The sequence below is a fragment of the Miniopterus schreibersii genome, assembly GCF_964146895.1.
Source record: "Miniopterus schreibersii genome assembly, chromosome: 11".
Lineage (NCBI taxonomy): Eukaryota > Metazoa > Chordata > Mammalia > Chiroptera > Miniopteridae > Miniopterus > Miniopterus schreibersii.
The window spans coordinates 35,765,979-35,838,067 of NC_138111.1; the positions used below are offsets into that span (position 1 = coordinate 35,765,979).

General features: G+C 40.8%; 2 protein-coding genes across 2 annotated transcripts in view; one reads left to right on the forward strand and one right to left on the reverse strand.

Moving 5' to 3' along the window:
* Positions 1–2,613: 2,613 nt before the first annotated feature.
* GCNT1 (glucosaminyl (N-acetyl) transferase 1) lies at positions 2,614–32,947 on the reverse strand. Its single transcript, XM_081152535.1, has 4 exons — positions 32,792–32,947; positions 31,879–31,995; positions 9,020–9,170; positions 2,614–7,694 (listed from the first exon to the last, which is right to left on the reverse strand). Exon 4 carries the CDS (start codon positions 7,551–7,553, stop codon positions 6,267–6,269), a length of 1,287 nt encoding a protein of 428 aa, XP_081008661.1. The 5' UTR covers positions 7,554–7,694; positions 9,020–9,170; positions 31,879–31,995; positions 32,792–32,947; the 3' UTR covers positions 2,614–6,266.
* Positions 32,948–64,493: 31,546 nt separating this feature from the next.
* RFK (riboflavin kinase) overlaps positions 64,494–72,089 on the forward strand; it is a 7,631-nt gene continuing 35 nt past the window's right edge. The window contains exons 1-4 of the mRNA XM_081152148.1: positions 64,494–64,962; positions 66,304–66,455; positions 70,027–70,129; positions 70,738–72,089. The exon at positions 70,738–72,089 is cut by the window's right edge and continues 35 nt beyond it. Of these exons, the coding sequence (XP_081008274.1) occupies positions 64,881–64,962; positions 66,304–66,455; positions 70,027–70,129; positions 70,738–70,868 (468 nt within the window). The 5' untranslated portion in view covers positions 64,494–64,880 and the 3' untranslated portion in view covers positions 70,869–72,089. The remainder of the gene's footprint in view (positions 64,963–66,303; positions 66,456–70,026; positions 70,130–70,737) is intronic.

The following is a 72,089-nucleotide window of genomic DNA, read 5'->3' on the forward strand; positions in this document are numbered from 1 at the left end:
TACAAGCCCGGCCGGGCGTGGCTCAGCGCTTGAGCGTCGACCTGGGATCCACGCGATCAGGGTTCGATTCCCGGTCAGGGCACATGCCCGAGTTGCGGGCTCGATCAATGACTCTCTCATCATTGATGTTTCTGTCTCTCTCTCCCTCTCCTTTCCTCTCTCTGAAATCAATAAAGATATATTTAAAAAATAAAGTGTAACAACAATGCACGATGGAAGGGTTCATTAAAAGTGCCTGTTCTTAGGATGCCTGTCACAGTGTGGAGAGGGATGGCATCCTATGAACTTGCAGAATAGCAGACACAGCATGAGGAACTTAGGGATAAATAGGGGAGCCTGATGTTAGGGTACTGGCTCTGTCAATCAGGGTGGCAACTGTGGTTACTGCAGGTAAGCAGAGGGGTATGCCTAATGCTATAGGGTCAACGTGGCATGAGAAATTTGCTATAGGACATATCTGAGAGGCAAAAGATTGTCCTAGAATGCCTGCAGCAAGCCTCTTTTCATTGCAGTATAAATTGTTTGTCAAAATTAGGTAAGCTAAGAGCTGGTGGTGTGGACAGAGCTAATTTCAAGGTTTCGAAGGTTAAAAATGCCTCTGAAGGCCAGGAAATAGGCTCTGGGAGAAGGGCATAGAGAGCTTTAGCAAAGGCTGCAAAATTAGGAAGGAATCCACTGATGGCAGTAGCCAGCTACTAATCCTCAAAATGTATATAACTGTTTTGTTGTTGTTGTTTTGAGAAGGATGGACAAAACTGACACCAGACATTTCAGGGTGAGTTTTTTAATGCCCTGAGATATCTCATGTCCTAAGTAACAGTTGTTTGCACCCATTAAAATTTAGATCTGGAGGCTTTATGGCCTCGTTCATCTAGTGCCTTGAAGAGAGTAAGGGAACCTTGGCTGATGTGGCTCAGTTGGTTGGAGTGTCGTCCTGTGCACTGGAAAGGTTGTGGGTTCGATTCCTGGTCAGGGCATATACCTAGGTTGTGGGTTTGATCCCCAGTGGGAACCACACAGGAGGCAACTGACAGATGTTTCTCTTTCTTTTTCTCTCTCTCTCTCAAATCCATAAACATATCCTCTGGTGAGGATTTAAGAAAAATAGAGAGAGTGAGGGAATCTGTAAGAGTTCCCTGCTCTGTTTGATTATAGAGCAAAAGGTCAATATATTGCAGCAGCGTGAAGCTTTGGGTAAAGGTTATAGAATCTAAATTGGCTTTAAGGACTTGGGGAAAATATTGAGGGAGACTCACAATATCCTTGAGGTTATGCAAGCCTATGCTGTCTCCTTTTAAATGTAAATACAAAAAGAAATTGTGAGCTGGAGTGCAAAGGGATTGAAAAGAAAGCTAAGCAGAGGTCAACTACTATAAACAAGGCTGCATTAGCAGGAAGTGAGGTGAGAATGGTACCCAGATTTGGGACTATAAGATGCCAAGGAATTACAAGAGTTTATCGCTCTTAGGTCCTGTACAAATCAAGAAATTTGATTCCTAGCTGAACCAGCAAGATTGAACTGTTATAGGGTAAGAAAGTAAAAATCAATAAACCCTGTTTTAAGAGGAAGTCTATTATAGGGTTAATACCTTGTTTTGTATATATAATCATTTGATTATACAGACTTTTCAGCTCTGAGCTAACACTCTGGAAGGGGGAACCAGGTGGTTTCCAGGTGTAGCAAGGAAACCTTTCACAGGGAGATTTATTTCCAGCATTCAAGGTGACAAGGGCGGGGCAAGGTGCCCTTCGGGCTTGTCAAGTAAATTTAATTCCAAGTAATCAATATGCCACTGTGGGATATTTGGGGCCCCAACACATTTTACAGAGCTTGTTGCCATGATGAAAGGGAACATATTCTCATTATATCTTAAAACTATTTATTTTTTTGCTTAAATATGGGAAACTTTAATTTTTGGATATCTGGAGGTATTTGCTAATTTCACGTTAATTCTAAGATGAGATTCCTTAGCTTTTAACTTGGGCAATCATATCATCTACAGTAATGAGAACAGGCTTATCCAATAGTTATAGCTCATTCTAGTTTGGGTCTTATTGCATCAAAAAATATTAAATCAGTATCTGATAACAAGCCCTGAAAAGTTTAAGATAGCACATGTTTAAAATTCTTGCCCTGACCAGTGTGGCTCAGTTGGTTGGGCATCACCCAGTGCATCAGGAGGTTGCCAGTTTGATTCCTGGTCAGGGCACATGCCCAGGTTGTGGACTCTGTCCCTGGTGGGGTGTATGCAGGAGGCAGCCAATCAATGTTGCACTTTCACATTGATGTTTCTCTCTCTCCCTTCCCTTCCTCTCTCTAAAAAGTCAGTAAGCTATTCTTAAAAAAAAAAAAAAAAAAAATTTTTTTGACAAGCAGGCTTATAAGATATATAAAGCTCTCAAGCTTCTGAGAAAGATCTGAGATCAATTTTGCTACTTTCTAGATTGTTTTATCTAAAAGGGAGCTAAAGAAGGGTTTTAGCAGGTGAGGTGAGAGGACTTTGGAGAAGGGACTCAGTATTTGGTGGGGAGGGGCTTCCCTTTTCCCTCAACTGCACCCTGTTAGTATTTGTGGACACTGAATAGAAAATCTGCCGGAAAACTGCTCTCCTTGCTCAGCAGACAAACTAAAAGTTAGCAATGTCCTAGAAGACAGTGCTGGCTATTAAACTGCCTTCTTCTCCAGCCTCTTGCTAAGTCTTTTTGCATAACCTGTGCTGTTATTTTCTGCCCTTGCCATACCCTCTCCCCATCAGACATTTCTTCCTGGAGAATTAATCTTGTATTTTTAATTACTACTCATACACAACACCACATAAACTACTAAATTTAATATTTGAGTGCTGGTAGCCAGCGAAAAAAGAATAATCTGTGGAGAGAAGGCATTGGTTTGGAATGGCTGATTTTAATGGTGGTATATGACATATTCCAAATGCATTCGGTCACGACCACATTCAAAAGAGTAAAACTTCACAGTAACCATGTTTACCATGAAACAGTGTCGCATTTATTTTATATTTAACATAATGAGAAATGATTTTTATTTTTCTAAGCAACTGGAAAAGTCCAGTTCAGCTGATCCTACAAATGAAATAAACTAAAAACACGACCTTCTCCACCCCATAAACTACAAAAGAAAACCCATTTATGTGAATTATACTTGATGAATGACATGAATACACATTTAGAGACAAGTAATGCTTCACATTCACAAGGCTGAGTGGCTGTTTACCATTGTCTGGGAAGAGCCTAGGTAATTGTCTATAAAAGAAAGAAACATTTTTGTCAGCTTGTCCTTAATAAGTAATATTGAAACTTTTTGCAGTACTTTATTAACTAGAATAATGCTTCCATCAAAAAATTGCAGTTTGTTTAGGGATTCATTTGTGAATGATTTCTAATAATCCCCTACAAAAGATCTTAAATGACAGTAAAAAGAAATTAGTGTTTAATAACTGACATATGAAACAATTTAATTTACTTTCCCAAAGTACCTGTGTTTTGCACCTCCTGTTAATCCTCACCTGAGGATATTTTTTCCATTGATTTTTAGAGTGAAAGGGAGGGAGAGAGGGGCAGAGAGAGAGAGAGAAACATCGATGTGAGAGAGACACATCAATTGGTTGCCTCCCACACAAGCCCCAACAGGGGCTGGGGATGGAACCTTCAACCCAGGTACATGTCCTTGACTGGGAATCGAACCCACAAGCTTGGGTGCATGGGCCAACGTTTGAAACCAATTTTTTGATTCTTCAAATTGCTTTTCTTGGGAGTATAAATTTCATTTGCTTTAGGTTAAGCTGAAAGGTATAAAAGTAAGAGTCCTGATAAAATGTAAATCAGATACAATCACACTACGATAAGAGTGTTGAGGTGAATGATAACTTGGGATATTTATAAATTTTAAAAACTTTAAAAATTTTTTAATTTTGCTAAATTAAAAAAATCTATACAATTAAAGCAAAGGAAGTACAATATTAACCATCAGCGACTCCAGGTGAGGGTTCTATGGCATTCTCTGTATTATTGCTTATTGCTTTTTTTTTAAAAAAAAATCATCACCGGATGATATGTTTATTGATTTGAGAGAGAGAGGAACGGGGGGAGAGAGAGAAAGAAACATCAATGTGAGAGAAAAACATGGATCAGCTGCTTCTGATCCATGCCCCAACCAGGGATCAAACCCGCAACCTAGGTATGTGCCCTGATTAGGAATCAAACCCTCAACCTTTTTGGTGCCCTGTACTATTGCTTTTAACTCTCCTATTAGTTTGCAAGTTTTTAAAATAAAAATAAAAAAATATATGTCCATAAAACAGGACACCATGAATTAAGTAAAAATAAAAGATAGAGACGCAAAGTATGTGTCACTGAATATCACTGGTTTTAGAGTAAAAAAAAGGCCCTATCTGAAAGATAAAATCTTTCTGCTAAAAGAGAATGGGAGAAACATTTGACATGCAGTAAAAGAACAAGCTGGGTTTCAAAGGAACAGAGATGGAGCCCTCTGCACATAACACCCTCGTTGACGTCATCACTTGAGTTTCAAAGCTGCCATCTCATATAATGCAAAACACAACAGTCCACTGACTGGCACGTTTACAAATGATAAAGTTTTAAAAAACGTGAAAACTTCGTTCAGGAGGGTCAGTATAACAAACTTCTCCATAAAAAAAAAAATGTTTTCTAACTTTGAGAAATAAAACTGTTTTCTCAGTTGAAGGCCTGAAAACTGTCAGACATGAATTTCTTATGTACTACTTAAGTTGGCAATGCTTTAAAAAATAAAGTTGTGGTTCTGATTCTTCTTTAAAGACTCAGTGTCTTGGCTAAATGATAGAGCTTCCCACTTTCTGTTAGATCTTTGGCTGAACAGTATCAGCTTAGCAGAAGAGCAAGTTTTTTACAAAACAGAAAATCTTCATTGACTTTTGAGATGAGACGGCACAATAGCAACCTCAGATGATCTGTCTCTTGGTGAAAAAGGTAGAGTAAAAACCGTGTGCTCTGAATAATACCAATACACGTACTGAAATAATCTGCCGCTATTATAATCTAACGCTGCTTTTCAGATTCCCGGGCCTTCCTCACAGGGCCTGAGAAAGAAACTCGCAACCCCAGGGCTAACGAGAAGCCAATGGGCAAGTAACATGAGGAAGCAGGGACAATGGAAGCCGCTTATTCTCAAATGGAGACACAGGTGACACTAGGAGGCAAGACCCTGGGAAGATGGACACAAAGAGCAACAGTATTAATTTCTGGGGGCAGTGCCAACTGCTGGTTTTTAACACTCATCATGGGCCTCAGAAATTGTCTAAATATCACTCCTCCCCCCCCCCCCCATACCTACTTCACCCTTCCTGTCTTAGGTCTCTACACTAAGTACTGTCAATCGAATCATATAATAGAACTGAGGCAATAATACCGGGTAATAAAAAAACAAGTGTTTATACAGCTTGACAGAGGGGTCTGGGGAGATGGTGGAGAGGAGTAGAGAGACAAAGCTTTGCAAAATTGAGTGCTACTCTGTAGAAACTATAATAATAAACAAAGATATCTTAACTCTTTCAATAACCTAGGATACCTTTTCTAATAATCCAAGATGATTCACAGAATCAACTAGAGTTTGCCTTTTTTTTTGTTTTGTTTTTAAAAAGTGTACATTGGTAGAAGCAAAAATTACTCCGAAATATTTACATTCAGTCAAGCCCTTTTTTTCAAGTTCCCTGAGATGACATACAGATACAATACACAGCAGTGTTACAGCAGAAAGTAAATTATATTCACAAGAATCATTTACAGTAACGTCAATTTTCTAATTCAACAAAAATAAACTACAATATAAATTATATCCTTATGATCGGTTGTTGCTATAAATTTATTCAAATCAGAAAAATTATCATATTTAAAGCTCTCAAAGTAATTTTGGCACAGGTTAAATCTTACCATTTTGGTAAGTCCCTGAGCTCTTTTAACAGGCTGGTTTTTGCATTCGCCTCCTCCCAGGCCACCTGGGCCACCTCTCCCCACAGTGCCTCGCAGACTGCTCTGGCCTCACATTAACTCTAAGTTAATGTTTAATGCTAGGACCTTTCTAACCGACTATGTTCTGCAGAGACCATGTAGCTTCTGACACGAAGAGTTAGAGTCCCCGCTCCAAAGAGCACCCTTTACAGTGTTTCTGATGTTAACTAACAAGACGGAAGAATCAGATGGGATACATCTCACTTAGTCTTCATATTTCTAAAATTGCCTACAGTAAATGGTCAGTGTTTTAACGTCTCCAGGGCTTTATTCCTCAGATACTCATCCAGACACTGGATGGCAAAGAGGTCAATGTCCACGTCAAACTTGTTGGCAAACAAGTGGTGCTTGCGCAGAATCCAGTTCAAGTCACCTGCTCCAAAAACACACACGGAGCGCACGTGGACACCATTGCAGGGTGGATAGGGAGCACCCTTGTAAACGTCACCTTCAAAGTACTGCCATTTGACAAACCTAGCAATTGCATGCATGTCGGACATGTCGTCCTTTTGGCTTAAGGACAGAGAGCCAGGGACTTCAGGGATCCTCTGAATAGTGGCCCAGAGATATTCATCTGGGCTGTACGTGTCTTTTGCCCACTCCATAAACTTTTGGATTTTTTCATTCCCTAGCACGTACTCCACATACTTCCTGCTGACCACAAAATAGGCACTGCCTGAAAACAGAGGCGTTTCAAGAGGAGGTTGCGTTTTGTCAGTCCCCGTATTTGTCAGCTTTCCATTAACGACCGTATAATGCTTTTTCCACCTTTCTTTTTTATGGGATGGCATTCTCTCAGTTTCTAGGTTGTTTTCTCCCATTAACGACTTGAGTTTCCTGACAATTTCCAGGTTGGTTTTAATAGGAAAGTCCATACCGCAAAGATTGATCAGGTATTTCCAGGCTGCACTCATCTTGAGGAGGTCGTGCATGCAATTGAGGTCGGCCTGAACCCGACTCCACGAAGCGTACACCACAGTCTCCAGCTGACTGGCCACAAAGACGTTACTGAAACAGGAGGCAATGCCAGTCACTGCGGCCAGAAAGGAATCCTCTGATTTTTTGTCCACATGAATGCAATAGAAATTCTGAGGCATATAGATGGCCCTCAGGAGCCTGTCAAGCATTTCAATTTTGTGATGAACCACTATGGAATATGCTATGGGAAACTCTGCCTCTTCTTTACTAAGAGGTTCTACAATATATTTGCGTCTCTTGATGAAAGAAGTACAATCACTAGTCATGTTTATATAGTCATAGGCTGTCCACCGAGGGCGCTTTCCAAACTGCACTGTTAGAATCTCAAGCTTTACCTTTTCGATTTCAGCTACATCACCCTGTAAAACTTTGGTGCAATTAATATTACTACTAGGATTCTCTCCAGCCAGATCCAAATGTCCAATGCTTACAAATTCGGGCTTTTGATAAATTCTTAAAACAGAGAAGGTGACTAGGGAAAAAACAAGAAACAAGAGGTAGTATTTAGTGGGATAAGAAAACAGTCTCCTCCTCAGCAACTTCCTCAGCATTTCAAATAATTGGGGACTTTCCTTTTTTAAGGACAGTCTTCCAGGTTTCCAGCAGTAATGATTTTATCTCTGCCGTGGCCTTGTGAGCTTTCAGTTTGCATTTATCAGAAGTGCAAAGGCATCTTTAAGTGGAGAAGGGCACTAAAAGAAAAGCAGAAAGGATACCTATAAATACAGTCTTTCATGACATTCTCTCAGGCTCAAAACTGTCCTGTTTGCTACGAGGTCAGGTTCTTAAAGCAAAAACAAAGTGAGTCAATCAGAGGAAAAGGGGTAGTGTTATAGAAATCCACAGTCTCTAGTAATAATACCACATTGTTTAAAAAACAAAACAAAAACCCAAATACAAGGATGTGCTAGAATATCCTACAATAAACATTTTACCTCTCAGATATATTGAGGTGTAAAACACAGCTGAAGACCGAGGCTATGATTATTGAACTCTCTATAGTTGGTGGGTTTTTGATCCTGTGCCAGTTCTAATTAGCATCCCTTACCTTGAAATCATTACTATTCTAGGTTCTTCCTGACAGATCCACTAATGCTCATCAGTTGACATCAACAACCCAGATATTTGAAGAGATCACACCCATTCAGCTCTTCACCAATTTAGAATTGGGGGTGCACTTAGGGAGATGTTCTTAAAAGGCTGTAACTTCTAAGAATCTTTGAAGGAATAGCCAGTCAATGGGATTTTCAAACTGGACCAGAAAAGCTCAGCTAAAACCAGGCCAGGTTTGGAAGTGGTTTGGGTTGAGCTCACCTAGTTCAGTTCCACACCAGCCATCAAAGGAAGAAAAGACACACACAATCCAAAACAGAAACACAGCCTTGCATTTCTTGCATTGGTTATAACAGGTTATAATAATTTACACCTGCAGAAAACAAAAGTTGTATACATATTGTAATTTATGACAGAATTTATGTCTCTATTCAAATTCCAGGAACCCAACTCACTTTTTTAAAAAATTGATTTTAGAGAGAGAAGAAGGGGAAAAGGAAGGGAGGGAGAGAGAGAGAGAGAGAAACGTCGATTTGTTGTTCCACTTAGTTGTGCATTTGCTGGCTGACTCTTGCATGTGCCCTGACCGCAAACCCGCAACCTTGGCATATCAGGACTACACTCTAACCAACTGAGCTACCTGGCCAGGACCCAACTCACTTTTAATTATATAAAATGTTTACAAATATTGAGATATTGTTGGATTGTCAAAAATCAACTTTGTAACTTGGCAATTCATTCTATAACTAATAAGTGCTACTGTTCTAACAAAGAAAGCCAAATATCATCAATTGTCTCCATATCAGATTTATAGAGATTTAAAACTTATTTTTAACACCAGAATTAGCTCTAGAACTTTTAAATATTTTATTAGAAAATAAATTGTGAATATTAATAATACAAATAAAAATAATTCACAATTATTAGTTTAATACAGTAAGTGCTTAGATTTTTTTTTCCCTACCATTTAAAATTAAGGAAAGTCTGGTACATTTAGTTCTTTGATTCCAGGTAACATCCTGTGCCCATGTAGAGTTCCTCTCATGTAGTCAGGTTTCTTAATTCTACCAGGAATCCAGCAATGGTATTATGTCCCATGAGGCTTTAAAAAAAACCTGTGAAATGAAAAGGGAAAAGTGTGAAGGGATGTAATGCACATGTAAGTATACAGACACTCAGAAAGCATGCTGATGAATTAATCCTACATATTCACTTTTTTTCCTCTCAAAATTTTAGCTGGTTGATTTTCTTTTTAACATTTCCTTCCCTCTAGTCTTATTTTTCTAATGCTATGTTTGTGGATAGCTAAAGGTTTGAAAACACCCCGCAATTTAGTTCAAGTGCTTTCAAAGAAAACTCTAGTAGCATGTCCCAAAGTATGCAAAGAAATAGTTTAATGGTAATATGATTGGGAAATTCAATATATCCTATCCCCACTCTGAAGATGCCCAATGCTCACTGGCTCATTAAAGACAATCCAGCAATTGAATTATCTGATTATCTCATCTCCTTCCAACTATCTTGTCCACCACCCCACTCCAAACCTCTATTAGAAGGCAAACACTGGGAAACTCTGGTAAAATACTTAACCATCTCAACCTTTAAAACATCGGATTCCTAAACAAAGTTTAAGGAAGTCCTGCTCCTTATTGGTTCAAGGCATTTGAAGCTCCACGGCTTAGCTCCGAAGAGCATCAGTCTTAATAATGTAAACACTGTTTTTCAGATCAAGATTCATAAACTATATTAGGGGCACAGAGCAATGGGAAAGATGGGTGTGGAAAGAAAGGGGTTGTATACTTTGTCCAGCATCACACAACTGGCCATGGGGGATGTTTTGAATTACACTACTGCTCCAATATAAAGGCCTCTTTCTAATTTTACTCCACCACTTCCCATCTTCAACAGCTCAAAATGGTAAGGATCAGACAGAAAAAGCAAAGTGGAGGAAAATGGGACAAGTCACTACAGGACTGTTTTCACAGAGATAAACGTATGAGATATGTATGTGTAAGAGGAGTTCAAAAACCACTGATTATCAAATCTAGATTTCAGCTTGGAATAAGTAAGAAACATTAGAAGGCCTTATGGTGTAAAAAAATAAAAGCTATAGTGGTTTTCAAAATTAAAATCCACTACATGACTTGCATATGCCTCTATATTTTAAAATGAACCAATTCTAAGAGATGGTATTCATTCCAATCACACACTTACTAGTTTAAGTTAACTTAGAGAAATATCACTATACAGAGGAGAAAATGGGAAAAAAAACATTTCAAGAAATGAGCTACATGTGGCTCAGTCTAAATTTTCCTTAATTCCTTTTTTAATAACAAAAAGAAAAGAAAAGCAGGAAGAGGGAGGCAGAAGGGAATAATATATATTATATTATAAATTAGTATGATGTAACATATTCAGAACTTGAAATGAAGAATTTAACATATTTACATGACTATACACATTCGCACGTACATACCCCTAAGAACAATCAGGATTTTCCTGTTCAGTCTCTCATTACACCTGAGCGCCTAGACAAGAAAGGCCCTTCACGGGGTGGCGTTAACCTTTATTAAAGTTAAAGCTGACAGATATACTGTCAACTGTAAAAAAAGGGGTAGAATTCAAAATAATAAACTCTTCTCAACAATTTCCATCAAAGATATTCTGGTTTAAGTCCCAATAAAAGTATCAGAGAGAAGATCAGTTCTTCCCATCTACTGCCTAATTACCATTTTTAAAAGCAGTAGAAATATTCTTTCTTAAAAAAAAATACATACGCACATACACACAAGTCTGTGCACACGTCTGTGTCTGCACAGGTATGAGTACACAAAGAGCTGGACGGACAAATCAGGGCCCACGACCTATTGCCCTGATGCAGCAGGAAGCTTGGTCTACGTCAGGTCAGTCGGCCTGGTCCCACTGAAACTCTCCCGGGCTCAGTTTCACTCCCTCTCCGCGGACTATTGTTCTGCGGCCCGAGGCCGCTGTGACTGCAGCAAAACAGCCACTACTGTGGGGATGCCAAAGCCACGCAGATATCTCAGAGGATCCTGGCTCCAGTAAGGGCGCCCAAATGCCGCACGAAGCAGGCCAAGGAAGGAGCAGGAAACAGCTAAGATGCCAGGACAGCGCCTTGCCATTCAGGGTGGAGTCTGTCCCACCATCTCCGCCTCCGCGGCCCCCTCACCTGGGGCAGCCGTCTGTTCCCGCCCCCAGGCTGCCACCCCAGCAGGGCAGTCTGCCGCCCGCTGCCCTCTCTGAGTCCCTGTGCTAAAATGCCTAGCATTTCTGAGGTCTCACACTGAAACAAAACTCCTGACACCCCAGCCATGCTGGCCGCTCCAGACTGGCCAGGGAAAGCCCGTGGGTCCCCCATAACTTAGCACTATGGTTAAAAACACCAGGCTCCACGGTTTAGGCCATTACCTCCCAAAATTCACCCCCGAGCTTTCTTGGGCTCTAGCCAAGGAAACGTTGGCAATAGGGGATCTTCTATAACGAGCACTAGACCACATTTCCTGTGCCCTCTTCAAAAAGGGGGGCTTTCTACATGAAGTAAGGTATTACAGCTAAAGCCAGACGGTGTGATGAAGGGAGAGGAGAGCCCAAAACATGTCTCCCGTCTTCAGACGCCCCCATCCCAGAGCCAGGCACAAACTGTGGCACATAATCACTCAGTTGTGTTTGTCGAATGAATAAAGTCTCTTTCCATGTTCCTCTGCTAAAAATTAAACATCTCTTTCCCTTTTGAATGTCAGAGAAGAGTTCTGTTTCTGGTTCTCTACACTGGCAGCAAGGAGCAGCCCAGAGAGTGTATCTAAAAGCATGATCTGGTTAAAGATGAAATGACAAGTGATTTTTTAAAAAGCCCAAGCTCCTCAAACACAAAGAATATAATTGAAGAAATGGCATCAAAATTTTGAAAGCTAGAAGGGGTGAATGGTAACTGAAAGCCAAATCTCAGAAAGCCAAATCCTAAAGCAGGGAAAGCTGAGAGACAACCCAATTTACAACACAAAAGTACAAACCCAAATTACAGCTTCCACCTCCTCCACCCCAACAACAATCACACCCTTCCTCCAAAGGCTCTGAAATTGGCAGCACAATTCCCCTGGAAGCAGTGGTAAAGTGGAGTTAAAAACTAATGACTGGTTGAAAAATCTATTTGAGGCAGTTAAAACTCCCAGGTCCCTCCCCCTATTCATCATAACCGATTAAACACCCTTCCTGGCCCCAGCAGAAGTCTGGAAAATGTAAGAAAGGGTATCTGACCTAGAGGGCACATGGCACAGCAGGAGTACAAACCTGAAAACCGGGGAATTAAGTCAAATTTACTTGTTCCAGAATACTGGCAGGCAGGCATATACCTGCCAGGCTCCTGCCTCAGAGAAGCGAGAACTGCCAGATATCCAAGAACAGCTCATGACCCAAAAGAGATCCAAACAGAGACACACCTCCCCCACCCAACAAAACTAGGGAGGGTATCAGTTAACTATTTCTACACAATCAACCACAATCCTTAGTGCCTTAACTTCTTTCTCACTACTTTTAATTTTTATTTTTTTAAACATGTTTTTATTGATATTTTAGAGGGAGAGGAAGAGAGATAGAAACATCAACGTGAGAGAGAAACATCAACTGGTTGCCTCCCGATTGGGGACCGAACCCACAACCTGGGCATGTGCCTTGACCAGGAATTGAACTGACAACCTTTTGGTGCACAGGACGAGGCTCAGCCAACTGAGCCACATGGGCCAGAGCTATTTCTCGCTACTTTTAGAGTTGGGTAGGCAGTAATTCTGGTTGCACTTGGGCACACCTAGGCAGCTGCATTCAGATGGAGGACTTTCTGGATTAGAGGGTTCAGTATGGCTCGTTCACATCTTTGCATGGTACTGGCTGCCATGTGGGATGCCCCTCATCCTCCAGGAGACCAGACCAGCTCCTTCACCAGACAGCCTCGGGGCAGCCTTCCAAGAAAACAAGCACAGCCTCTCCAAAGCCTAATAAGGCCTAAGCTCTAGAAAATGCACATCACCTCTGTCACACTCTGTGCGTCAGAGAAAGCCACCAGGTCAGCGGGGATTCAAAAGGAAATGAGGTTCTAGGTAGCAACAGAAGCAACATCATAGTGTAAAGGAGACTGTATACTATAATGGGAGGAATTTGTACCCATTCAATATTCTATTATATGGAGAAGTGAAGATCAAGCAAGGAGCTGAAAGTTTCAAAAACAAAATCCTAGTATTATCTGCAGAGACACAAGAGAAACTATTACAGCCAGAAAAATAGAACAACAGGCTATGGAAAAGGAACTTTTCGAAAGAGAAAATGAGCTTTTAGAGAGAGAAAAATGATAGCTGAAATGGAAAACTCAATTGAAGAGTTATTAAAGTTGATAAAAGTTCCAAGAAAGGAGAGAGAAAAGGCAAATAAATGGAATATAGGAAAATTATAGGATTAATATAGGAAATCCAATATTCAAATAACAAGTATTCCACAGAGAAAGAAGCAAATGAAGGGGAGAAATTCATTAAAGAAAGAACTGATGGAAATAAAGAACACAGGTTTTATCAGATTGAAACAGCCCTGTTGGTGTCCGTCACAATAGATTAATAACAGTCCTAAGCACGGAAATACCTAGTGAAATTTCAGAACACTGAGAAAAAGAAGATCCTACAAGCTTCCAAGAGATGATGTTAATAAATCCAAAGGATCAAAAATTTAAAATGGAATTAGGCTTCTTGACAGCAACATTAAAAGCTAGATTTAAATAGCTTAATAAGCCCGGCCGGGCGTGGCTCAGCGGCTGAGTGTCGACCTGGGATCCAGGCGATCGGGGTTCGATTCCCGGTCAGGGCACATGCCCGGTTGTGGGCTTGATCAATGACTCTCTCATCATTGATGTTTCTGCCTCTCTCTCTCCCCCTCCTTTCCTCTCCCTGAAGTCAACAAAGATATTTAAATAAATAGCTTAATAAAATAGAATAAAATTTAACATCCTCTCTTTTGAATGCCAAAGAGTTCAAAATTGAGTTTAAAATTCTGAGGGTAAACTCTTTCAACCTAGAAATCTAAGTAACCTGCCAGGCTATTGGTCAAATGTGATGTAGAATAAAGGCTCATACATGCAAACTGACATGCACCTTTTCTGAGCAGACTACTACTGCAGGAAGCATACTTCCAAAAAACAAACCATCCCAATGACTATAAAAGCTATAACAACACAATTTTGGAATGCTCACTAAGCTCTAGGAATTCTTCTAAGTGATTTACCTAAATTAACTCGCAGAATCTTCGTGATAAACCTACACAGAATACTATTTTCCGGGTGAGGAAATGGAGGCATAAAGAGATTAAATGACTACCAAGGTCATATAGCGGGTAAGTGGAAGAGCCAGTATTCAAACCTAACACAATCTGGCTCCCACATTTCTGCTATAATGTCTACAAAGAAAAAGACAGGACCTGATATCAAGAAATTATTACAAAAGAGAGGCAACAGGAATCCCCAGGATCATGGGGAAGAGAGATCTCAGGATATGTAAGGGTCTTAGGAAGAAACCAGTCTTAACTGAACTGAGTCAAATGGCTACAGAAGATACTTCTTTAAGACAAAACTGAGAGAACCCCTGCTGTAAAGGAAGAGATTTTTATAACTAAGGTAGAGGTCAGAGTTCAGTAAGTAATAGGTACATAGTAAAAACAATATGAAAATAAAACTATCTCCCGGGAAAACAAATACAATAAAAGAAATCATAGTGTCCTTCTATAGCTCAGCTTCTACATGTCATAATAATATAAACATTGAGTTGTGGGCTAACAAAAATTATAATATACAAAGGATCTCAAAACTATATTCATAATACTAGGACATCATTTACCCTTTTCACTACCTTTTTCTTACAAGTACACAATGCAGTTTTCCAGAGCTACATGATGTGTCATTTCCCAACAGAATGAGTACAGAAGCAAATATTTTCTATTAAGCTCTTTTCTATTAAGCCAAACATTGAGATTTGCAAAAATATAAGCCATTGCTACTCTTCTCACTCATTTTTATGAAAGAGTTTTTAAAAAAAATCTTACTTATATAAGTATGTAAAAGCTTATATTATTATTTTTACATAAATAATATTTAATTTTTTCTCAATTTTAATTTCTAACAGGATAAATACTGATAAATATATTTCACGTAACCAAAAGCTCTTTGTGATTTTCAATAATTCTTGAGAATGTAAAGGATGCTGAAAGCAAAGTTTTCAGAACCACTGATGGGGGAAATGGGAGACAGGGCTGGGAAGCAAGTACACAGGGGGAAGGGGTTTGTAGATAAAAGAGAATTAAATCTCCTTTAGGAGTAGAAAGTCAACAGGAAGAATCTAACTGAAAAATCTAGAAACAGTATAAGCATGTTATTTAGAGATATGGAAACACACATTCAAAGAAATCTGTAAAGGTTGAAAATGATCACCTCTAGGACTATGCTGTTCAATCCGGAAGGCGCCAGTCATGTGTGGCTATTGAACACTTGAAATGTAGCTGGCCTGACTTGGGAATGAATTTTTAATTTCTATTTTAATTAATTTAAATCAAATTTTAAAAGTTGAAGCACTGCAAATGTCCTTATATTAAACACAACTTGCTTCTTTTGATGGGACTCCATTTTACCTGATGGCCGCATTGGGTTAGGTGTTACTGCTATATTAGAGCAAGTATTGGACAAGGTGTCATTTTAATACTGCATTAATAATTTTTATACTGCTTATGTGGTAAAGTGATAAAATTTTGAGTATTGTATACTGGGTTAAGTATTAAAATTAATTTTATATGTTTCTTAATGCCCTGTACCTAATTTTAAGTTAGATGAAACTACGTAAAACTAGGTTTTGCCTGTGTGGTCACATGTAAAAAAAAGGGGTGTGTGTGGGGGGGAGTGGTTCTCCATGTCTGAATTAATGGCATGAAAAGGTCAAGATAATTTTTTTCATTTACTCATTACACTACTTTGTAACAATGTTGAATAATTAACTTTTGTATTTCATTCATTACTGGAAACAGTACTCATCTTTCTGTTTCGGTGGTTTTTCTCCCCTGGAGGAACAACCAGAGGCACAAGTAGCTGACAGCCTGGGGAAGGAACTGAAACCTACTATTTCTGCCTACAGACTTGCAGGAAAGATGAGAGATACCCGAGTGGCTCAGTTGGTCAGAGCATCATTGTGATACGCCAAGGTTGCAGGTTCAGTTCCTAGTCAGGGCACATACGAGAAGGAACCATGCATAAATAAATGGAACAAGTCTGTGTCTCTCTCTCCCTGCCACCCTTCCGCTCTCATCTCTAAAACAGTAAACAATGACAAAAATACACCCCAGTTTATGCCACAGGTTGGAAGGCTGTAAGTCCATGCAGAGGAAAAGAAAGGACCCAAGAAGACTTCCTCAATTACAAATGACCCAAATCTTTTTTAAAAGGGAAGGATTTAGATACTAGGAAACAGGAGAGAAATGCATTCCCTACTTCTGTGCCTGCTTAGGAAGTCAAAGCCTGAAGCAAAGGAAGCCTGAAAGGGAGACGAGATTGTGAAGTGCGGCAAAAGCAACTTTAAAGAGAAGAGAGCCCGGCCGGGCGTGGCTCCGCGGTTGAGCGGCGACCTAGGATCCAGGGGATCAGGGTTCGATTCCCGGTCAGGGCACATGCCTTGGTTGCGGGCTCGATCAATGACACTCTCATCATTGATGTTTCTATCTCTTTCTCCCCCTCTCCTGTCCTCTCTCTGAAATCAATAAAGATATATTAAAAAAAAAAAAGAGAGAGAGAAAGGTGAGTAAGAGATCATTACAGATGTTTGCCACCTACCCGTTCCATAGCCCTAAAGACCTCCTCTCCCACTGTATTCTGGCACTGTCTGTTTTCAGTATGGTGAACCACAACAGTGAATAGATTTCTAAGCACTGTGGGAATAAGGGCAAGATTTCAGAAAAGAAATCAAAGGAGTGATGGTAGCATGGGAACACGCCCTCGCTCCCCATACACACACAAAGAATTAAAATGCTCACCTCTAATAAAGAGCTGAACTGAGAAACAGCCTGGGAGGCTGTAAAAAAGGTTTTGTGCAGAAGCAATGGCGGTGGTGGCCTGGCTCCAGGGCCAACTCTGGCCTCCCCTGAAATGGCTCCTCATTCATAAAATGAACTTTGTTAGTAATAATGAAAATGCTCAGACCATCCCCAGAAAGGGGAAATTGGGAAGAGCCAAGACACTGTTCTGGGAATCTCTTTTGCAAACTTAAGGTAAACAGTAAGTACACAGAAATCACACAGACTAGGCTTGACCTGTGGCTTATCCTCTGAATGCCTTCTCCTGGTCCACCCCTTACACACACACACACACACACACACACACACACATTGAATGTTTGCAACTAAAGACCAATGCTGGCTCTTCATTCTTTTTTTACATTCAGTCTTTAAGTACCCAATATGATCACTTGAAAGGCTGAAAGAAGACCCAATAACTGGTCTGAGCCACTCATTTTCCCCAGAACTTAGAGATAATGCATTAATGGAATCAAAAAAGGAAAGGGGGAAATCAGATGGAGGCACCAGCAGGACCAGACACAATGCATTAGAATGAGCTTGCGGAGGGCCTCTCCTTCCCAGGGCCATCTCTTTTCCCTGTCAAGTTGTCTCTGTCCCTTGACCATCCAAGTGGGGCCTATTACTGAAGAAGCAGGGCTTGAAGAAGACACCAACTCCAGCTCAGTACTAAGGCGAAGATGGAAATGAGGAAACACAGGGCTGGAGCAGCTCAATGTAAACAGGATTCTATGATTATGTGTCCTTAAAACTTAGTATTTGTGTTTTCCACAGGAAAAAAAAAAAAAGTCACACACTAATCCCACTACTGTTAGTACCAATGCTTTCTCATTACCCTTCATCCAACTTCTCTTTTATTTTTTTTTAAATATATTTTTATTGATTTCAGAGAGAGGAAGGGAGAGGGAGAGAGAGATAGAAACATCAATGATGAGAGAGTCATTGATCAGCTGCCTCCTGCAGGCCCTGCGCTGGGAATCAAGCCTGCAACCCAGGCATGTGCCCTGGTGGGGAATCGAACCACGATCTCCTGGATCCTAGGTCGATGCTCAACTGCTGAGCTACTCCAGCTGGGCCCAACTTCTCTTTAAAAGAAAATTTAGTGCCAGAAATATATATGGATTTACCCACACAAGTTTTACACACTCCCTTGAAAGTCAAAGAATGCCATAATTGTACTGAAATATCAGAATTAAGTGTGGTATACACATATAATGGATTATCACTTAACCTTAAAAAGGAATAAAATTCTGATACATGCTACAACATGGTTAACTGAAGGCACGCCAAGTGAAATAAGTCAGTCACAAAAACACAGATACTGTATGATTCTACTTATGTGAGTATCTAGAGTAATCAGATTCATAGAAACAGGGAGTATAATAGAGGTTACTGGGGGCTGGGGAAGGAGTTATTACAGTTTAATGGGTGGGTACAAGAGTTTCTGTTTAGGATGACAAGAAGTTCTGGGAATGGATAGTGTGATAGTTGCATAATAGTGTGACTATTCTTAGTGCCACTGAATTTTCCCTGACTCCATCAGAAACACAGTTTCAACCTCAAGGGCTATTTTTTTTTTAATCCTCTTGTTATGATTTTTAAAAAATGCAGCTGGCTTACAACTTTGCTAGACACCTTCATAGTTGGTGAGTACAGTTAGACAAGCAATGTTACTTAGAAGAGGCTTTTTAAATTAATTTAAGAGAGGACAGACATTAAAATAAATATATTAGGAGAGTATAGGAAGGTATGATCCCAGATTGTCTAAAAAAGAAGGGGGGGACCTTTTCAAGTTTAGTGTCATAAAAATTTGTAGCTAAACAATGATCATCTTTCTGGTTCCCTCTCAAAGACATGTAAGCTTCCTTCTGTCTACGTGGTTTTACCCCACATTATCCCATTTCCTTAAAATATGAGTAATGGCTAAACTAACTTTGGAATGGGGAAAAAAACTGTCCTCTAGGGCAGTAGAGTTCATTTGCAGAAGCTGCGCTTGATAGTTTCGAACAGAAATTTATTTATGCACACACACAAAAACAGATAGCTGTTTGTTTGTTTAAGAAATCTTCAACCTCATTACCACTGCAGAACAAAAATGACTATAAAGATTTCACTGTTCACTTCAAAATTCCAGACTGAAGAGTAAGAAACTTTTTTTTCTTTTCTTTTTATGAAATTTTAATCTAATACTAGGAAGTTAATAATACAGAATAGAGCACCATAGTTTTATGGAAACAATATTTTACATATGAAAGGTACTTAAGTCACTCATAATTTTAAAGATGAGAACACTAGGGCAAGGCCACAAGTCAAGAACAATTCTTTAGCAGAGACATCTGGTTCTGTCCCACCTGCTTGCCACGCAGCCCACAGGTCCTGGTTTTTCTGTACAATCCCAATTTTACATACTCTGGCCTCCTAACTGCTTCCCGAGTCCCAGAAATTCTAATTCCAAAATACTAGATTCCCTCTTGTTTTTGTAGGAAGTTCTTAAAATTCCAGGTCATGCCATGTTTCTAGATTTTTGATTTGCTATAAGTGATTGTCAAAGGAAATATTCTCATTTCATATGACAAAATGTAAGGCTAACCATTACCAAGAAAGAGAAGAGCCCTTTTTGCCTGGCTTCCTTCAACATGTTAAAATCCTGCTCAACCTCTTGTATGTGGTCCCTTTCCTGAGCCACAATGATTGACCTTTCTTTGAAATCCAACATTTGCTGTTGGAAGCCACCGAGCAAAACAGAGTGTGAAGTCAAACAGAAGTGAGTGCAGTTGACACTTGAACAATGCAGGGGTTAGAACCATGTAATTGAAAATCCATGTATAACTTTTAACTCCTCAAAAACTTAACTACTAATGGCCTACTGTTGACTGGAAACCTTACAGATGGCATAAACAGTCTATGAACACACATTTTGTATGGTATATGTATTATATACTATATTCTTATAATAAAGTAAGCTAGAAAAAAGGTTATTAAAAGCATAAGGAAGAGAAAAATACATTTACGGTACTGTATTAATGGGGGAGGAAATCCGCATATAAGTGGACCTGTGCAATTCAAGCCCCTGTTGAGAGTCAACTGTATAAATCCTATGCCACGTCCTAATGTGTGGCTTCAGCAAGCTACCTAACCTCTCAGCCTGAGTTTCATTTGAAAAATGGACCTCAGAATACCCTCCTCATTTGACTGGCAGTGATTAAAAAAACCTATGAAGCTCCTAGCAGAGTGATTGGTCCACAATAGTGGCTCAGTGAGCAGGAGTTATCACCATCACCTCTCATTTCAGCACTTAATTCCACTTAGCCATCCCTGTGAACAAACCCATGCATGTGCTTGGTGAGCTCCTAGCAATGGGGTCTAGTCTTAGGACTCTTACCCTCCCCCCTCAACTCACACTGCTCCCTGGTCCCAGCACAGGCTTATTCAAGGGGTAAGGACTTTTAAGGCCAAATATCTCAAAATCGACTCCCTTCTTCCCCAAAAATGTAGGGAAGCATCTTGGATGCTTTTTGTTAATGTGTCTTCTAGTTCAGTCTTTTCCAGATAAGGAAACTGAAGTACAGTACTTGAATGCTGCAAATTATAGTGTGTCAGGCACTGCACCATGAATTCAAAGCACTGTGTTGGGTCTTACAGGGAAACCCCAAATGACTGGCCTCATACTGGGTGGCTCTCATCCTGACTTCATGACTGACATTACCTTTCTTTACCTTTCTGCACTTTGGTCTCTGTACCTGTGCACAAGAGCAGCTGGATTCAGGGTGATTCCCCAACTCCTGAGTGACAAAGCGCTTTGATATTACTCAGCAGAGGGGTGACGGACAGGGACAGGGGAAGCTGAGCGCTGCCTGGGGTGAGTGTCAGGAGAGTGGAGGGTGGCAAGGAAGTCCTGCTGCGAGACAAAATACCAATCTGACTGTATTTCCACAAGTCTGTGAGGGGGTTCAGGACAGGCCTCCCCAAGATATGCCACTTTGGCATGTGAATTATTTTGTGCTGAAGGCAATGGAGATGCCACCAGGTTCTGAAAACTTTTTAAAGAATTTAAATTAAGGGAATTGTCCATAAGAATGATCACCAGAGATAACATTTCACGACCTTTATAGGGCAGAACTAACATCTAATTACTGACTGCTCTTCCTCCTCTCTAAAGCTCCAAAGTGCCCTACCTCATCCTTAGCTCAGAATGCCAAATACATCTCACTTTCCCTTTCTGTCCCTGAATCTCTTATGCATGTGGGGCCTCTAACTCTCTCAGGTATGTGGGTTTCCAACATACATATGTAATTAAATTTGTTAGCTTTCTCTTGTTACCCTGTCTTCTATTTGATTATTAGACCAGCAGGAAGAACCCAGAAGAGATGAAGAATGTTTCTCCCTCCCCCCATTTGAGAACTTAATTTTTTCTTACATTGACTTTTTTTTTTTTACTTGATAGGCATTTAATGCACTGATGCAATATATGTTAATTACTATGTGGTGTGTGTGGTGTTTTTTTTTTTCCTTAAAAGCTGATATTAAATTGATGGTGCTTTTAAAATCAAAGTTATCTCAGAATTAAGGAGATTGTTAATGTTAGTAGTTAGCACAAATTTTGCCAAGCATTTAACATACATTTTCTCTTTATTTTGCACAACCTGTGAGGAGCTACTTTTATTCTCACTTAGCAGTAAACTGAGAAACTGAGGCTTTAGCTGCTTTGAAAATGGTCATTTGCTCCAGCTTACCAGCAGGAAAGAAGTGGGGTGGGGTTCAGCCCAGGGCTGACTCTCCAGGGCACAGAGGGAACAGGGCAGTCTCACTTTCTGGCCAAGAACAACACTGGATCCGGTTATTAACACCTTTGAATTATACCTCAACCTACCTCGTAACCTTTCAAGGAGCCTCAGCACCTTCTAAATCTTCCTGAGGTTATAAATATGACAAACTCTCCTCCTGGAGGCTTCAGCCCTAAAATACATCACAGCTACTTCTTCAACCCTCAGAGACCCATTTGTGATCTGAGCTCTGAATGTTACCTTTAAGAAGCGTTACTTGAGTGGCAAACTTTATCATTTTCACTTTATCTAAATTACATTTAGGCATACCTGTTGAATTTAAAATAATTGCCAAAGCCAAGAATGAAGAGTCTGTCTAATGACATGACATGAAAAAGGTTCTTGAGATGAAACGGCATTCAGAGACAAATGCATTTCAGCCTGTAAGGAGTAAAACAAAACAAGCCTCCAAATCAATTGCAAATGTGCAGTGAGAGATCTGAGAAGCACACACCCAAAACTATTTAGTGGTCATCTCTTTATTTGGGGGGGGGGGGTGTACTTATTCAAACATTTCCATACTGTTTGAATTTTGAATTTTCACTTCAGAAATTCTTTTAAATTGCAAATTGCGATAAAATGGCCCCAATGATCCAACATAAGCTCCAGTTAAATATGTTTGCAAAGCACTAAATATAATTTCCAGGCAAACAAGAAGCCACTTGTAGCCCCAGTCCAGGTACACAGCATTTCCATGTGTCCTGCTGATGCCTGTCCAGGGACACTATTGACTGACTTTTGTACTCAGGTGTAGCAGCAGCAGGGGTTCATTTTTCTATTTGGCTTTTTTCATTTAACAGATATCAAAGTAATGTCATTTTTTTTGCCACAATTAGTTTGTGCCTCATGGTTGGATACTAAAGGTATTTCCAAATCATACTGTTATAAACGTGAGTTATGAACACTTTGGTTTTGTTTTCTTTTGGCCTTTTAAAGGATTTCTTTGGAATTCCCAGGAGAGGGATTCTTGGGTCAAAACATGTAAATTTCTAGGCTCTGGATTGCGTTCCAAATGGACTATTCTTCCTTACACTGCCACCCATAATGTTTAAGTACCATATTCTCAACATTTGGTATATAATTATCTTAATTATATACTACTTATTCATATACCGTATATTTTCATCAATATTGCAACAGTAAAATGGTACATCACTGAGGTTTCATTCTGTGTTGATTTGATTACTGGTGGCTCAATATTTTCTCCTGAGTATGTTTACATGTAAGAGGAAGGAGGGTTTGGTAGCAATGATTTCAGCTCTGGAGTCAGATCGCCCAGGTCAAAAACTGGCACCATCAACCACAAACTCAGACCTCTCCCCAAGCTTCAGCTTCTTCACTGGTTAAAAATTAATTAATTAACTTAAGGCGATTTAATTGGGATAGGGATCATACATACCTTAGTTTTTATAAAAAATAAGCGAACCAACCTGTAAGGTGCTTACACTGTATTTGGCACATAAGGGGCCCAAAGAAGCACTAGCAGCTTATTCATTATTATTATTTTTTATTGATTGATTTTAGAGAGAAAGAGGAAGAGAGAGAGAGAAACACTGATTTGTTGTTCCACTTATTTATGCGTTCACTGGTTGCTTCTTGTATGTTTCTTGATGAGGGATCAAACCCACAACCGTGGCTAGCATATCGGACAACGCTCTAACCAACTGAGCTACCTGGCCAGAGCTATTCATTGTTATTGTTTATATTTTTTCTTGTCTGGACTTTGTTCAAATCTTTAATTCATGTCTAAATGTAACTTTTTCAGACCCCCAAAATCAGAAACTGTATTTCAAGTTTACTAACAAATACCTGTATACACACAATTTAATTCCACACCAAACATCTATTATATGAAACAGAATCATCCTGGGTTCTAGGGGTAAAACACAGGCATAAACAATGAATTTTCCAAGTATCAAGGATTTCACACAATGGTTACTTGCTGAGCCTTCTTGGGGAAATTAGAGACTTGGTCAACACAGTTAAAAATTATTTTTGAAACAATGCATCTATTGTAGAGCAGAAAGGAACTTTGGAGGACATTTAGTCTTGCTAGAAACACCAGCTTTGGGAGTAGTTACTAGGTCCTGGGGGTGGGGTGGATTCTGTGACCCAATATTAAGAGAAATGTGGTCATAAAGAAAGACAGCTTTCTGCACTAGTGGGCCTCTTATTTCTTAGCCTTCAAGACAGTAATGCTCACTGTGAATGTTTAAAGACATGGACATGGTATTCAGCATTTCTCAAACTTATTTGATCAAAAAAATATTTTGGAGTATATTACCAGACCATAAAGGAAAACACCATCTAGTCCCAAGTCCCTCTCTCCTCTTTAACTCAAGAGGAAGCTGGGGCCCAGGGGTACCGGTGACTTTTCTAAGAGTCAGCACTGAGTGAAAGGCTGATGCTAACCAGAGCATGAAACTGCACCCTGTCAGAGTGTGTCCTTTCACACTGCATTGCGCTGCCTCAATTTTTTTTTTTTTTTTGAGAAGGGGGTGGAGAGTGTTGAGAGGGCTGCCTCAAAAAAACACAGATGAGAAATCTGACAATCCTTTGTGGTCAGTGTTCATCAAACATTGCTTCCATTTTTTCCACTCCCTCTTTTGATACAGATCAAATTTCATAACCAAATATAGAAAAATAAATCTGTATGAGTCAATCATGAAATCTAATGTATGTTTCTTAATATATACTTACACTTTATTTTTAACTCCTTCCAAAAAAATTGCTATTACTGAGCATGATCAATCTACCTTGTAAGGCTGACTCTCGCTGTGTTCCAAAATCACATCCACCACGAAACACTGGTCCCCTTCCTAATGGGTCCAGTTTGGCACAGAGGACAATCCTCAGAATGGTCAGAAATGTCTGTGGGTACCCAACAAGGTGTATGCTTTGAAGGCACTCACTTCAACCTGTACGTGTGTTTTTTAAATCCTGTATTTTCACAGCCATGTCTGCTACTTCCAGGGAATTCAAAAGTTCTTTGATAAGGGGCAATCAAAACAACAGTGTCAGGTTGTCTACAATGTACTGCAGCATAACCAGTAAGAAGTAAGTGTGTCGGGTTTCGTCTGTACCCTGGGCTGGAGGGGCTAAGAGCCCCAAACAGGAACACATTCCTGGGACAGCCACATTCCAGATGCAGCTACTACTTTCTCTGCAAACCAGAGGTTTTGTTTAATTAGGAGTGTTATAACCGGATTTCCCTAGGTGAGTTTAGTGACTTTGGTTAGCATAGCAGATATGAGAAAAGAATGAAGGAAGATGAGATCAGGGTGCTCCATCTATGTGGATGGGTTAGGAACAGTCTAAAGGCACATCCTGAACTTACATCAAAAGAAGAAACAAGCCCGGCCTGAGTGGCTCAGCGGTTGAGCGTTGACCTAGGAACCAGGAGGTTGCGGTTCGATTCCCGGTCAGGACACATGCCCGGGCTGTGGGCTTGATCCCCAGTAGGGGGCGTGCAGGAGGCAGCCGATTAATGACTCTCATCACTGATGTTTCTCTCTCTCTCTCCCCCTTCCTCTCTCTGAAATCAATAAAAGCATATTAAAAACAAACAAAAAAACAAAAGAAGTCTGGCATTTCTGATAGCCTGGGATGGTGTCCTAGGTGCATATCTGGGTGCAGCTGCTGATTCCAGAAAATTTATGTTTATTTGACTCCAACTCAATGGTCAGCCGACTCTTGCCCCTGAAATGATGACATGTGTGCCTCAAGTGAACCTTCTGTGGGAGACGCAGTCAGAGCTCCCAAGCAGAGTTGACCTAAGTCTTACCTGCCCAGAGAACTGTAGCCCTCACCAACCTTTTGTTTGGGCCTGTTTACCCAAAAGGCCCAAACTGGCTTGGGCTGGTTCCTGGAAAACAGCACCAAGGCGACTAGTGGATAAAAGACTTAGCATATGGTCTTTGTTTAAGTGACTAAGACTTAAAGCATTTATTTACCTGTTGGGGAACAAAGGGCTGACCACATGATTTCTGTAACTTCCATGTTTAAAGTGGCTGTTTAAAAGTTTAACGTACACATTGCAAAAGAACCCCCCCCCCACACACACACACACTGTATTCATTATTTTTTGGACTTTGAGCACTTATTTTACTCTAGTAGCAATTTTATTTTCCACTGAATGAAGTACAGGAGAATATATATCACGGGGTAGACTCAGTTTTAGATTCAAGTTTACGAGGAAAGCAAGTTCTCAAATTTTCAAATCTATAATGTATCCCTTGAGAGTATTTTGACTCAAAGTTTTTAATGATAAGCTTGCAAAAATTTTAGTACAAACTCTAAGAGTTAAAGCTTTGAAAAAGTACCCTCTATATGTTTCTTTAAATATTATTTGCAGTACTGTACATTTGTACTACTATACTAATAATATGTGCATTATCAGACAAAAAGGTGAGTGAAAGAGGAAATAAACTTATTAATCATTTATGGTACAGAACTTGTTGTTCACTACAAATTGTTAATATCTGTAATAAAAGCAGTATGTTAAATATGCTTCATTATTTTTTAAAACTCTTAGTAGTTACTCTGAGCTACAGCACTTTAAAGGATTTTTCCAAGCTCAGTGTATTCTAGCATTTGGTTTCAGTGGCTGGCCGGGGTGTCAGGGATACTTTGGAGAAACAGTGGAGCAGTCTTCCTTCTACTACCTAAACCTTGATATTTAGTTTTCAATCTATCTACCAATTATACAAAGTTTTTTGGTAAAATTCAGATGGTTTCAATCACCTGTCCTTACAAATTAGTCAGTAGGTATCACATTTTTATAAATTTAACAAATGGATTGAAAACTTATTGATATTCCTCACTAAAAAGATTTTAATAGACAACTCTGTTCCCAACTTTTTAAAGGTGGTTGTTGGGTTGTGGTTGTTTTTTTTTTGAGTTTTGATAAATGACAAATGTGCCATATTTCTTGGCAACATGTAAACATTACCATGAAAACATTTCCAAACAGCCTTTCTGTAACATAAATTTCTTTTGAAAAGCAGTCCATCTCCCTCTCATTGTGAGAACTTCACATTTATCTTGGAGTGTTCCTTCTCTCCAAAGTATCTGTGATTACTGATAGGCATAGCAAAAATTGGAAAAAGGCGGTAAATTTGGAAACCCTCTCTTTTTATTAAAGAAAGATGCTGATACCTGTAAACTCAATTGCTCTTGGGCACTGCCCACAAGAGAACCAGAGGTGCTCTGGGCTGTACGAAAGACAGCCATGCTCCCTCCCCAGAGCATCGCAAAGGACTGGACAGTTCCTACCATCTGAAGCAGCAATTCTAATGTCAGGATATACATCCCAAAAGGCAAGGGTAGGCTTCAGCTCACCCGGCTGAAGGGAGAGGGCTGAGAAAGAATCAACATCTCAGTACACCTGTAACCCACTCAGGAATAAGTCTAAGTATGCCAGATGAGAGATGCTCTGATTGAAAGTCTTTCTGTTTATAAAATTAAAATAATCCAATGATGCCCTGTCTGTTTTAAATTGTAATATTTCACATATGCTTAGTAGGGCCCCACCTGGGCAAGGAATTTCCACCTCCACCTCAGGAAATCACACGCACACTGCAGGACATAGGACTGAGGCACCACAGGCAATAGCCTTTATTAATTTCTTTCTTAAATGCTTATACAATTATAAATAAAAGGTCTTAAACTCTCTTTAAATATTCCAAAGGACTTTCATTCACATCCTGCATTCGATTTATCATGATCTCAAGTTCATTTTCATACACAATTGGCAAATATAGTAAGCTCCAGGTAACAGGCTAGGTCTCCATAGGGCAGAATGGATTTAACTGGTCTCAGGGCCACCACTCAGGTAAGTTGTTCCTAACCTTGGCTGTACATCGAAACTACCGACCGAGAAGCTTTAAAAAAATACCAGTACCTGAGTCCCCCTACCAGAGACGTGATAGAGTTGGTCTGGAGCTTGATCTGAATGGCAGGAATTTTAAAAACTCCTGATGTATAGCCAATGTTGAGAACCTGGACTTGCGCTTACGTAGTAAGGAAAGGGTTTGAAAATGCCCTTCCCTTCCAGAAGCCTCACCCCCAGGGGCTTTAGTGCACATCAGAGGAATAAGCTCTCAGTTGAGCATTACTGCCTCTAGTCTTCAAGTGCAACGTCAAAAGTGGGGGGAAATTGTAGAAAAGATGGTGAGAGGCTATTTCAGGTGTATAGAGCTGAGCTGTTTTTATAACACTTCTGACACCAACCAATTCTGACACCAGCTGGGTGTCCAACCATCCAATTCAATTCTGTAACTACCCAGAGTTAGCACAGACCCCACAGATTAAGGGATCAGTCACACTGGGCAGCTCTCTTCATGTCAGCTGCAAATGGGGTGCCCATTACCCACCTTCAGGTTAGAAAAAATTGCTAGCACAGCTAGGACTCCTGCAAACACTTTACTTGCTAATACCAGTTTATTAGAAAGGATACAATTGAGGAACAGCCAATGGAAGAGCTGCATAGGGCAAGGAATGGGGAAGGAGCACAGGCTTCCATGCCCTCCTGTGGCTTCCCACACTCAGCCCTTGAGTCTTCTTCAACCCAGACATTCTCCACGTATGACTGTTCAGAAGTTTTGATAACCCAGTCTCTAGGCAATCCCTCCTCGTTCCAGAGGTCGGTGGGTGGGTCATTGGGTAGGGTTGAAAATTCCAGCCCCCTAGTCTGGTGACCAACACCATTTTGAGGCTACCTCAGGATCCCCCCCCCCACCAACCTAAGGCACCTCATTAGCATAAACTCAGCTATGGAAAGGGACTCCTTTATGAATAACAAAAGATGCTCCTATCACTCAGGAAATTCCAAGGGTTTTAGAAGCTCTGTGGCAGGGACCAGGGATAAAGTCAGGATTTTTCAAACTAGAGAAATACATGATTACATTAGTAACAAGGAAACAGTATATAAGAACTCTCTATCTTCACAATTTTTCTGAAAGTCTAGAACTATTAAAAAAAAAACAAAATCTAATTTTAAAAAAAGAAAAGCATGTAGGAAACTGCCCCAAACACAGTGGCTTAACTAAAAAATAAATAAAAATTAAAAATAAATAAAAAAAGAAAAGCCCTGGCCTGTATGGCTCAATTGGTTGGGCGTCCCCTGTGCACCAAAAGTTTGCTGGTTCAATTCCCCATCAGGGCACATGCCTGGGTTGCAGGTTTGATCCCTGGAGGGGGCGTGCAGGAGGCAGCCAATCGATGTTTTGCTCTCACATGGATGTTTCTTTCTTTCTCTCTCTCTCTCTCCCCACCCTCATTTCCCTTCTTAAAAAAAAAAAAAAAGAAAGAAAGAAAGAAATACATGATTGTCCTAGTTCTTGCTGTTAGGTAAAAAGCTTTTTAATTTTTCCTAGAACTAAATTCTAGTCTGAACATGATTTACACTGAATCTCATTATTAAAATTTTTGCTTAGAATTTTTTATTTGGGGTTCTAATATTAGCGATTGTGTCAATTTTCCCAAATCAATTTTCCCAAAGCATGGTCCACTGATACTCCATCACTTGGGAAGACGCTGAGTATACTAAAAGGAGAAAAATGAAAACTACTGTAGAATTCATGTTTAGTTTCCAACATTTTAAACTTTAAAAATTTAATAACCATGTGAAATTTTCTTGGGCGATAAAACCTGGCAGGACACATGTAGCCATTCATGAGGAACACTGGCTTAGTAATCTTGATTGTAAAAATATTTTAAAATGCCAGATGTTTAGTTAAACTTTACAAATAGCTTCTCTAGTCATTAGAAGTTTAAAGTTAATTGTGTTTACTTAATGTTTAGTTCATAAATGTTTAGAGTATTTTAAATATTGGCTCTTTTTTTTTTCACCTCAGTTGGGTGACTTTGTCTCCCAGGGGACATTTGGCAATGTCTGGTGACATTTTTGGTTATTATAACTGAAGGGAGGCAAGGACTGGCATCTAGTGGGTAAAGGCCCTGGAAGCTGCTACACATCTTGCAATGCACAGGACAATCACCACAACGAAAGGTTATCTGACCAAATGTGTCAAAAGTGCCGAAGTTGAGAAACTCTGGTCTAAACAGTACATGGCATTTGCCACAAATAGACAACAAAGGAAAATGACATGCCTCTTGTGTCAAAGCCAAATGTGGTTAAGAAAACAGTCCCTAAGAGAAACACACATGATTTATATGAACAGTCATTTGGGAACTGATTTACATGAACACTCATTTGGGAACTGAATTATATGAATAGTCATTTGGGAATTCCCTTTTTAAGGCAGGGAGTTAAGCATCTGATATCTTGAGCCAGAACCATGAATACATTAGACTGAATATTAAAAACAGTGACACAATTCCTTGGGTGACCCATAAAGGACTCAATGCAGTGGAAATGACGTACACATCACGAATCAAGAGATCATTTTCAACAGCATTAATTTCTTTCTTATCAGCTCATTTCATGAAAAATGTACATTACCTACATCATAGGTCAGAATTTTTCATTCGCCAAAGAATGTCATTAGCAGGTATAGCAATTTCTAAGAGATTTGAAAATGGACAATGGACAAACCAAATTTGATTTGATTCCTTATGTTTTTAAAAAAAGAAAAAAGTGAGCCAATATTTATATTAAATCCGATTTTACTTTTTTTTTAAATAAAAAATTTTCAGCTCTTTGGGGGGTGGGGAGAAAAAAAGCTCTGGCCAAACTGGGCCAGAACTCCTGCATGGTTATGTGGAGGAAATGGCTGATGCCCACCCAGACTTTAGCAAGTCCTCTGGAGGTCACCAGGGACCAGCCAGGTCCCACTTAGCTCTCTCTCCAGTGCATCACTTCAGTCCCTGTAGATAGATGATTTCGTAGATAGTCAATAGTTCTCAGGGAACACATTTTTCTTAGTGTTTAGCAACTAAATTACCAATGGGAAAGAAGCAACTTGTGACTTGAAGTAGTCCTACAACTAGTCAAGAATGAACTATAATTAGTGAAGAATGGAATCAGTACATATTCTGGGCCAAGGCTAAGGAGGTCCTCACCAGGACCAGGCTGAAGGAAGGCAAGGAGCCAACACGTCACCTTCAAACCCTCACCATAAAATAGAAAAAAAAATTTTTTCTCTTATCTGCCAATAAAACTTCATGAAAGTTCATTCATGGTATGTTACATGGTTTTTAAAAGTAGGGAGTCATGTGGTGATTTGGGAGCAGGGGCAGAATGGAGTATAGGGGGGATAAATGGTGATGGACGGAGACTTGATGTGGTAGACGCACAATACAGTGTACAGATGGTGTATTGTAGAACTGTGCACCTGAAACCTTTATAATTTTATTAACCAGTGTCACCCCAATAAATATAGTAAAAAGGAAAAATAGAAAATAAATGGTAAAGACCTTAAAAAAAAAAAAAAAAAGTGGAAGAGTTAGCCATTTCTAAGACCTCAAAGTTTCCCAAAACTACCATCTTTAAGGCCTGCCCATAATTCATTAAGCAACAGCAGATATCCACAGAGATCTTCCTTCTTGCCAGAACTGAAATCTGTTACCAAATCCTCTGGCTTGTCTGGAGCTGTCTGGGCTCCTAGCAGGTAATTTACACTGATCTTTGAAAACCAGTCACCCCTCCACCTCCCCTCTATAAAACAAACCTGCTTTTCAGAACAGCTCTGAAAGGGGGGCAGAATGCCCAGAGGAGGGGACAAGTCCCTACCCAGCGAGTCCCTCACCTACCACAGGCCACGAAAGGCTGTGGCCGGCGGTGTTCTCCTCTCCAGACACTAGGCCTGCTCCGAACAGGCTATATCCTTCCGATTCACCTCTTGTTCTACTGTTTGTAAAACGAAGACTCTTTTCCCTCTACAGAGGAACACCGAAGCAAAGGATGCACAGGATGCCAGGTGACTGCAAAACTTACCTCCACTGGGCAGCCCATAAGGTCCAGCCTGGATGAGCAGGCGGCCTCGTCTCGCGTGCAAGACAGTGTGCGGCAGGCAGAGGTGCCTGGGCCTCGCTCCGCATCTGAGAGGCAGCGCTGCGGGGGGAAAGGGCTGTGAGCGAGCCAGCACGCCAGAAGCTAAGGGCCAAAAACGGGGAACTGCAATCAGAAACGGGACGCTACCAAAAATTTTAAAAAGAATCCTAGGTGGGGAGTAGACTGCGTTTAAGAAGAATCCCCTTTTCCCGAACAGCCCCAGCGGCGCGAGTTCCCTGCCTCGCGCGTGAGGACGGGGCGCGCGCAGCAAGACCGGGGAAGCCTCCGGGCGCCGGAGCCCTCCAGACTCGCGTCTCTTCTCCGGCGGTTACAGTCGCCCACGGCGAGTCATCTGTCACCCCGGCGTCTGCCGCCTATCAGTTCAGTAGGGCTAGTGTCTCTTCTCAGGGGCTAGGATTAAATGAAGTTAAAGCCCCTGGCACGCAGGGGATGGCAGAGGAACTGTTCGCTTCCAGCCTATCCACGCCCGCAGCCAACTCATCCGATTTCTAAGCTTATACTCTCTTTTCGGACCAGGGGTTAAAAGCCCAGAAAAAGTGGCTTCCAGGTGAAACTGGGCACCTAGAGTTCTGGCCTCGAGCACCACTGATCGGACGAGAGGGGAGGGTCGCGGGAGGGCGCCCCGCGCCGCCCCCAGCCCTCGGTGCGAACGCTCCGGCGGGTTCGCAGCGCGCGTCGTCCCTTCCTGCCCGGGCTCGGCTTCCTCTGCCCGGACGCAGCCCACCCCGCTCGCCGCAGCGGGGCCTGGCTGAGCGCCCGCGCCCTCCTCCCATCCTCCCCATCCCTCCCACGCCGCCGGGCGGCGGGACGGGGAGGCGGGTGGGGAGCTGGTTACCTGCAGCGAGCGGCGGCCCGGGGGCGCAGGAGGGCGCGGCACCGCGTGGCGCCCCAGAGAAGCCGCGCCGGACCCCTCCTCGCCCGCCGCGCACTCGCCGGGTCTGCGCCGAGCTCGCGGCGGTCAGGTACCGCGACTCTCAGCCTCGGGGCCCCCGCCCTCGCGCCCCGCCCTCGCGCCCCGCCCCCGGCCCGCCCCGGGCCCCGCCCATCGCCTCCGCCCCGCTCCCTCCGAGCGCGCGGGCTCCGGGGGGCTCGCTGCTCCCGGGGCGGCGCGCGCGTCCGCGCTTTCCCGCGGGCGGGTTGGAGAGCCGGCACCCCTGAAGCCCCTCTCCCTCCTTCCTCGGGGTCGCCTTGGTTCGTGCGTGTCCGCCGGGCGCAGGGCTGGGCGCGGGAGTGGGGTCTTTCTCCAAAACGTACGCCCTCTTCCTCAGGGGCGGGAAACGCGGGCAGCGCTGCCGTTGACCATTTTTAAAACGAAAATGTTTTATAACAAAAAAGGCAAAAGTGAATGCCAAGGTTCTTTATGTCCTATAAAGTTTAGAGGTGACCATGCATTGTCCCCGATGAGCCTTGCTTACTAAAGGTGGCGTTGGAAAGCTCCTGACGGTCGCGTGTGTTTTCCCGTGAAAACTAAGAGTAAGTGGGGAGCCAGCCTCAGGGCCGAGCCCAGCGGAGAGCGCCTCTCCCCCGCCTTCCAGCAGTAGCCTTGCGCCGCTTACACAGGCTCAGACGGCCTCCTTTGAGCGAGGGGGGCGTTGGGCATTCGTCTCCTTCCGTTGTCCTTTATCACCTCCGTGCCCTTTCCTCATTCAGCCCGCGTGTCTGGAAGTAAGTGCAGGAACGCCCACCGTGTTCCGCGCCCGGGGTGAAGCTGAGGCCCCGGTGTCCCCCTGGCTGGAAGCGTGCTCTCACACTCATGAATGCAGAAGGCAGGGCTGGCCTGGCCTGGAGGGCACCACTGAGTCTCCGAGGCTCAGCCCTTTGGGCTTCGGACCTGCTGAGGTTAGATGCGGGGGGTGGCGGGAGTATTACTCTTGGACAGGTCCACACCGAGCAGAAGTTGACAGTGCCCCTAAGTGGAACTAATGAAATATCCCTGGGGGAAGGTAAATCTTGCCAAGGAGATCCCTCCTCCAGTGACAGTCTTGGAGCATCTTGCTTTAATTTTATTTAGGAAAGTAATCTTTTCATAATACATTATGTGTAGGACCTGTAACTAGGAGAACTCATGGGCTCCTTTTATTTTTTATTTTTATTTTTATTTTTATTTTATTATTGTTTAAAATATTACAGATGTCCCTTTTTCTCCCCAATGACCCGTTCCACCCCGTTCCTTCCCCCTCCCCAGTTCCTCTCCCCACCATTGTCCATGTCCTTGGGTTGTGCATATATGCACATTAATTCTTTGGTTACTCTCTCCCCCTCCACCCACCCATCCTCCTCCATCCCTCTGACATTCATCAGTCTCATCTATGCTTCCATGTCATTGAATCTATTCTGTTCATCAGTTTAAGTTCTTTAGATTCCATGTATAAGTGAGGTCATGTGATATTTGTCTTTCGCTGCCTGGCTTATTTCACTTAGCATAATTTTCTCCAGGTCCATCCATGCTGTCCCAAAGGGTACGAGATCCTTCTTCTTTACAGCTGCGTAGTATTCCATGGTGTAAATGTCCCACAGCTTTTTTATCCACTCATCTACTGATGGGCACTTGGGCTGTTTCCAGATCTTAGCTATTGTAAACTGTGCTGCTATGAACATCGGGGTGCATATATCCTTTCTGATGAATGTTTCAGGATTCTTAGGATACATTCCTAGGAGTGGAATCACTGGGTCGAACGGCAGCTCCATTTTTAATGTTTTGAGGAACCTCCATACTGTTTTCCATAGTGGCCCCAGTCTGCATTCCCACCAGCAGTGCACCAGGGTCCCCTTTCTCCACACCCTCGCCAGCACATGTCATTTGTTGATTTGTTGATGGAGCCATTCTGACAGGTGTGAAGTGATACCTCATTGTGGTTTTAATTTGCGTCTCTCTGATGATTAGCAATGTCGAGCATTTTCTCATGTGTCTCTTGGCCATCCCTATGTCCTCTTTGGAGAAGTGTCTATTTAAGTCCTTTGCCCATTTCTTAATTGGGTTGTTTGCCTTCCTCTTGCTGAGTGCTATGAGTTCTTTGTACACTTTGGAAATTAGTCCCTTATCAGATTCATCCTTGGCAAATATGTTTTCCCAGACCGTGAGGTTCCTTTGTATTTTGAGGCTGTTTTGCTGTGCAGAAGCTTTTTAGTTTGATGTAGTCCCATATGCTTATTTTTTCCTTTGTTTCTCTTGCCCTAGGAGATGTATCAGTGAAAAGTCCACTACGTGGGATGTCTGTGACTTTACTGCCTATGTTTTCTTCCAGGATTTTTATGGTTTCGTGACTTACATTTAAGTCTTCATGGGCTCCTTTTAAACTGTGGCTTATATTTTTTATCACGGAAACAAAAGTGTGAACCCAAAATACCTTCTGCAAATATAGAATTTCAGTTAGAACTTAAAAAAAAAAAAAAAGGAACTCCAATTTTTTTGTCTGTCTATTGCTAATCCAGATGACCTTTTTTACTAAGGGACATAATGATTTTTTTTAATTACTTAAGTAAAGACATTTTGAAGGGAAATATGTTGCAAAGGCCCTCACAAGGCATTATGAAATTAAATTCATAAATGTTATTAACTCTATGTTTGAAACTAAGTCTGTCACTTCTTTCCTCTAGACTAACCACGTTTCCTCCATTCTGACATGACCAATTTTGGCTTATGTCAAGGATATTTTAAGTTTGTTTTTAACCATCAATACTTACTTAGTATGCCTACCAGAATACTCTTTAATTTCTAAAGGGGTGATCAGACTTGCCTGCTTTTGAGTTACCTACTCATATCATTAAACATTTGTATCTGAAAAATGGAAAAGGAAAGAAAATGTGCACATCCTATGACCCAGCAGTTCTACTCTTTGGCATGTACTCAACCGTTGTGCTGGCTAATGCAGTAGCCATTAGCCACATGTGGCTACTGAGCCCACAAAATGTGTTTAGACTGCATTGAAATGTGTGGGAAGTGTAAAATACACAGATTTTGAAGGTTTAGTATAAAAAAAATTTAAATACCTCACTTAAATTTATTTAAAAGTGTCGATTATAGTTGAAACAAATATTTTGGATAGAATAAAAATTAAATATTATTTTAAAATTTTAAATTAAAACTAACAAGGTGAATAAAACTTGTTACTAACAGTTGAAACTTTGAATATATGTTGCTGTTAAAAAAAAAACCACAAGTCAAAATGGAGTCACTTTGCTAAGCCACGTCACCAAACCAAAGTTTAATGCCTAATCTAATTGCAGTTTTAGCCTCTCCCAAAAGTGGAATTTTGAACCAATCACTCTGGAATTTCCTGATGAAATAGTGAAGTAAGCTGCCTGATAAGAACCCCTACCTTCCCTTAAGAGATGGTGTCCTTGCCTGAAATAAGCCACTCTTTTAGCATCTTTCTGCCTATAAAAACCTTCCATTTTGTACGACTCATGGAATTCCCTTCTGGTTGTGATGCTGCCCAATTCATGACTTAATAAAGCCAAATTTCCTATGTTGAGTTCCATTCTTTAGCATTGCCAAAACAATGCTAACTCTGTTACGTAACACAATTTGTTACAATAATGTACTTTAGATATATTATGAGCATTGATGGATTGATTTGATCATCTAATGTTAATGTGTAATATTGTTTTGAAAGGAAAGTTAATTTCCGGATCCAAACAATATATTTATAAATTAACTTTTAGAATATATCTTTTGTCAGTTGGATACTGTGTGTGTCCCATAAGTGTATTTTAATTACCACAATAACATACCCATCATAAACCAGTACAAGGGTTTTGGATGGTATTTCTTGGTTTCTTTAAGGTGTGAGGGTCTAATCAGGAAACAGAAATCTCAGCAGTTATTTTTACAGAAATTTTAAGGAATTGCTTAAACAGGCAATGTAGGGTTGGTAACTCGAGAAGGAAAACATTGCAATAACAGAGAGATAGTAACTACAGGAAGCAGCTGCCTCAGAGCTCTGGAGAGAGAAGTGTTCGGATTATCAGAAACTAAGAGCTGGAAGAGGGCCTGGGGAGGCTGCGACTCAGACCTCCAAGGAAGGGGCTGTGCCCCCGGTGGTGATATTTCTGAAGATAACTGTTGCAGGTTGCTGAATCTGAGAAGGGAGATTAAAAACTAGAAATTGCTGCAGCCAGGAAAAGAACTATTGCTGGATAACACTGGCAGTTACAGCAAGCTAGTATCAAGAAGCAAGTCCCTTCTCCCACTCCAGGCTTCCGGTCTCCTCAAGCACCCCCTGCAGGAAACATGGTTTGCTGTGTCACAGCCACAGCATCACCAGACAGTACAGAGGGATCAGTTTGAACTTCAAGATATACCTTAATAACCAGCACATAAAAAGTACAAATATCAAATATCCTAATATTATAGGTGCAGGGAAGTACTGATAAACACAGCTATTATAGCAGTAATTAATACAATTATAATACCTTCTTGAAAAATCATAATAAGGCCTGGCCGGTTTGGCTAGGTTGTTAGAGCATCAGCCAGTGGACTGAAGGGTCCCAGGTTCGATTCCGGCCAAGCTCCTAAACCTCGGTTGCAGGCTCCATCACCAGCCCCCGTCAGGGTGTGTGTGGGAGGCAACCAATCGATGTGTCTCTCTCACATTGATGTTTCGTTCTCTCTCTCTCTCTCTCCCTCCCTTCCACTCCCTCTGCAAAACAATGGAAAAAATATATCCTCGGGTGAAGATTAAAAAAAATCATAATAACACTGTGGTTACAAGTACAACTCACCCTGGCCGGTAGCTCAGTTGGTTAGAGCATCATCCCTATAGGCCAAAGTTGCTGGCCCAATCCCCAGTCAGGGCACATACAAGAATGAGCCAATGAATGCATAAATAAGTGGAACAACAAATTGACATTTCTCTCTCTCATCAATAAGTAAGTAAATAAATCAATAACTACTTCAGTAAGGGGATAATGTTGAACTGACCCAAGCCCTGTGCTCCCAGAAGATAGTGATGGCCAGAGAAACCCCCACACCCACACCGTTTTGTGTTCCAGGAAACAGCCTACTGCAAAGAACCACCCCCTTTGCTCAAGTGACTTAGATAAGACTCACAGAGAGCTCCCTTGTATACCTTGTAGACCTGTGACGAGGCCAGACACGGGCCCTCCAAATTCTCTTTTTTGTCTCATCAATGATTCACTGAACTGTTTGTCCCCACTGACAGATCTGCGCAAAATTCCTACTCACTTTACTTGATCAAACTTTATTCTGCTTCCCTCCCTCCCCAAGCCTTTGAGCTGTGATCCCCCCTCAGCTTAAGCCAAAACTGGGATGAAGAATAAAGCCCTAACGCCCCCTGACCAGCTGAGCTCAAAGACGCCACCTGCTCACTCCACGCCCTGAGGCAGGTTCTTTCTAACCATTGGACTCCTCCCTATAAAAGAAACGTCCCTTTCTGCCTGACCTTTCAAAGGCTTGTGTCTTACAACTGAAGCATTTTCCTATTACACCTCCTCCCCCTAGTCCAACAAACCCCTCCCTGATTACAGTATTCCATTTGAACAAGTCTTCCCTTTGCCTGAATCCAGATTTGCTTTTTATTTGACGGTTTAATGGTGCTGTGACTCAGATCAAGATTAGACCTCACAAGGGATCTTCACATTCAGCAATTTGAGGATCCTTTGGTGAGTTTAATTCTCAAGCTAGTGCTCTGGACATCCTGTCTGTTGAAGTTACTTTAATTCTTTCCAACAAATATTCTTTTCCAACAAAGAATATTTTCCAACAGAGATTCTTTCTTTGGCCCTCCTGTAAGACTTCCTCTATTTTCGTTTGTTCCTCAACCTAGGGATTAGGCCAGGGAATTAAGGAAGTGGGACTTTTTCTCGCCTCCTTTAAAGTTTATTTTTGGGGTTTAACTGTCTGTTAATCCCACAGGTAACTCTTAACGCTATCAGGCACCCTCTCTCCTCTCCCACTGACTGCCTGCCGTGATGGCACTAATGTAGTTTGATATCTTGAAGAACTGGCTACATTTACTAAAGGCAATTGAGGGCTTCAAAGGCCTCTTTGGGAAATTTGGTATCTTCCCAAATTGGCTCATCTGAGACTTTTCCTTCCCTACTATCTCCATTTCTCCTTTTTATCACTTTAACTTTCTCTTCAGCTGCCTCGAATCCTTCGATCTGTCCCCTCTCAGCACCTCTGCCTCCTACGCACTCCTGTGATATTCTTCCCTACCCACTCCAGCCCCTTGACGTTTAGGCTCCTTCTGTTATGCTCACCTCTCCTTCACCCCAGTGGTGAAGGAAGAATGAAGAACGAACCCCTGCCCTAAATCGTACGAGATGGCCAAACCCATGACACGGATACTGGACAGATGAGATTGAAAACTGTTCATTAGTCACGCAGACTCCCAGCCTGGGGGGGAGGACACTACATGCCTTCAGGGCCACATGGGCATTACCCTCAAGGGCAGAGTGAGTGAGCAGGGACAGCAGGGAGGCACGCTTAACAGTAGTGGCTCAAGGGATCCGTAACTCTTGGCTCCCACGGGAATATGTGATGATTTGTTTAAATAATTTTGTGGGCTGGCAGGGAAGTAAAACTCCTTTGATTGAGCGTGAAGAGGGTGCATCCGACCTGACTGAAAGGGAAACTAGCTGAGTGGGGAACCATTCCTACTGGGTGGGGGCATCTCTGGCAAGAGCAGGGAAACAGCCTTTGGAACCCTGTGAGGATCAAAGATGTCAAGGGGGTACTTGAGATTTCAGGCCTTACAATACGCTCTTCTACCATCAAGGCCTCTTGAAGGACTCAGGGATCCCTTCAACAAGCACTTGAGCCTAAAAAAGGTCATCGGAAACACAATGGATATTTTAGGATATTTTATCCACTCATAGGCATTGGAGATTCATGGATGGCCACTAGGTCTCTCTCTTCAGTTCCTTGCCTGAAATTTAGTTGATAGACTCCATAAGATTACACATCAGGAGAGAAGAAATTTTAGGTTCTGTTTCACATATTGGTAGAGATGCTTAAGCCTCATATTGAGCAGGTAACCACCTGCCAAAAACACAGTCCTGGTAAAAATATAAAGGTGGAAAAAGCATGAACAAGCTAGCTCTCTTATGTAACCAGTGAGTCAAAATTTTAAAGTTGAAACTATAAACTCTATCGGTACCTGTCTCTATGTGTATGTACTTATGTTTATCTATCTATATGAATATATGTTTTATACAAAATTTCTTAAAGGTCCTCAATTCTGGTTGACTTGGAGATAAGTGTTTATATAAATTAAATATTCCTAAAATTCCCAGAAATAAGGAAATTGAACTTCTAATACATTTTACATTATTTTTTAACTTATTTTTATGAACTACTAACAAAAGTATTGTTATGGAAACCATCCCAAATATTTTTAAAATTCAAGCTCACATAATTTAGGTAAATGTTTGGCACATGAGAATAGTATGGATAGTATTGTTGGCTTAATAAAAACAGCTGTATCTTCTGTGTTATTAACATTACGTGTAAAACAAGCATACATTTTTATTCTATTTGGGTATGTTCTTCCTAAACTTATACAAGTTTACTAATCAATAAGCTAGCCTTACATCTACTATATGTTTAATGTTATAAAAAATATAAATTTGTGTTTAACCAAATTGAGTCATTATTCAGACAGTAGTTTCAACAATAATTATATCTTGTAACATGTCAGCCTGGAGATAATTTCCAAGATCTTTGAGGCACCTTAAAAGCTTAGGCTTATGCTAAATTAAATTAACTGATGAATACTCATTAAATACCTAGATCATTTTAAGTTTATGTAAACTTAATATTTTTTGCCTCTTATACAGCCCCAACCAGCATGGCTCACAAGTTGAGCATTGACCTATGACCCAGGAGATCGAGGCTTGATTCCCAATTTTGGGCTTGATCCCAAGTAAGGGGTGTGCGGGAGGCAGCCGATCAATGACTCTCTCTCATCATTGATGTTTCTAGCATTCTCTCCTTCTCCCTTCCTCTCTCTGAAATCAATAAAAAAAGAGAGAAAAGAAAAATATACATATAAACATTTTTTTGCAACTCCCATAGCTTTAAAAATATATTTCCACTTTGAAAAAAGTATAAAATACATGAATAAATAAACTAGCCAGTAGTAAATTTAACATTTTTGTCAATAAGGGGGAAAAAATTTACTGTGAGCAAATGCCTATCATGATGTTTATCAGAAAAAACAACTTAAAAGAAGCCTGAATAGATTAATTGTGACATATCCATGCAATGGAATGCTACTTAGTTAAAAACAACAACAGAAAACTGATTCACACAACAATGTGCATGAATCTCAGCAACCTTGTGCTGAGGTAATGATGCCAAGTGTAAGAGCACATACCATTTGATTCATATGTATATATTTGGAATTCTGAGCAGGTAAATCTAAATGGTAGTGACTAAAAGGAGAGTAGCTGGCCCTGGCTGGTGTGGCTCAGTTGGTTGGGTGTTTTCCCAGGTCACTGAAAGGTTGCAAGTTCGATTCCTAGTCCAGGGCACATGCCCAGGTTTCAGGCTTGATCCCCAGTAGGGGGCGTGCAGGAGGCAGCCGATCAATGTTTCACTCTCACAGGGATGTTTCTTTCTCCCTTCCTCTCTCTCTAAAACTCAATGAAAACATTTTTTTTTAAAAAAAGAAAGAAAAGGAAGGAGAGTAGTTGTTGCCTGGAGCTGAGGGGGATGGTCTTAGTTTTGGGGGTGATCAAAATGTTCTTTATCTTGATCATGGTAGCAATTACATGGGTACATACATTTCTCGAAACTCAGTGAACTATACACTTAAAATGGATACATTTTATTGTATGTGTCAGGGAGGAAACGTATTTTTATCTCTACTCTTTTTGGCCGAGACACCCCTGTAAAGACAGATTAACAGGAGAAAAAGAAACAAAAGTTTCATAGCATATCTCCTGTAGATGTGGGAGATACCCAGGGAAACTGAATAACTTCCTAAAATGGCCCAAGCCACCACCTTAAAAACCATCTGCAGCTAACAGCAAAAGAAGATGTTGGGTGTGGGGAACAGTGATGAAAGACGTTCCAGGAAAAGCACAGTAAACAAGGTTACGGTTGTTATGCAGATGTAAGTCTTTAAGTCGTTTCATTCTCTGATTATTGTTTCTCGAGTTTTAGCCGCCCCGTGTTCCAGATACAGGGTAGGAGACACCCTTACGAATGGAGACTTCCCGTATAAATTGAAGTATTCTTACAAAAGGGTAACCTCTGCTCAGTTTTCAGAGCTGCTCTCATGTTTGCTGTTTGTTAAAAATAACCAGCTCAAGATTATTCTTATGCCTGACAGACATATTTTGGGATGGCAAATTCTGTTCCCCCTCATGTGTAAACTATACCTCAATAAATTCATTTTTTAAAATGCCTGTTAAAAAATACCAGAAGGGCTAAACAGAAAGGAAAGAGCATATGTTGGGCAAGATCTAGACACACTGAGTTTGAGATGATGACAAGCTCTCAAGGAGCAGAGGAGCTCTAAGCTTCTGAAGATGCGCCTGGACTCCAGTTTTCCTATCTGGAAGCCACCTAGAAGGGGGTGGCTGGCGCAGCTATGACACTAAGTGCACACCTTTGAGGGTGAGAGGGACTAGGATAAACTGTGGGGAATTTTTATAATTATGAGGCACAGCAAAGGAAGGGGAAAGGGTTGGAGCAGGTAGAGGAAAAACAAATTAGCGCTGTGTCCTGGCCACCAGGGAAAGTGGACCGACATGTTCCAGGATACAGAAGAATCAGGTAGGCTCACAGATTATTTCAAGATGAGCACTAAAATTCTCATGCTAAATGAACAAGAACGTTCCATGTACAAAATTGTTTAATACTGGCTTAAAGGTAGAGTTTGAAATGTGGCAGAGCTGCCCTCTGGTGGTAGAATCCAAAACCAAATGTATAAACATAAAATAGTTGACAAACATGAAAATCAGCTCTAGTTTTTATATACATTAGATGTGAGAAGTATATATAATTAATTTATAAAATGGGAAAATTCAATACAATTATCTAGCACTATCTAAAGTAAAGAGAATAGACCTATGTGATAGACTTCCATTTCCAGTCAAGAGGGATTAAAAGGGATCAGATTTACCTTCTGTTAAAAATTTAAAAATAAGACAACAGGCTCAAAATCCAGTTGCTTATGCTAACTCCAAGGTCACCAAACCAAGACTTAACTGCAATTTCAGTTCTCCCAGAAATGGAATCTTAAACAATCATAGGGCTGGAAAACGTTTCTTTCTACCATTCTTCGTTCTTTAGCTGGTCTAATCATCAAAATGGCATAAAACAGATTAACAGGAGAAAAAAAAATTTGATTTTATACATATGAGACCCAAAGGGAGCCAGGTAATTGAAGCTTATATAACATCCTGAGCTAAGGAAAAGGGTGGAGGTGTAGGGATACAAAGAGGAGGAAGGCCATTCACTGTAAGGGGGAAGAGATGTTTGGAAAACAAAGGTTGCCCTGTCATGCAGATGAGTTTCTCAGGTTACAAGGCATCTTTGGTAACAGCTTTCTTCCTGGTACAGGCCCCCTTTCCAAGGTAAATTTAGGCAGTTGAAAGGGAGGTAAAGAGCTTTTTCCTGAATCTGCTGGGCTTTGATTTCCTTTAGCCCAAAATAATCCCCATGCCAACGAAACATATTTTGGGGGGTAGCAAATTTGTTCTCTCTCACTCATCAATCAGATATTGCCTGATTGGAATTAGATAATCTGTGTGATACACCCCTGCTATTCCCTAAAAAAAAAAGCAATTTTGCAATAACCAATATTCTTTTCTGTCCCGTATAACTGTTAGCAATGGTGTTAGACCTCGGTTCTTGAGTTAGGCAAAGAAAGAATTCAGAGCCAAAAACTCTAGCTCAAGAAGTTAATTTTAATTTTTTAGAAAGAAAGTCACAGAGGCAGAAGAAGTAAGCCAGCCGGGCTGCATGAACTCAAGAAACAAGTTACAGAGGCAAAAGAAGTCTCTTACTTCCTGTCCCAGTTTCTCTGGAGACGTAAACGCAGGTGGTCTAACTCCCAATACGTGGCTACACCACCGTGAGGGTCGAGAGACACTTAAATTCAATAAGACCGAGCCAATAATTCAAGTTTCAAGAAGGGAGACAGAGACGAACATAAAGCAAATCACACAGGGTTTATTTACCAGTTCCCGATGGTTCTCGGCACCAGCAGGCCCCCCGGAGGATCCGCCGAAAGACACACACGAGGTCTGGGGGTGCGGCCCGACGGCGCCGGTCACCGCAGCCCTCTGGAAGCTCCCGCAGAGAGGTGCGGGCAGAGCAAGGCAGGGGCGGCTTTCCCGGAGCTGGGGACGAAGTCTGTGGGGGGCAGACAAGCGTCCAAGGATGTGGCCGAAAAGCCCCTGCTTTTAACAGCTGAGTTGAAGGTGTGGTGCGTCTTCAGTGTGTCTTATCGGGTCCTACAGAGCGCGGGCCTGATTGGAAGCCGGGGCTACAAAGTGTTAATCTTATCGTGGCACGCGGGCCTCACAGTTACACCCAGTCACACAAGATGGAGTTACTTATTTCAAATCTAATACACACATCAAACTTATCTTCCTGACTCTAATACACACACAAATCTATTTCTATAACACTTCCTACAAATGGTCTGGTCTCAGGCTCTTAACCTCCCTTTGTTTTCACTCTATTCTAGACTCATTAACCTCAAGCATGGAATAATACTTCAGTAGTTTGATGATTTCCATTGTAATTTTCTCACTTTCAGTTCACTCGGTGTAGAAAAGTCCTTACCTGATTAGTATTAAAACACAGTTTTGATCCTGTTATGTGTCTTTCCTACATAACAATTTATAAGGGCTCACCTAAATTTTTTTCTATCAAAAAATATTTTAATTTTTTTCATTGTAGTCTTTTTCTGAATGACATTCATGCACAGATACAGAATTCAAAATATATAAAAAGGTATGGCCCGGCCGGGCGTGGCTCAGCGGTTGAGCGTCAACCTAGGATCCAGGCGATCAGGGTTCGATTCCTGGTCAGGGCACATGCCCGGGTTGCGGGCTCGATCAATGACTCTCTATCATTGATGTTTCTATCTCTCTCTCCCTCTCCTTTCCTCTCTCTGAGATCAATAAAGATATATTAAAAAAAAAAAAAAAAAGGTATGGCCTCCACTCCTCCACTTTTCGTTCATAGACAACCACTATTGAAAGTTCCGCCTGGCCAGTGTGGCTTAGAGGTTGAGCACTGACCTAGGATCCAGGAGATCACAGTTTAATTCCTGGTCCAGTCTTGATCTCCAGTGCGGGGCGTGCAGGAGGCAGCCGATCAATGACTCTCTCATCATTGATGCTTCTATCATTCTCTCTCCCTTCCTTTCTCTGAAATCAATAAAGATATATTTTTAAAAAGAAGAAAGTTCTGAGATTTTTTTTTTTTCCTCCCTTGGTATCTTTCCAGAGATGTTCTGGGAATTTTATTGAATGTGTATCCTTCGCTTGTCTCTGATGATATTTTTCACCAATCAACTTTACCCCTAAACCACAGATAGAACAATTTAACCATACCTATCTAGCATATCTGTTCTTTACCTTGCTTTTTTTTCACTTACTGCATTTTGGAAATCACTCCACATCAGTTTATAGAAAGCATCTTTTTTTCCAAAGTCTGCACAGCACAGAGAATGGCTATGATATTTATTTAAATAGATCCCTAATGGACATTTAGGTTAATTCCAGTTTTTTGCTGTTACAATGAATATCCTTGCACATTGTTGAATTGCCAGAAAGGGCCTTGCTTCGTTAAAATGTGCATGTAAAAAGTTGAGATTGCTAGGCCAGTGTGGTGCAGCAGTTGAGCGTTGACCTATGAACCAAGAGGTCATTGTTTGATTCTGGGTCAGGGCACATGCCCTGGTTGCGGGGGCTTGATCCCCAGGAAGGGGCATGCAGGAGGCAGCCGGTTGATGATTCTCTCTCATTATTGATGTTTCTGTCTCTCTCTCCCTCTCTCTGAAATCAATAAGAATATTTAAAAAAAAAAAAAGTTGGTATTGCCTTCTGTGAGGGTGAAGGTGATTGGCAAAAGATACCATCAGACACAGGCAAAGGAAACAAGTTCCTGCCCAGCCAGCATGGCTCAGCAGTTAAGCATCAACCTAGGATCCAGGAGATCACGGTTCGATTCCCAGTCAGGGCACATGCCCAGGCTGTGGGCTCGATCCCCAGTGGGGGGGGGGGTGCAGGAGGCAGCCGATCAGTGACTCTCATCATTGATGTTTCTAACTCTCTCTCCCCCTCTTCCTTCCTTTTTTGAAATCAATAAAGACATGTAAAAAAAAGATTACGCATTCTTTAAAAAAAAAAAAAAAAAAGAAACACGTCCCTTAAACTTAGGTTAAAAATACAAGAATTAAAACTCTAAGAAAACCACACAGAGCTGGAGATTCTGTAGCTACCTCTGCCAGAAGTTAAATTTTGCTCGACACTGTTGATGGGGTGAGGATCCTATCAGGCCTTCAAGAATTTTTCTTTACTGTTCTCACAAGAGGATCCATGCCCCTTTAAATCCTCTGTATGTTCCGGAGATTCCAGTTGCATGACTGACCAGTGATAGGAACTGATAATAACTCCAGCTCACTCCTGTGTAATCATTGCAAGGGTGACCTGAAGGTCAGTTTCACAGGGCAAATTTCCTAGGTGAATGAGCCCCTTAGAGGGCCCAGGTCTTAGACTTCATGATGCAATGCCTCCCATGTAGAAATTGTACCCGTTTATACTCTCACCAGCAACACATGACTGCCTGTTTCCCCACATGCTTGCCTACAAGCAAACTATCAGAGTATTTACCTTTACCAATTCTGACAGGTAAAAACTGAAACAGGTTTTAAATTTAACATTTCTGCCAAGTAGAAGGTTGTACCTCTTGTCATAGAATAATAATAAAAGACGTATTTCTCTCTATTCCTGGCAAGGCCAACTCTTCCACTTGGGCGTTTGATCTCCACCATTCGGTCACACTCCAGAACATCACCCAACAATTCTCTCTTCTGCAACATCAACATTTGTTCTTTCTACTGAATCTTTCTTATCAGCATACAAAAATGTTATTTACCCACTTTTTAAAACCCCTTCTGGAGCCCCTTGATCTTTTAGCCATTGCCCTAATTCATTCTCTCTCTCTCTCTCTCTCTCTCTCTTTCTCTCTCTCTCTCTCTCTCATCGCACACACACACACACACACACACACACACACACACACACAGTGCAAAGCTTGGCAATCTTTTTATGGAAAGAGCCAGATAGTAAATAGTTTTAGCATGGTGGGCTATGCAGTCTCTGTTGCAGCTGCTTAACTCTTCCCTCACAGGGTGACAGCAGCCACAGACAACACACAAGTGTGTGAGTGTGGCCATCTTTGCCTTGGTTTACTGACCCCTGCTTTACAGAAAGCTCACCATCGGTTCACCCTGGCAGTGATCAGTCAGCACAGAGCTACAGCTCTTCTGTACCTTGCACTTTGCAGGCATCTAGCTGGAATCTCCAGGTGAGTGCAGAGAGCCCCAGGGGGCATAAACCTCCTGTGAGTACTGCAAAGGGAGTTTCTGGAAGAACCTGATTGTTTGTGTCAAAAGAACTGTCTGTATCTGCTGTCTCCAAATTCTCTTAAACCCTCTCTAATCTAGTGCTTCCTGCCATGCCCCAAGGGCAACTGCTCTTGTCCTATTCAGCTCCACATTTCTACATCCAGTAGACATTTATCTGAACTCATCTTGCTTGTCATTTCAGCAACATTTCAGACAAATAATCACTTTGTCCTGGGCACTGAATCCTCTCATGTTCTCCTGTCGCTCAGCCTAAGGCTGCTGCTTCCTCCTCACCTTCCAGCCTCTTAACACTGAGGAACCTCAAGACTCAGGCCTCAGATCTCATCTCTTTTCTCTACACATTTTCCTTATGGCCTCACCCAGCCTCCTGATGTTAAATATACCTCTACTTCACATCTGTATTGAACCCTGACAGCTACCTAATTTTTATCTCCAGTCTGGACCTCTCTCCTGCCTCCTACTTTTAAGGACCCTGTGATGTTATTGGGTCCAGGCAGGTAATTGAGGGTAATCTCCCAATCTTAAAGTTATCAACTGTAATTTCATCTGCTATTTTAATTCCTCTTAGCCATGTGTCCCAGTTTCTCTGGAGACGTAAACGCAGGTGGTCTAACTCCCAATACGTGGCTATACCACCGTGAGGGTCGAGAGACACTTTGGTTCAATGAGACCGAGCCAATAACTCAAGTTCAAGAAGGGAGACAGAGGCGAACATAAAGCAAACCACACAGGGTTTATTTACCAGTTCCCGATGGTTCTCGGCACCAGCAGGCCCCCCGGAGGATCCGCTGAAAGACACACACGAGGTCTGGGGGTGCGGCCCGACGGCGCCGGTCACTGCAGCCCTCTGGAAGCTCCCGCAGAGAGGTGCGGGGCAGAGCAAGGCAGGGGCGGCTTTCCCGGAGCTGGGGACGAAGTCTGTGGGGGGCAGACAAGCATCCAAAGATGTGGCCGAAAAGCCCCTGCTTTTAACAGTTCAGTGGAAGGTGTGGTGCGTCTTCAGTGTGTTTTATCGGGTCCTACAGAGCGCGGGGCCTGGCTGGAGGCCGGGGCTACAAAGTGTTAATCTTACCGTGGCACGCGGGCCTCACAGTTACACCCAGTCACACAAAATGGAGTTACTTATGTCAAATCTAATACACACATCAAACTTATCTTCCTGACTCTAACACACACACAAATCTATTTCTATAACACCATGTAATGCAGAGTATTAACAGGTCCCAGGGATTCACATGTGGGCATCTTTGGGGGCAGGGAGATTCCTCAGGAGCCAGAGCTCCACCCAAATCAACTACGAACCCAGCAGTTTGAGGTTACTAAGAGACCACAGGTCTGTGAAGGAGGCTCTCCTGGCAGAGAAAAATGCCCTCCACTGCCTCTTGTGGGCAATGCCTCCTGCTTCGGACCTGTGGCACCTGTCAGTGGTCACTCAGTCACAATTCCCTCTTAGATAGTGTCAACAGGCACAATGCCAATACATGCCTTGCCGTCAAGGGATGGATAATAAGGTTTCCTCTCCCACGGCATGTTCATTTTTCAAGATGAGTTTTTCCAGCTGTAATTCACAGAAAGTATGTGGTTTATACAATTAAGCATTTATCTTTTTTTTACAAACAAGACCTCTGGAGGTAGCAGCTGCTGGCTTGAGGACTTAACACCACCAGCAATAGTGTGTCTGCAGTTGTCTTTGATTGCCCTCATAATCAGGAGGGGGCTGCACCCCCAGCATCACATCCACATTCTAGGCAAGAAGGAGGGACACAGCAAAGATGGCAACACTAGTCATGTCTCAATCCAAAAAAAAAATTAAAAAATCTTCCCAGAGTGCACCCCATGCATATGCATAGATGTCTCTTAATGTCTAAATGGCCTGAACTGGTCACACGGACACTCCCAGCTGCAAGAAAGTCTGGAAAAATGGGAGACTGTATTATCATGATTGATTTAGAGCAATCACAATCCAGTGTCTGAGGATGGGTATATTGCTGCCACAAAGAGACTTCCATTCTGTTAGCATAGGGGGATCAAGCTTAGTAAATAAATATATAGGATGCCTAGTTAAATTTGATTTTCCTACAAACAGCAAATACTATTTTTTTTTAGCATAAGTATATAATATTTGGGACCTACTTATACTAACAATTATCCACTGTTTATTTGAAATTCACATTTAACTGGGCATCCTGTTCTTTATCTGGTAAAACTCTAAGTTAGCAAGGGACAGGGGGTGGATGTTGAGTGGGGAACCCATAAGATCTGTCATGAGGGAGATGGCATTTTACTCCAAAAGCTGAATCTATTTGGAAGAATTCCAGGCCTCAACCACAGGCTAGTGGGAAAACTCTTCTGTGACAAGTCTTTAGGGTCATTTTGGCCTTCCATTCGTAGAGGTGTAGGATATCCTGTGCAATCTCCAGGGAAGACAGGTCTTCAGTGGGGTCAACACGAGCTGTCTATCCTGATAATCCCAAATCAAACGACTTCTCTTTTCTAGCATGTGTCTGTCCTGCCTGTCCCAAGGCAGAAATTATTCAGCAGTGGAAAGCAAAACTGGAAAGCGATGGAACAGCCAACATACAGATCTGCTCAAATTAATCTATGTCCTTCTTTTGACTGATTCGTCTTCAGGTAACGATGGGGCTAGTAATTTCTAACTTCAGCCCTCAATTAACCAGAAAAAGGTTAATTAAAAATATAAAATTCAATTTAAAACATTAATTTTTAGAGTAAAAACTCTTCCTCTATCAACTCCTTTCCTCTCACTTTTTCCCCCCACTGCAATTTAAATATTCTGTAACCACCAGGATATGGGTTCTGTGGCCTGACAATGCCTTTGGTCTGATTGACATTTGTTTTGAGCCAGGGCTGTGAACAGAAGAGTCTCAAGAATCACACAGTGTGAATTGCTGTGGAACAAGTTTAAACTATTTTGATGTTGATTCTGACCACATAGCATTTCTCATAGCTCTGAGTCAATTTTTATTATTAAAACCCAAACTAGATTTTTTTTTTTTCATTTTACCTCTTCAAATTTCAGGTTTCTCAGATATAAAACCTTTATTCAGAAATTATACATAAATTAAATTAATATATGATGATATCGTTCAAATTGCCTGTATCACCCATTAAGATTCTCCAAACTCTTTTTTTAAATTTTTTTATTTTAGAGAGCGAGAGGAAGGGAGAGGGAGAGAAACATCCATGTGAGAGAGAAACATTGGTCAGTTGCCTCCTGTACCCACCCCAACAGGAATGGAACCTGAAACCTGGGTATGTGCCCTGACCAGGAATCAAACCTGTGACCTTTCAGTGTACGGGGGTCCAACCAACTGAGTCACACAGGCCAGGGACCTGAAATCTTTTTGATCCCAGGAAACCTCAAAGAATAATACAGCATTTATCATGTTTTATACTTTAATGGGAGCAGCAGCTAGTGGAACATGACACCTCCTGTTCACCTCTTCTTAGCAATTCATCTGTGGTCTTCCTTATATGAGTCACATTTTCTCTTTGTGTTTCAAATGTGCCATCTTTGAAACAGAGAGTATGATGGAAATATAACTTATTGTTACTTGAAGTACTTTGAACAAATGGTTATAGCATCAGCATAGTTTGTGATTTTGTACACCAAGTAGTCCAGCAGTTCTCAAACTGCTGCATGTTGGAATTACTTAGGGAGCTTTAAAAAACACTGGTGCCTGGTGTCTGCCCCAAGGATTGTGATTTAACTGCTGTAGGGCATGACCTTTTTAAAGATCCCCAGATGATTCTAATGTGCAGCAAAGTCTGACACCAGGAAACATGCCTCCCAGGTAGCTATAAAAAGGCCTCTTTTGGGGGTTTTTTGTTTGTTAAGAAGTTTTAATTTTACTTATTTATTTAAAATGTTTTTATTGATTTCAGAGAGAGAGAGAGAGAGAGAGAAATATCACTGATGAGAAAGTCATTGATCGGCTGCCTCCTGCATGCCTCCCACTGGGGATGGAGCCTGCAACCTGGGCATGTGCCCTGACCAGGAATCGAACCATGATCTCTGGGATCCTAGGTCTATGCTCAACCACTGAGCCCCACCGGCTGGGCAAATAGGCCTCTTTTGGATGTGCCACTTCCTGGACCAAGTCCCTTAATCATAATTCCCTCTAGGCCTTCATTTTCCCAATAACCACCAGGAGGGAGGTCGATGAGTGGTGTGTAGGACCCCAGGCACACAAAGGGGGACTTGGGTTGGAACCAGGATCTAAAAGGGACCCTGGAATCTGACCCAACAAATTGGAAACATGATGCCATTGTAACTCAGGTTTCCTCCCTGCCCAGATGTGGAAATATAAATTGAGGTCACCTTCACTCAGCACAGCCTTGGTAGGGTCTGGGAACTGGGGACATTTTTGTTCACAAAGTCTCAGTCTCAATATAATTCCTTCAATTTCCTTGAAGAAGGTATTAACTAGTAGGTGGGGTGAAGACTTTTGAAACTTTTGTGGGACTTGAACTGAACTGTTCTAGAAGAAAAGGTCAGAGAGAAGGTGTGGTGTCAGGAGCAGGAAGAGAAAGACTGCCCAGAAACTGCCAAGTCAAGAAAAGAGGTTTGGGAGAAGAGATATCTCAAGGTGGGGAGGGTTTGTTTTAAAAAGTAAACTCCAGATAACATTCTATCCTGCCACTCTCCTCCCAGTCTCCTCTAAAAGCTTGAGTAAATTGTATATTCCTCACTAATGCCCTAAACCTAGTGCAAAGAGAGTACTGATTTCAAAGAGGTCAAAAGAGAGGCGAGAACATCAGAGTGTGAGTCACAGTGTAAAGAAAGGGACATGCAGATTTTACCAAAAATGTGTTTGGCCCCATCTCCACTAAATACATGCACACAAATAATAAAAGGTGATTTCCTTGAAGGAATACCAGGTATTCACCTGCTTAGACAGCTACATGCTTCAGTTAACAGTGCATTAGCAGAAAAACAGAAAGAGGAGAGAGAGCTTAGAGTTTTAAGAAAGCTGACAGCATCAGTTCTGAAACCTGAGCACGCATCCAAGTCCCCAGGAAGGTGGATTAAAACACAGATTGCTGACCTCACCCCCAGAGTTTCTGATTTAGTAGGTGGGACCCATTTCTAACTAGCTCCTAAGTGATGCTGACGCTGCTGGTCTTTGTACCACCCTTTGAGAATCTCTGGTTCACAGTGCTCTCATAGAAATTATTTCCTAGTCTAATGCTTACTAGGTTTATGAAAAAAATGTTTAACAGGTTTTATGAAGTGTTTAACAGGTTTTATGAAAAAAAAAAAAAAGAAGAAGAAGGGTGTTATGGTAAAATGAGTTGGGGAAATAGTAGATTAAATGAAATTAAAAGAGGTTTCTGTTGAGAAATTAAAATAATTTACTGTCTACACACAAAGAGCTTATAGTCTACATCTATCTGATGTTACTACTCCAGGCAATTCTTACCCAGAAAGAAGAAATGGCAAATAATTTTATTGTTTGTTCCAAGAACTTCCTGAAAGCCCATTAATTCGAACAGTGGACTATTCAATGTACCCTCACTAAAGTAAATATACTTTCCCAGGAAAATAGATAATATTTAAAGATTGTTTGCTCTTAAAGACTCACCTGGAAATTGTCACTTTGCTGTGTCCACCAGCCCTGAACAAGTGTGTCAGAAACCTGCCCCAGTTTTGATCAATCTCTGCATCAAAATAGGCACCTTCATCCAGCCCCAGAAACCTCATAAATATCTTGCCTTTGCCCTTATCATTCTGAGAAACTACTAAGTATGAGTGATGATAGTGATCTCCCTTATCTCGACAAGCACCGAACTGAGCCTGGCTTTCTCTAAGAGTTACTTTGGTGGCATTTTGAGGCAGCCAGCATTCAACAACCTACTTCTAAAGTGCCTAAGAGAGTAAATCTTAAAAGTTGTGACTATGTGAGGTGATGGATTAACTATACTTATTTTGGAAATCATTTTGCAACGTATACGTATGTCAATCATCATGTTGTATACCTTAAACTCATGCAGTGTTATGTATCAATTGTATCTTAAGAAAATGGAAGGGGGGAAAATTGATAACGACAGCAAAGCCAACCTATCACCTTAACTCCCTACACCAGGTTAAGTTCCTCCTCTTATCCCCTGTCTTACTCAGCTTAGCATAGTGCCTAGAAAATAAGAAACATCCAATGAATATTGTTTGAGCTCATGACTGTGGAAGATATTGGTAAAATGCAAAGTAATATAAAAGTAATAATATAATTATCAAGACAAGAATTAGTTTAAGAACTAGTTTCTGAAACTAATTCTTTAATTTTTGTTACCTAGGAGATTTATAATTTTTTACATGTATGAACTGGGCTGTAATGAGCATCACTGTATAATGCTGATTACTTCCATATGATTCATTCTCAGAAGTATAACTGGTTGGTTGAAGTGTTCAAAATTTAAGATTTCCAATACTTATTTTCAAGTTGTCCTTCAGAAAGTAATACCAATCTATACCACTGCCAACGGTGTGTGACCACTTTAACAGCACCGAATAATACAGTTGCTGACTTTCTCGTCGCCAATTTGAGAGTTGTCATTGCTGTTTTTATTTGCATTAGTCTGGTAGAGCTGCAGTAACAAAGGGCCGATAACTTAAACAACAGGAATTTTTTTGCTCACAGTTCTAGAGACGGGAAGCCTGAGACCAAGGCTTCAGCAGAGTTGGTCTCTGCCGAGGCCTCGCTCCTCGCCCTGTAGGCCGCCGTGTCCTCCCTGTGTCTCCACATGGTCTTCCTTGTGCATGTGTCTGTGTTCAGATTTCATCGGATAAGGGTACCACAGTCTTATTGGACTAGGGCCTATTCTAATGAACTCATTTTAATTATGTCTTTGAAGACCTCACCTTCAGCAAGTCTCATTCTAAGGTATTGAGGTTTAGGATTTTAATATATGAATTTGGGGGTCACACAATTCAGTCCATAAGAGAAAGTCAGTAGTTTTTCATCAATTTATTATCCAAATGAATTTTCTATTGCAAATTTTCATGTTTGTGTCCCTTGACCTCTTATTGTATCCTCATATTGGGACTTTTACATATTGATTTATAAAATTTATTATATATGAGATCATTTGTCATAAAAGTTGAAAGTTATTAAAAAATCATTAAAGAAGACAACTTAGGTGATACCAACAAACTTTATTTAACACTCATGAGGTAGACAGTTTCCTTTTGGAGACACACAAAATGGGGAAAAAGTAGAATGTTTTTATAGGATAAAATGATTGTCCCATGTTAGCCTTTTGGTAATGTTTCTCATGTGAACTTTCGTGGTGGCTCAATGTTCTTTATTCATGAAACATTCTGGAAAAAGTACATTTGACTATTGATTTTACTTATAGGTTGTCTGATTTCATTTTTACTATTTTCTGAGGTGGGGCAAATGAATCATTTTTCTGAATAGCGATATGTACCTTTTGGCCTTTCATTTTGATTAGAGCACAAAAGATATCTAGCTACTGATCACCTAGTTCTATATTATTCAGAGCACCGTAGAACACACAAATGCCTCATTTTGCAGGTTCTGTTGAGCTTTTGATAAAAGGAAGGACTTTTTAAGTATTGAAGTACTGGATAACAGTAAGCAAGATAGTAAAGGCTGATTTTTTCTGTTGATGAGAATGCTTATTCATTTCACTAGGATGGGAAAGCAACTCTTCAGTGCCCCTCCCCTCCATTCCTCTCTCCCCAAAGTGGCTACTTAGAAACCATCACAATTCAGAAAATATGTACACATTCCACTGCTATCACCTTTGACTAAAAGGTAAACCATCTCTGGAATCTCTACCACCTAGCTTGCAGTATGGAAAATGTCCATGCGTAGTTCTAGTAAGGTAAATTTCACTGTGAACGTACTCTGTCAGAAAACAAACCTTTGGCCGGGTCAGACGTGGCTCAGCGGTTGAGCATCCACCTTGGATCCAGGCGACCGGGGTTCGATTCCCGGTCAGGGCACATGCCCGGGTTGCGGGCTCGATCCCCAGTCGGGGGCCTGCAGGAGGCAGCTGACCAATGACTTGCTCTCATCACTGATGTTTCTCTCTCCCTCTCTCTCTCTCTCTCCCTTCCTCTCTCTGAAATCAATAAAGACATGTTTTTTAAAAAAAGAAAGAAAGCAAACCTTTGATTAACTTGTTTCAGAAACAAAGTATTCTATCTCAATAAACACTTTGCCATTCTACTGTTGCAAAGTATAATGGAAGTGTCACATGGACTCACTTATATGGTTTTCACTCAACTGTATTATAGCTTTTATTACTCTTAGAAGAGTTACTGAGTCTTCATCACTTTGCGGCGTGAAAAAAAAAAATCAGTGACATTATCTGTCCCTTTCTTGTTGCAGATCTGCAAGAAACATGTTATTTTGGGGGACAAATCTCACAATTCTTTTACTCATTAAGATCTTTTTGAAACTGGTAAGTATGATGACCTTGAAAGAGGGAAACTGTTTAGAGAGGCAAGGCGGTGGTGGTGATGGTGGGTGGTGGTAGTGGGAACTTACTCTTCACTCTATGCACTTGTATCTTTTCAGTTTTGTACCTAGTGCATGTATCATATTTTCAAACTAATTGGCTCTTGTAAATGTTATTTTTAAACAGTAATTTTTATGTTAGGATTCAATTATATTGGGAATAAGTGCAAGTCAGAGTATAACAGCATGATCTATAACACTGCTCCAGATAGAAACAATTGATTGCCATTTTAAACAATTTACTTTTTCATTCATTCATTCATTCAACAAATGTTTATTTAGATAACAACTCTGTGCCAGGCATCAGTCGATAAGTATGATATAAGACGGTTAAGATCGTGATGGGACTATAAAGGATTGTGCACAGAGAATCCAAAGAGGGCGAGAGATTATGGAGGTGCTCCAGACCATGCAGCAATCCGTAAGGCAACCATAACGGTGAATGATGTGTGAGATTTGCCGTAATCCTCCCAACATGGGATGAGCTACTGGAAAAGTAGTGGGTAAAAAAGATGAAGATAAGTTTTGTTGAATAGCTGTCACACTTTTTTATCTGCTGCAGAGGTGGCATTTTTCATCCAAATGCTCCTTTTGCTGTGTCCCTAAATCATAACCCTTGCTTTAGAGTTTAAAGAGGGGGCCAAGGGAGGATTCGTTTAATTTTACTAATAGTGATTAAGGCAATTAATTTCATAAACTTCATAAGTAACCTTATAAATGATTCCAACGAAAATTGTTTTTTACTTCATTGTTTACATTTAAGGCAGATAAAGGATAAATTTCATGGCCATGTGTTCCTCATACTTTCTTAATTGCTAAATGCTAAAGAAGCATTCTCACTCTCTTCAAAACTTTCTATTTTTTAAAAAAGGTCTACATTCCAGTGGAAACAAACGGACCGCTCTACAAGGCTTGTTTTGGTTAAATATGAGGTAGTTGCTGCCTATTATTTCCAGAGTAAAGAAGGTCAAGCCTGGCGATGGAACTCAAGTCACTGAATAACAGTGAGGCCGAGCATAGGAAATCACAATGGAAAGACAAACAGAAAATCTCCGGGTTGTTTTTCTTTCCTTTTTTTTTTGAGAAGGATGGAGATAAATACTTTTCTAAAGCACCAGCATTTATTTTAGTATCTGTTTACCTTACTCAGTAACTCCTAGGGTTTATCTTCTACTATTCGTTTTCAAAACCAAGACAAATTTCCATTTCACTTAAAAACTGCTCAGTCTTCCAAGCAAAGCCCAAAGGCTATGAATAAAATTTGTCCAGATTCTTTTCATATTTTTAATAAAACTTCAAAAAATTCAGAGCTGTTAGGTAAACTTTTTAAGAAAAGTTTTGCACAAATTTTACATCAAAAGTGTGTTTTGATAGTATGGTATAACTTGTTTTGTTTTTTTAGGTAACAGATAGGGATCTCTTATCACCCCACCGATGCAAGGAAACTAATTTACTTTCCTTTTATGTATGAGAGTTTATATTTTGGTGCCGATGAGCGACATTACAGTGCCAACTGAAGAATCAGAACAGCTTGATGTGCTCTAGGAACCAAACAAGATAAAAAGGATCCAGGTCTCAGCTAAGCATCTAGTATTAATGATATGAACAGAGTAACCACGTTTTTTTCAAGCCAGAACTTTTCTAACTATAGAGTAGAAAAACATTAGAGCTGGGACAATCATTTGCAAAACACAGTGTTGCTAAATATAGTAAGTATTCCAATTTCATTCAAGAAGCTTAGCTTACTTCTGTCAAATAGCAAAAATAATACAATTTAGTAGCAAGGTCGATGTCCTGTATTCAAGGAAAAATAATCCATGGCCTGGGGGGATCCATGTGCCTCACAATCAATGGAATACTCTTTCCAATGGATTTTGGGCAAGAGCGAGTTTTGTGTCTTAGACAAATAAAAGTTGAGGAACTTTGTTGTCAATAGATCTGCCTTGTAAAAAATGTTAAAAGAAATTCTTTAACGAGAAGGAAAATGATATACACCAGAAACTTAGATATGCATAAAGAAAGAAAAAGCATTAGAGAAGGAATAAGTAAAAGTAAATAAAAACTATTATTTTTAATACTTAATTGATCAAACAGATAATAGTTTGTTTCAAGTAATGATAGCAACAATATATTGAAAATAATGTGTGTGTGTGTAGGGTGTCCCCCAAAAATGTATACACACACTTTGAATAATTATAAAGGCAGTGTTTATTAAAATACATTTTATTTTCAACCCTAGCCGGTTTGGCTCAGTGGTTAGAGCGTCAGCCAGCAGACTGAAGGGTCCCGGGTTCGATTCCCCCCAAGGGCATGTACCTCGGTTGTAAGCTCGATTCCTGGCCCCGCCCGGTTGAGGCGGGTACAGGAGGCAACCAATCGATGTCTCTCTCTCCCTTCCACTCTCTGAAAAGCAATGGAAAAAAATATCTCGAGTGAAGATTGAAATAAATAAAACAAAATACATTTTATTTTCAAAATTGAGCTATCAGCTGTTAAAGTGTATATACATTTTTGGGGATGCCCTGTATATATATGTATTTATTTATGTATAAGTGAAATAAATGACAGCAAGGATACACAGGACAGGAGGGAAGAATTAGGAATATTTTGTCATTATAAAGTACTTGTACTACCTGTGAAGAAATATAGCGTTATTTGAAAGTGGACTTGATTAGTTGTTAATGAACATTACAAACTCTAGGGCAATTACTAAACATTTTTTAAAATACAGAGTATAGATGTGGCAAAGGGAAGGAAAATGGAATCTAAAATGCTCAACTGAAACCAAAAATAATAGAAAAAAATGGAAGACACATATAGGAACAAAAAAGAGGTGCAATAAAATAGAAAACAGTATCAAATATGGTAGATTTAAAGCCAACTATATTGCCCCGGCCAGCGTGGCTCAGCTGGTTGGGTGTCAGCTTGTGTACCTAAACGCTGCCGGTCTGATTCCCGCTCAGGGCACACGCCTGGGCCGGGGGCTTGATCCCTGGGAGGGGCGTGCAGGAGGCAGCCAATTGATGTTTTACTCTCACATTGATGTTTCTCTCCCTCTCCCTTTCTCTCTAAAAATCAATTAAAAAAAATCTTTTAAAAAATTTTAAAGAAAAGCCAACCATACCCATAACCACTTTAAATACCAATAGACTAAATACACCAGCAAAAAGACAGATTGTCAGAGTGATTAAAAAATAAGACCTGCCAGGCCAGTGTTGCTCAGTGATTGAACATCGACCCAAGAATAAGAGGTCACCAGTTAGATTCCCAGTCAGGGCACACGCCTGGGCTGGGGCTTGGTCCTCAGGAGGGGGCATGCAGGAGGCAGCCGATAGATGTTTCTCTCACATTGATGTTTTTTTTTCTCTCTCCCTTTTCCTTGCTTCTCTCTAAAATCAGTAAAAACATATCCCTGGGTAAGGATTAAAAAAAAAAAAAATGTAGCTGGAAAAATCACAAAATACTTGTTAATTAAACAGTGCACTTCGAAATAACATGTGAGTCAAGGAAAAAAATCAAGAGAATTTTTGAAATATTTTGAACTAAAAGAAAATTAAAATACAAGCTATCAAAATTTGTGCAATGCAACAAACGTAGTGGTTAGAGGAATATTATAGCATTGAATATATATTATAAATGAAGAAAGATCTAAAATAACCATCCATGTTTCCATCTTAAAAAATTAGAAGAAGAGCAAGTTAAATCCAAAGTAGATGTAAATAAATAATAAAAATTACAGCAGAAATCAATTAATTGAAAATGGAAACTCAATAGAGAAAAATCAGTGAAACCAAAAGGTGGTTTTGAAAAGATCAATAAAATAGATGTATTTAACCAGATTGGGAAAAATTAATAGGACACAAATTACTAATACCAGAAATGAAAGAAGGGAACATTTAAGGAAGAAATTATACCAGTTCCCCCAATCTCTTTCATAAGATAAGAAACAGAGGGAATAATTCCTAATTCATTCATTGAGGCCAACATTACACTAATATCAAACCTGACCAAGATATTACAAGAAAACTACAGACTAGTGTTTTTTATGGTGCATAGATTTTTAAAACCCTCAACAAACATTAGCATATTGAACTCAACAATGTATGAAAATAATTATTCACCATGATTAAGTGGGTTTTATTCCAGGTATGCAAGGCTGACCCAACATTTGAAAATCAGTTTATGTAATCTATCACATCAACAGACTGTATAAAAAAATGCAGAAAAAAAATTTGACAAAATTAAATACCCATGCATGATAAAAATTGGGAACTTCCTCAAATGGATAAAGAATACCTACAAAAAACCTACAGCTAACACCATACTAAACGTTGAGAAAATAATGTTTTCCCACTAATATACTAACTGGTTACGATGGTAACAGTAGCGTCGATATTTTTGTCATGGTTTTCACATGAAGCTGAGAGAACATAGGACAGGAGGCTCTCACTGAAAGTAGGTAATGACTAGTTTTATGGTGAGTAAATCCTGCCTTAAAGGTGTCCACGTAAAAGATGTCCAAACCTGTGGAGAATCTTTATGGGTTTATTTAAGCCAAACTGACAATTGCCAGGAAGCAAAATCTCAAGGGATTGAGAAAATGTTCCCGAGAAAGGCAGTTTTAGTTTATTTTATACATTAGAATCAGAGGAGATGTCCAAGGGAGTGGGGGTTACGTGAAATTCATTTGTGATAGATGAAGGAGGCAGGAGAAAGCCAAGTGAGGCAACCTCTGAGACTGGATCAAGAGTGAAATGGAGAAAGACATACGTCTTTTACATTGGTGGGTATAAAATAGTTAACAATGACCATTTACAGCACATAGAGATGGTATTCGGGGAACAAGAGGACAATGAGGGGTTCTGTGGCCTTGTGCTCTGGTTTGGTGGGTGTGCCCAACCAGAGGGGCCTGGTTTGAGGGGTCTGGCAATGATTACTCTGCCATTTCAAAGGTATGTTATTTAGATGCAAAAAGACAATAGACCAGCTCACTTAAGGTAAAGACCCACCTTTGTCAAGGAAGCTACAAGCCTAGGAAATGAATGCCCATTACGACTACCTTTTCGTTCGGAATTCTTATGTTCAGATCATCCTATGTGGTTACTTTCAGCCTCTGAGTTTGGATTGCCCTCCAGGAAGGCCTCCCATGAACCAGATAGGTTTAGTATGCGGCTCCTTTTTCATCCTCAAAAGGACTTTTTACTTCTGAAATGAAGTGACAGTTTATCTCCAGATTCTGAGAAGTATTTACTAATTATTGTGAAAATATTCCAGTGCCCTAGAAAGTTTTTTTTTTTTACCTCTTCTCAGAAAATTTTAGCATATTTTTTCCTATATCATCTTTGCACCAAATATAGAATTAAAAACACATTTTTAATTTATCTTTATTGTTGAAAGTATTATAGATGCCCCCCTTTTTCCCCCATTGCCCCCTTCTGAAACCCTGCCCTCCAAAACTTTTTTTTTTAATGGGAAAGAAGTCTGTATTTCTTAAATTGTATAATTCTGGCTTCTCTTCTTCTCCACCTTATTTTTCTTAATGAAACATATATTCAAAGAAAGTTCCAAAAATCTTAACTTTTCTAATTAGAACAATCTACTGTCAAATACTTTTGTGATTGAGAAAAGAGGTAGTGAGCAATGGTCATGCCTCACCAATGAAACATATCCAAGTGCACAAAGCAGTGAGTAAGATGAACCTTTCTACTGAGTATAGAATTATCCTCTGCCTAGCATAGTGCCTGAAGTGAACATAATTCATTAACTGTGATTTTTCCGTTTGCCTTTCTAATTTCAAGTATCAGTGAAGTAAAAATTAAGTGTTAATGTGCCACCTTGTGGATGTGAGAGGAATGAACTTACAAAGAGATTTTGTTTTTGTGGTGAGAATTTTATATTGTGTTTTTATGTTTTTTCCAATTATACAAGCAATGATTGTTAAGTGAAAAATACACTGGAAAACATAAAGAACAGTGGATACTCAAATATTATTGGATTATATGAAAAAAATTAGTAATCATCCCAATCTTGATTAGGAGTGTACCCTCTTGAAATAGCATAATGAATTAACAAATGAATTTTCCTTAAAAAGCTTATTTTTCAGGTCATCCTTTGGCCTCCAGGCCTGGCCTAACGTAAGAATCTTACCTTTCAGGAATATCATTAATGTTCTATTTGTATAGAAGGTAACAACATTTTATTTACATTTTATACAAGTATAAATTTTTTTAAATTATACTATTGACAGCTCTCCATTTCTGTGTGTGGAGTGTATTTATTAAACACTCAAATAAACAAAGATTTCACTGTGGGCTATTTTGAGATAGTTTGATATAGAAGACCAGGAGATCAGTTAACTTTTCCAGAAAGGGTAATTATAGGTTCACTGTCAAAGACAAAATTCAGGGCTAAGAGGCTTCCCACTATTTTATAGATTATTATGTTCTTTTGGGTTTAGTAAGTCTCAGGCTTGAGGTCTCAGTTTTCTTTTCTGTAAAATGGTAGTGATAGACCAGATTAGTAATTTTCCAACTGTATGCTTCAAGGAGTGCTAAAAAGTTTGATCCACATTTCATAGTAAACATATTTTTTGAATTTATTTTATACATTAGAGTGCTACAATGTATATTTCCTGAATTTAGTATGTAAAAAAATTATATACAGTGATATGAATCAAAATGGAATGTATTAGAGGTTGGGGGACACATGCCTGTGGGGGGAGGAAAGGGGAAGGGAAAAGCATGGGCTTGCTCCCTAGATGGAGAGCACCCTGGGACTGAGTTGCTCCCTTGGTTGCAAGTCTCATGAGGTCCCCGCAGAGGGAAGAAGGGGGAAGGCGACGATGCTGGTGTGCTTCCTTTGGGGAGAGAGCACCCTGGGGCCTTCATTTTCAGGGGTTTTAAAGGCTGGAACTTTAGGGATGGTCTTAGAGCTTCAAGCTGCTGTACCAAAATGAGATTTATTCTCTTAATTTGTCTGTCCTTGGGTGTGGTTAGGAAATGGCACTAATTGGATTCCTGCTATCTATCTCCCAGAGTGGGGTGATTTAAGGTATTTACTCTCTGACTGGGGAGGAGAAATGCAAACCATTTACTCTCCAGTGGCCTTGGTTTAGGGAAGATAGGATTTACTAGGTGGCTGCAGACTGCTGTTTAACTCTCTGTCTCAGTTTCCCTATTCCCTTGTCCTGGAATTTTCCTAGCTTTTACTGTGCTATAACAGTGGGAAGAAAAAATTTCCTCTACCCTTCAAGGTTCTTCTGGCTGGCCTAATGATTAAATTGACATGAGAAAGATTATCAGGAGAAAAATTAAAATTCAACAACATATATGCCTCCTGTATACACAGGAAGACCCAGGAACACTAAGTTGTCAAAATAGTGGAGGCCATCACCCTTAAATGCCACCGTCAGCTAACGGCACCAAAAGATGTTCGGAGTTGGGGAGTCAGTTAAGGGAGGTTACTGGGAAAATCAGTAACAAGGATGGGATTGTTATGCAGAGTTAAGTCCGAACCTTCTTCATGTTAACAGTTACTTAGAGGTTTAGATCCCCTCCCCTCCCTGACACCCTGAGGGAAACACAGGAGCTTTCCCTTACAAAGGCGAATGTCCTCTTACAAAGGGGATGTTATACTTGGTTTTAAGAGCTTCTCCCATATCCGGTTTCTTTATATTAACCAGCCTAAAATAACTCATATCCCCAGAGGCACATTTTGGGGTGCAAACTTTGCTCCCCTTCAGTAAAGAAAGGTAAAAAGAGCAATTAAAACTTCTTTCTTAAGACCCAGACAGGAGGATGCCTTTGTGAGAGAGTCAAGTGAATCCCAGGAGCTGTACTTCTGGCGGTAATGTTGACAGTTCCAAGGGTCAGGGGCTCACAGATTTGCATTGCAGTCGAGATCAAGCCTCTCATCAGGTTTATTAAGTTGTCAAGAACACAGCCAACAGGAGGAGGGCCTGCTGTCCCTGGGGTAGGGGCGGGGGTTGTGTCATTGTCATCTTCCCCGGTCGCAGACTAGGGTCCGCGCCTCTGGAGCTTACATTCTGATATTCTTCAGACCACGGTCAAAGGCAGGGCCGCTTCTGGCAGGCAGGCGGGCATGAAGACGTGATGTCTGACCTGGAATTTTGGAACTTTAACAAATGTTTAAGAGCGGAATGAGTGGTGAATGACAACCTAGCGGTCGCCAAGAACCTAAAGAATGTTTCTATTTGACGTCAGGATCTTTTTTTTTTTTAATATATCTTTATTGTTGACGTCAGGATCGTAAGGAAGCCAAGGAAGGGAACATAAACAGTACAGTCCCAGAGCGGTGCTTTCAGAGCCACCAGGCTGAAGACGAGCTTCCCCGCCGCAGTTTGAAAGGCCTGGGCGTGGGAAAACCCAAACCGCAGCGACCGGGCTAGGGGCGGGGCCACGGCGGGGGCGGGGCCGGGCGGGGCGGGGGCGGGACCACGGAAGCCGAGCGAGCTCCGGTTGGCTGGGCCCAGAAAGTGTGCGCAGGCCCGTGGCGCCTGGAGAGCTGGGGCCCTACTGCGCCGGTCCGTCCCACGGCGCTCCACGCCCACAGCCGCATTCATTTCCGCCGCCGCCACCGGGTCTGAGGCGGAGACGCAGCGTCGAGTCGCCAGGCAGCTTCTGTTGGGTCAGCAGCCTTAGGAGCTTGCCCCGGCGTGTCCCCGGCCCCTGCCGCCCCGTTGTCCACCCGCCCGGCCCGCCGGCCGAGCTCCTGCCCGTTTCCCCCGGCTGGTCCGGGGGTTCCGGGCGCCGGCTCCACGGCGGCCCCGCCGGATCTGCGGACTGGGCCGCAGCCCGCGCCGCGAGCGGACGGCGTCATGAAGCTGCTGCCCTTCTTCTGCCGCGGCCAGGTGGTGCGGGGCTTTGGCCGCGGCTCCAAGCAGCTGGGCATCCCCACAGGTGAGCGCGGGAGGGTGCGGGTCACGTGGGAGGGGGACGTCAGTCGGGGCTCGGGACGGGGTGGCGGGGCTGCGGACTGAGGTGACATCCTCTTTTCTGCCCGTTTCCGCTCTGTTGAGGCGAAGGACCTTTGATCGGCCTGAGGAGCAGGTCCTGGCCGGCGGCTTCGAGTCCGTGAGGGGTGGCGAGGGCAGGAAGCCGGAGCTGAGTTTTGGGGCCCCCCTTGGCCACCTTTCTATCCAGCCGTGTTAGAGCTTCCAAGCATGGCAGGAGCCTTGCCCATTAGGAAACGTAAATTGGGGCAGATTGGCTAAATTCTCAAGCTAACTGTAGGGTTTTTAAAAAATCTGTTATTAGATTGTGTCCAAGTGATCATACAGGCAGTTGAATGAAAACCAGATCTCTTTTTTTTCTTTTCTTCTTTTTTTGGTCAACATTAGTTATAGAAGTCGGGATCTGAAGCTAAGTGTAACTCATCCTTAAAAATGCAAGCAGGGCTGCCCCCAGACTTATTAAAGCAGTCTTTGAGTTTGGAGATCATGTGTATTTTGAAAATGAGAATCTTTTTAAGTGATTCTGTTACCGGGGAGACGATGAGACCTCGATTATTGTCTTCATTAGGGAAAGGTTTCAGTCAATCAAGAGACAGCAAACATTTATTGACCGCAGCTAAAATAACTTCGGACAATGAAACAAGGAAGGCGTAGAAGCAGCAACAGGAGAGCCCAGGCTGGGCTGCTTGGGCTCCCTGGGAAGTCAGAGAAGTGGGGGCCTTGGAGACAGGTTCCCGCGGTTCAGTAGCATCTTCCTCAGCTTTGTGCTGAAGTATCAAAATGGCATTGTTCTCATAATCTGTCCTAGAGTCTGGCACTAATTGGATTTCTGCTGTTCTCCCAGAGTGGGGTGATTTAAGCTATTTACCCTCTGGTTGGGGAGAAGTGCAAACCATTTACCCTTAAGTGTCCTTGGTTTAGGGAAGATAGGATTTTCTAGGTGGCTGGAAACTGCTGTACAGCTCTCAGTCTCAGTTTCCCTATTCCGCCTGCCCTGGAATTTTCCTACTTTCACTATGCTGTAACAATTCCAGAAGACCAGGTCTGAAAATTCCAGCTGTTCAGGTACTTGTTTGCTTCTCCCTCAAGAGTGTAAACTGGTACCTCGTTCTTAACCTAGCCACGTGAAGAGGAGAAGTTCGATCCAGAATATGGAATGGTGGGATTGCTAATCATAGGCAGAGTCCTAGGAATCTTTTGAGCCTAATTATTTAGACTACCTTTGCATGTGATTTTTATAAATAATATGATATTCTTAACACTCAGAATATTTTCTTCTGTTTTTAAGCTAACTTTCCTGAACAAGTAGTAGATAATCTTCCAGCTGATGTATCCACTGGCATTTATTATGGATGGGCCAGTGTTGGAAGTGGAGATGTTCATAAGATGGTGGTGAGCATAGGATGGAACCCATACTACAAGAATACAAAAAAGTCGATGGTAAGAATGAATGTATTTCACTCTGTAACTGAAAATGGGGTGATGATTTGGAGTAATATGCAGTATTAGATATACATATAGTGGTTTGGACTGCATCAGTGGTAATCACAACATAGTCTAAATTCTAGAATTTTTGGCATCATACCTGAAAGGATTTAAAAGAAGTATTTAGTTACTATTTGAATGGAATAACTTTTCCCATCCTTTCAGTGTTTTTGTGTCTGGATCTACAGTGAATCTCTTGTGTAGTTGAATCTTATCTTTTAATCATTCTGCAAATCTCTGCCTTTTGATTGGAGAGTTTAACCTTTTGGCATTTAAACTAATTACTGATAAGGAAGGTACTCTATTTTGCTATTTGTTTTCTATATGCCTCATAGCTTTTCATCCACCATTTCCTCCATAGGAACACATTTTGATTCCCCTCAGATTTCCTTTTGTGTATTTTCTATAGATATTCTTTGTGATTACCATGGGGATTCCATTTAATGCCCTAAAGTTATAAAAATCTAATTTGAACTTACACGAACTTTAATAGCATATACAAACTCTTAAGTTATATTTTGAATTGCTTAATGTGCTAAACATAGCTGAATCTTTTGGTTAGTTAAGTGTGGCAAAAACAGGTATAGTTCATCTAGATTTCACCCTCTTTGAAGAGTTTTTTTAGAAGACAAATGTGTCACAGTTGGAAAACCACAGGGCTAAGTACTCTCGTAAGTAATAGAATTGGCTTTGAACTACGTAACATTGTGCTCAATGTTTCTCTTATTTTTTAGTATTAACAATGTGAAAATTATTTCTGGGCATGAATAAGGAAAAGAATTGATGAAAGAACACCCTTTTTTTTTGGTAGAATGAAGAAGGAAGTAAAGGGGAGGGAAGGCTACCCTGACTAATTTTCCTATGACTAATTTTTCCTTATTAGCTACTCAGATAACAGAACTATTACTACAGAGTCAGTTAAGGAACACCTTGGAAGTACTTTTGTAAATGGCGAAAGTAGACCTTGGTGCTTGAATTCTGGGTAGGAAAATAATTCAGAGCCAAGACTCAAACTCACTAGAGAATTTATTAAGCAAGCAAAGAAAAGTACTTGAAGAAGCATTTCCAGAAGCTGGGGTATGGACTAGGGCTCCTTTTTAACCCCTTGGAATGGGGTGTGTGTAAAGGCTTTCTTCTTCAGACTGACCCATCCGGGCCTGTCTGGTTGTGTTCTTTCCTTGTATGGAAGTTAGATGGGGCTTTGTTCCAGCCGCCATGTTTTCCTCTAAGGGTGAGGGCCTACCACATGACTAGCCACATGCTAGTAGAGATAAGGGCAGGGGCAGAATGACCTGCATAACCGGAGACATTCTAGGGTGCCTATGGGTAGGGGTCCTAATGAACAGTACTTGTTCTACCAGTTTTTCTTAATTTTTTTTCATTTTTCTTGGCCAACAACAGACATATATCATGTGCCTGTTCAAGTCTTATTAAAAAATTGGATTGACTGTCTTACTGACTTCAAGAATTTCTTAGTATGTTCTAGATCCAGTTCCTTTGTTGGAACCATATATTGCAAATATTTTTCACATTGTGTTGCTCCCCATCCCCCCACTTAATGAAATGGTGTCTCTTGAAGAACAGAGGTTCTTAATTTTAATATAATTCATTATTTTTCTTTTGTGGTTAGTACTTTATATTCAAGAAATCTTTGCCTTCTCCAGAGTCATAAAGATGTTCGTAGATTTTTTCTAAAGGCTCGTCTTTTCTCATCAGATTTATTTCTGAGTATGGTATGAAGTAGGGGTCAAAATTAATTTTATTTTCATAGGGATATTGACCCAGCCCATTTATTGAAAATACTGTCCTTTCATGACAGCACTGCAGTGTCAGTTTCCATAGCTTTATAATAGGTTTTACTATCTGATTGTATAAGTCTTCCAGTTTTTGTTGTTCTTTTTTGGGGGGGGGGGGGGGGGTTAATCCTCATCTGAGGATATTTTTTCCATTGCTTTTCCAGAGAGGGTGGAAGGGAGAGAGAAACAACCGATGTGAGAGAGACACATTGATTGGTTGCCTCCTGCACAAGCCCCCAATCAGGGCTGGGGATTGAGCCTACAACCAAGGTAATGTACCCTTGGCTGGAATCGAACCTGGGACCCTTCAGTCTCCAGGCCGAAGCTCTAGCCACTGAGCCAAACCAGCTAGGGCAAGTCTTCCAGTTTTGTTTTCAAGATTTCTTGGATAATTTTGGCCTATTGCATTGCAATATAAGTTTTAGAATCACAACAGTTTCTATCATTAAAAAACAAACACTAAGATTTTGATTGCATAGCATTGAATCCATAGATCAATTTAGGCAAAGTAGACGTTTTTACTGTTTCTGTCAGTGTTTTGTAATAGTCATTGTCAAGCTCTTACGTATCTTAGTTTCCTTTTTCAAAATTCTACTGAAAAGAAAGAATGCAAGTCCAGTTTATTGGTTCATAGTACAAAGCCATGGGGCACCTTATGTCTTCTAACTCAAACCCCCCTCAATTACAGATAAGGAAACTGGAGCCCCAGAGAGGTATGCCTTTAGCCAAATGTGCAACCTGAGGCTTTTCATTCTTAACTTGGTGCTCTTCCTACAGTACCGCCTTGATTCTCTTACGTTCAACTCTTCTATAAAAAATTTAGTTGTCTAACAAAATGAAAGCTCTAATAAGAGCTCTAAGAAAAGTTCTGTTTCTAATATCCATATTTCCTTCTTTTAAATTGTTTAAATTAAATGTGCAGGGTGAACTTGATCTAGCAGTACTCTTAGCTGATTTGTAATATAGCTGCTTCAGATTTAAGGATCACTTCATAGATTAAATTTTCTTAAGTCATACATTTCAAAATATACCTCTAGTCTCAAGTTACATGTTTCTAAATTGTGTAACCTTCTCAGTTTCCAGTGCCACCATCCTAGTCCAGCCTCAATTGCCTTAAGTATTTGCGTGCTCTTTCTGTTGGTTTTTCTGCCTTTTGAATTCAGATTTCCAGAGGTCTTCTGCCTCCTGCACTATTTTGTTTCAACCTGTGTTGTACCCATTTGTTACATCATTCCTAGATTGGGAAGTAGCTTGGGCTCTTCTGCCCCCTACATCAGTCTTCAGCTTTGTATAACCCTGAAACGTTTTTGTAACTGGTGTGTGTCAGAGACAGGTGGATCCTGGTTAACTTTAGAACTAGTTCTCTTAGTGGTAACATCTTTTAATACTTTGATCATTCCCTCTTTGGTGTCCTTGCTCAGTTTTTTTGCCTTGATAAGACTCTCAATTACTTTGCTGCATGTTGGGTTTTTCTATAAACTGCAAATCATTACTAGATTTGTGGTAGTACATCTATGTTACTCAGTAATAATGTTTGCATGTAGGGCCAGGGGCAGGAACTGGAGCAATGGAAGAATTCAGGAAAAACTGCATTTAGATTTTAACCTCTCAAAATTTAACCAGGGTTGGTTGTTTCATTTAAATTACCCCATCATTAATGTGTATATTTCAAATTTCAGGTATTCTGTAATGTGATGGTAATCTTTTTTAAAAAAATTTCTTGACTTTAGGAAACTCATATCATGCATACCTTCAAAGAGGACTTTTATGGGGAAATCCTCAATGTGGCCATCGTTGGCTACCTCAGACCAGAAAAGAACTTTGATTCTCTAGGTAAGTTCTTACTTAGTTAGATCATCTTAAGTATTACTGTAGCTGCTTCTACCAGCAATAACCGTGGCGGTACAGTTAATATTTGAGCATTTAATATGCGCCAGGCACTGTATTAAGGGCTTCACATGAATTAACCCATTTTACCCCCACAACAACCATATGAGGAATCTTATTTCCTTTTCATACTTAAGGAACAAGTAGGAATTAGTAAGCTGTAATGAATGATGGATGTGTGGCAGTGCTTGGTGTAAGAAACTAAATCAAAACATTTGAAACAAATAGTGTCAAGTATCTTAATGTAGTGTGATAGTTTTAATTATATAACTTGGTTTACAAGTATAAATGCTGAAGATAATTGATGGCAAATATTTGTTCTATTTGGTATTTGCAATGTACCTTGTTTAAGAAATTGTAATAAGATTAGAGACATCTTTTGTACTATGGGCTTTTTACTTAAGTCTGGAAGAATGGGTAGAATTACTAGACAACTGCCCAGTCCCAGAGACACTGACAGCCTTGAGGAGGGGATATTTTGGAGATGTTGGACAAAGTAGTAAGAAGTGTAGCAGCAGTTTTCATTGTCTTTACCTGGTGTGTTCTCTCTGCAGAGTCACTTATTTCAGCAATTCAAGGTGATATTGAGGAAGCTAAGAAACGACTAGATTTACCAGAACATTTGAAACTCAAAGAGGACAATTTCTTCCAGATTCCTAAAAGCAAAATAATGAATGGCCACTGATGAAAAATCATCATACTTATACTGACTCATTTGCTGTTCTAGTATTTTACTGCTCATGACTATGTAGTCTCATCTTGGTTATATTTTAAGAACCAAAAATTTTCCTATAGCTGTGAATTAGTTTAAACAGTACAATGTAATTATTATGCTTCATGTTCAATTAAACCCATCATGCTGTAATACTAAAAAGATTCGTTTTAAAAATCAAGATTCTTTTCATGTAATATGTTGACTAAAATTTACCACTAGAAAGGTCTTAACTGTCTTAAAAGGAAATGAAGTGAATAAAGCTGTGGGTAAAAAGGCAAGTCACTAGTTTGAGATGAAAACTAATTCTCATGGTAAAATACTAGCATGCATCTACTTGTATAGCATGTGCTGCTAAACAGAAGGCTTGTAAAAGTAAATGTATTAAACAGGTTTGATAGTTTATTATAAACCTAAGAGGGAAAATTCATACTTGGTATTTTTGATATTTTTGTGCATTAATATATTACTACAAACATGAAGACTCATGAAATTTAGTCACTTCCTTTATGAGGTCAAATTGTGATATTGTCACCCTGTTGGTGTGGCTCCATTGGTTGGGTGTAGTCCTGTGCACTGAAAGATTGCTGGTAGGGGCATGCATCAGGCAGCTGACCCATATTTCACTCTCTCACATCAGTGTTTCTCTTCCTCTAAAAATAAATACAAAATATCCTGTGGTTTTTTTGTTTTTGTTTTTTTTTACAGCTGCCTCAGTTCTGATTGTATGGACTCCCTCTACCTGTCAGGGTTTTTTTGGTTTGTCTTTTAAAATATTAAAATGAGTGTGTTTTTTGAACTTGTAGTTTTCATTTTTGTGTTATATAGCACTTTTCTCTTTTTAAGAGTAGATATTCTTCAGCAATATTCTTGACTTTCTTTTTTTCTTTAAATGATTGCCTCTGTCAAGTGTTTTTTCCATTTAGAATATTCTATGAATTACAAAGGATTGCATCTATCGCTATCATTCCATTCCTTCACTATTTGAAAGCTTCATCTTTAGGCTTCCACAAAGTAAATGAACACATAGCAGATCATTTATATATATCAGTTTCTTAAAATACTTGTTTTTCCCCCTAGGGAAACTTTAAGAGCCAATTAAATTATGAAATGAAGTTATTTTGTTCCTGAGCAAACAATTGTAATTGTGTATGCACAATGTAAGTTGATAAGTGCTTGTAGCTTTGGGGGAAG

What these genes read in the sequence shown, in the direction of transcription:
- GCNT1 (XM_081152535.1), bottom strand. Translation starts at nt 7,553, where the DNA reads ATGCTGAGGAAGTTGCTGAGGAGGAGACTGTTTTCTTATCCCACTAAA.